Raw genomic sequence first — 70,856 nt, 5'->3', positions numbered from 1 at the left:
TTCTCGAAGAACACGTACCATGACTTTGGGGCGCAACTGCCGGACTACTGCCATGGAGCTGCGTGACATGATGGCAAGGTGGGCTGACCAGGAGGATGAGGAAAACGATCGCTTCCCCAAGCGCAACCACAACAAGCAAGGCAATGGCAATGGCCACTACGACAAAAGTCAGCGAAACCACTCTAGGAACACCTAAAACCGCAAGCCAGACCACAAAGTTGCGGTTGTCGAGCGCAATCCGTGTGGCAAGAAGTCAGGAAGCAACTACTCGGACTATGAGCAAGTCACGCATAAACAATGCCCGATACACCCGAAGTCGCGGCATACGCTCTTCAAGTGCGTCACTATTCGAAAATCACTCAATGCACCACCCCTCCCCCAAGCAGGAAAGCGAAAGGATAAGGAGGATGACGAAGAAGGGTGTGACAAGTCGGGGGGTCAAGACTTCCAGGATTCGAAAAACATCATCAACGTCATCTTCGGTGGAGACGGCGGATTCCCCTCCAAGCGTGCGCAGAAGCTAACTCCGCACAAAATACTCTCTGTGGAGCCAGCCACGACAAGGCCTCTGAGATACAGCGAGGTCCTGATCTCCATTTCCAGGGATGATAAATGGACCAGCTTCTCCGAGCCGGGAAAATTCCCGCTCGTCCTAGACCCTATCATGGCGGGCTCACAGCTCACGCAAGTACTCATCGACGGCGGGAGCGGCCTCAACCTGCTCTTCGTGAGTACTCTCAAGAAGATGGGACTGGACATCTCCAAGATGCTCACTTCCAGCAAAGCTCCTTTCTATGGCATCGTCTCGGATAACGAGGCTACACCACTCAGGTCAATGGTCCTGCCAATCACCTTCAGGACAAAAGACAACTACCGCATCGAGTACATCAAGTTCGAGGTGGCAGACTTCGACTCATCGTACCATGCCATCCTTGGCAGACCTGCACTGGCCAAATTCTTGGTCGTGCCCCACTACGACTACCTGCTACTCAAGATGCCAGGCAAGATAGGTGTACTCACACTCCGTGGCGACCTGAAAAAGTTGTACGGCTACGACCAGGAGGCGATTGAGTACACCACGACTTCACGCATGCTAGAGCCGTCTGCAGAAGTACTCGCGGCCACGCTGAAGCTGACCAACATGGAGATGGAGATCTCCAACCAACGGCCAAGCCAGTCGAGGGTTAAACCTAACCCCAGTGACATCAGCATCAAGACTATCCAGCTACATGAAGGCAACCCGTCCAAGACCGCTTTGATCGGGGGCGGCTTAGGCGACAAATAGGAAATCGTGCTCATCAACTTTCTTAGGGCTAACCGAGATATATTCATGTGGAAACCAGCGGATACGCCAGGGGTGCCCAAGGAGTTGATTGAGCATTGCCTAAAAGTTGATCCTAGAGCCACTCCGAACAAGCAACGACTACGGCGCTTCACCCCGACAAGTGGGAGGCCACCAAGAAAGAGCTAGCAAAACTACTCGCGGCTGGTTTTATTAAAGAAGTATACCACCTCGAGTGGTTAGCCAACCCTGTACTTTATTGAAAAAATAATAACGAATGGAGGATGTGTGTGGATTATACTGATCTCAACAAACACTGCCCGAAGGACCCCTTCGCGCTCCCACGCATCGATCAAGTCATCGACTCCACGGCTGGCTGTGTCCTGCTCTTGTTCCTCGACTGCTACTCAGGCTATCATAAGACATCTCTCGAGGAGGAAGGCCAGATCAAAATGGCGTTCATCACCCCCTTTGGAGCATATGCTTATACTACAATATCTTTCGGGTTGAAGAATGTAGGAGCCACCTATCTATAGGCCATCCAACTGTGCCTTGCGGAGCAACTACACCGCAACATTGAAGCTTACATGGATGATGTGGTCATCAAGACCAGATCCTATGACAAGTTCATCACTGATCTCGAGAAGATTTTCAACAGCTTGCGACGGTTTTGATGGAAGCTCAACCCGATAAAGTGCGTCTTTGGCGTGCCTCAAGGCAAACTACTCGGGTTCATTGTCAGTCACCGCGGGATTAAAGCAAATCAAGAGAAGATTAACACCATCACACCATCACAGCCATGGATGCTCCAAAGATGATCAAGGACGTCCAGAAGCTCATTAGCTGCATGGCAGCTTTGAACCAATTCATCTCCTGACTTGGAGAAAGGGGACTACCCTTCTTCAAGTTGCTCAAGCACCACGACAAGTTCAAGTGGACCGAGGAGGCAAACCAGGCACTACAAGATCTCAACCATCACTTGTAGTCGCCACCCATCTTGACGGCTCCCCAACCAGGCGAGAACCTGCTACACTACATCGACTACTCATGTTGTCAGCACGGCAATCGTGTTGGAACGACAGGAAGAAGGCCACGCCTTCGGGGTGCAGCGACCAGTTTACTTCATCAGTGAAGTTCTCTCTGAATCTAAGGTTCGTTACCCAACGATTCAGAAAATACTTTACGGCATACTCATCAACTCTAGGAAGCTTCGCCATTACTTCGATGCATACAACATCTTTGTGGTCTCCGACTTCCTATTGGCGGATATCCTCCACAATCGGAATGCCACTGGGCGCATCTCCAAGTGGACAGCCATCAAGTCGCAGGCACTAATCGATTTCATGGCGGAGTGGCGAGAAAACCAAGTGGAAGCCCCAACCAACCAGTCGGAGCATTGGGTCATGTACTTTTACGGTTCACTCAAGCTCGGTGGCGGTGGTGCGGGAGTACTTTTCATCAGCCCAAGAGGAGAACAGCTCAAGTACATGTTTCAAATACTGTTCAAGGTCTCCAACAACGAGGCTAAGTACGAGGCATTGTTGCACGGGCTACGCCTGCCAATCTCCCTGGGCATCAAGCAACTTCTCGTCTATGGCAACTCCTTACTGGTGGTTCAACAAGTCAACAAGGAGTAGGACATCAATAAGGACACCATGGACGCCTACGTCATGGAAATACGCAAGCTCGAGAAAAAGTTCTCGGGGTTGGAAATTCACCATATGGTTCACGACAACAATGTGGGCGCGGACGTGCTCTCCAAACTGGGTTCTGATCGAGCTAACATCCCATCGGGAGTCTTCGTTCATGAGCTGCATCACCCTTCCATCAGGGCACCAGACTCAAGTTCCATCGCTCAGGGTCCCAAGGAACCCGATCGAGAGGTCTTGATGATCGAGGTTGACTAGAGGGTGGCCTTCATCGACTGCATCCAGGAGCACAAACTACCCCCCGGCGTCGACCCAAAAAGTGCTGAAGCCACTCACATTCGATGGCACAGCAAAAGGTATGTTCTAGTCGGGGGCAATCTGTACAAGCGTGGATCGGCATCAGGCATACTCATGAAGTGTGTCAGCACGGAGGAGGGCAAAGAAATACTCCAAGAGATTCACGAAGGCATGTGCGGGAACCACGCTGCTTCTCGCACACTAGTTGACAAGGCGTTTCGCTCTGGTTTCTACTAGCTGACTGCTTTGGCAGATGCCGAAGCACTCGTTCGCCGGTGTACCAACTGCCAATTCTTTGGCAACAAGCCTCATATTCCGGCTCATAATCTTATCACCATACCACCTTCATGGCCGTTTGCATGCTGGGGCCTGGACATGATAAAGTCTTTCACAACTGCACCAGGAGATTTCACACACGTGTTGGTGGCCATCGACAAGTTTACTAAGTCGATCGAGTACAAGCCAATCGCAGCGCTCAGTGCAGATCGAGTGGTTACTTTCATCTGTGATATCTTACACTGCTTTGGCTTTCCTAACACAATTATCACAGATTTGGGATCAAATTTCCACTCGCATCAGTTTTGGGATTTATGTGAACGAAACTCCATTGAGGTCAAATAAGTTTTGGTGGCCCATCCGCGGGCCAATGGCCAGGTAGAGTGCGCCAACGGCTTGATTCTTGATAGACTAAAGAAAAGACTTTATGATGAGAATAGCAAAAAGGGAGCCAACTGGATCAATGAGATCTCATCAGTAGTCTGGGGGCTTCGCACTCAACCAAGCAAAGCCACAGGCCAGTCACCTTTCTTCCTCGTATATGGATCTAAAGCCATATTACCAGCTAACGTGATGTGGAAGTCTCCATGACTGGAGATGTTTGAAGAAGGCGAGGCTGATACTGCAAGATAGCTTATACTTGACTCAACTGAGGAAATCCGATGTAATGCATTGTTGCAGTCAGCCCATTACCTACAAGGAGTTCCTCGTTACCATGACAGGAAGATTCAATGGCACTCCTTCAATGTTAGAGATATGGTTCTTTGATGAATACATGATGATACCGGGCTACACAAGCTCAACTCACGATGGAAAGGACCTTTCATTGTGCACAAGATCCTAGGCCCTGGATCTTATCGATTACAGTGTCCGGATAGGCAGGAGGTACCAAATTCATACTAGAGTACCTAATTACTACCAATATAACCACGCTCCCATACTTCCACTACCTAACTACTAGAGTACGACTAGTCTTTTTGGTTTCTGAAGGGCCTTTGTGCTCATACTTTTAGTGTACCTCCGTTTTACTGGTTTACGACTAGTATCATGTGCAAGTTTGCTGAAGGGGCCTCGCTCCCTTATTTTCCAGTAACATATTACTTATTTTTTACTTGTACACTATGTTATTGAAGGGGCCCTGCTCTCATAACAAGAACTTTACTTGTTTACGATTGGTTCCACACCTTTTCGATTATTTCGACTACTTGTCTTGACTACAATCCTAGTCGGGATCGATTCCGACTAGATGGCTTCATCGATTGCTCATGCACTAGTGGCTACTTGCTCTATGCTTGGGCTTGGGGGCTAGCGCCATCTTTCTACAATGATTACTTTATGACTATCATCTGGCTCCTAGCTCAGGGGCTTGATGTGACAAGGCACTCATTGTGCCTCCAGGGGCAACTCTCATGCTTACACGCTGGACACCGTACAATTCCTCAACAATGCACGATCCAAGAGGCTTTTTAAGATTTGTCTTGGGTATAGGTTTGTTAACCGTTATTTTAGGGATTCTATTCTAAAATAAGGGGTTTGATCAATTTGTTACCCAAATGTCTTGTTTAGTCATTGGATCAGGGCATAAAGATTGGTTTGAGAGGTAATTTTGGGTGTTTGTTGGGGATGTTGTTTGTTTTACCTTTTTTCAGGGAACTTATCCTGAAAGAAGAGGTTTTCAAATTTATTATACCAATTTGCCCATGTTTACCATCAAATCTTTCCTATCATATATTGCATGCCACGATTCTTTGGATTCTTTATTCCAAACCTTGGAGATTTGGATTTAAGGCTCGGGGGCTGCGAGACACATGTCATCAGCAACTTATTTTTTAAATTTGCTGGAAGATAAGGACAGAAGATTCAAGATTAAATTGACCCTCAACCTGATTCTACGAGTCAGCCTAAGACTCGGGGGCTACTCCATATGGAGTGCGAGTTTAATCGCACCCCATATAGAGAAGACTGGACAACTACTCGGGGTATGAGCAACTCACAGCGTCAATGCAGCCAAAGAAGTACTCGGAGGACACTTTCAAGATGTAGTTCAGGAGAACTCGAAGACGCCTTCAGAAGTACTTGGACGCCTGCAGTACTCGGCTACGAAGAGCTCGGAGGCTTGTCAGACCCGGGCACACGGGACTGCCCACGTGGCACACTTCTCCTAGAATACGGCATGGGACATGGCCCACGCCCCACATCTATTGTAACTACTCGTGATGCAGTAGAATTACTCGTACAGTAGTTAGACTAGTAGGACTCCTGAGCCTGTACCCGACTAGGACTTCCGTGTAAACCTATCCCCCCAGACTATATAAGGGCGGATAGGTACCCCCTCGGGGACAATCATCATCAAAAGCAATACAAACCACACAGGATATAGGGTATTATGCTCTCAGCGGTCCGAACCTATCTAAAACCTTGTGTTCCTTTGCACCTTCGAGTTCCTGATCTCGACGACACCCTACCTACAAACTGACCACCTCGGGTGTATCCCTCGATGGACGTAGCGTTAAAATACGGACACATGGACTAGTGAAAACTACTCCTACTGCTGGGCCGATTAGCCCATCTCCTTAACACTACCGGCAGCTCTATACAGTACTGGTGTGACCTCCTAGACTAATTTAATTAATAAAAATAGTGGTGGAGCCCACCTATGAACCTTGTAATGCTCCCATCACTTCCTCTTTCTGCACCTTTCTGCTCTCTTCTCTCTCACTTGACTGCCATTGCCGTGGATGCCCTGTTGCCATCCCCGAGCTCAACCTTATTTGGTTGGCTACCCAATTCCTCTACTTCAAGTTCCAAATCATCGCATGTTTCTGTCCTCCAATCGTGGCCACCGCTTCTACAGGCAGATATAGCCAATCTCCATATTGCAGCCTCCCCACATCCAATGGCACACTGGTGAGCTCACATGATCCAAGGTTAATTGACCCCCACATGCTCATCATCCTCTACTCCTGGACCCCAAACTCACTATCGATTTGAAAGGAATCATGCTCTTACCATCAAATAAATTATGATTACTTAAATCCTTAGCTGATATATGGCATATCCTGAATCACCGAATAAATCCAACTTAAACAAATATTTCAGGGTATTAATTCAATCTAAACTTTGTCCCGGTTTTGGTGGCTTCATTTGAACAATCCCAAATGGCAATGAAGAGAGAGAAACCTATTATAATAAAGAAGCTATGTTTGGGACTGTTTAATTTGCTCCTGTCCATCTATGTATTCATATGATCGTACTTGGTGGTGGGACTAGTTTCTCATGTTTTATCAAGGGAAAAGTGCGGTTTACACCCTCGAACAATCGCAAAAGTCCGATTTTCACCCTTCAAGTACAAAACTGGGTAACATAGGTCATCCAACTATCAAAACCGTACAAATTTGGCCCTCTGGGTGGTTTCAAAGGTGGTTTTGTATTTTTTTAAAAAATAAAAAATTCTAGTTAGATCTAAAAAATCAAACTAATCCATTTTAAATTATAAAAATATGAAACTAGTATCAAAATTTTTCTACAAATGTAACCTATCTATTGTTGCTCTATTTGAAACTCATTTATTCAAAATAATAGGCATAACTATAAGCAAGCAAATACTACGAACATAAAAAATTGGATCCGAATAACTGACAAGTAGAGTATCAACAGGTAGGGTATATTTTTAAAAAAAATTAAACCCATTTCATATTTTTTGATTTAAAATTAATTAATTATGAATTTTTTAGTTTAAAATTGTATATTTTTAATTTTTACAAAATGAAAAACCAACTTTGAAACCACCCAAAGGATCAAATTTGCACGGTTTCGATGGTTGGATGGCCTATATTATCCGATTTTGTAGTTGAAGATTGAAAATCAGACTTTTGTGATAGTTCGAGGGTGTAAACCGGACTTTTTTCATAAAAAAAGAGTCAACGGGCATGGTCAGCAAACGCCCAATTTTCAACATAGTGCTATGACTAAATGATGAAGTATCTGTCACACCCGGAGCCACGAGACTGCACATATGGCGTACATATTCTAGCATAAGGGATGGGATATGGCCCACGCCCTACACTAGTTGTAACTCCTTGTACAGGAGTAGAAGTAGTCGGAATAGAGGAAACTATCTGAGTAGTACTCGGGTAGGACTCCTAAGCTAGTATCGGGCTAGGATTTCTATGTAATCCTGTCCCCCAGACTATATAAGGGCGGGCAGGGACCCCCTCCAAACCAAGACAAAACATCACATCATCAAATGCAATACAAACCATCACACAGAACGTCGGGTATTATGCATATTGCGGCCTGAATCTATCTATAGGTTCGTGTTCCTTGCAACTTCAAGTTCCTGATCTCAGCGACACCCCACCTGCAATCTACCACCTCGGCGGTTCGGTGCTCTTGGAGGTTAAACACCGACAGCTATCGCGCCAGGTAGGGGTGTTCATCGTGCATCCACTGGAGAACTCAATGGTATTTTTCGACTTCACCAACGCTATGCTCGACGAGGGCGCAACTTTCATCTTCGGCTCATGGATCTGCGTCGCTGGCGGTGCCGGCAGCTTTCGTTGGCACCTCGTCGATGACATGAACCTGGAGGCATCTACGGCAAGCCAACGCAGCAGTCTCAACAAGTTCATCAACAACCTCGACGTGACGCTACTCCCTTATCTCACCACGGAGATCGAGGAGGAGTCCCTTTTCAACGTGATTTCAACTTGGGCTACACTGGTACTCCTTAGATCAGATCTGATTTGGTCTAAGGATCTGTGTACCCTATTACCTTTTGTTACGCAACATGGCCACTATTTACTTGAAGCCCATGCAATTCGAGACCCTCTCCGCATTGGAGGAAGACTTGGATCGTGTGCTCAAGATCGGAGACGAATGCTCCAACTACTACACGGAAGCTACCAGCAAGGATCATGCTAATACTACTTTGACTTCGTGAGGACGCTGGGCGACCAACCGATGACTACTTCGACTACTCATCTCGACTAGAAAACTAGTCGGGAGCAGGCCTCACACCGTCAATAACTAGTCGGAATCTACTCCGACTAGTTGGGCATCATCAACAAACCGTCATGTCTCCATCGACGAGCACTACGACTTCGTCAGCAGTCGCCCGCGAATCAAGCTAAGTCATGCTTTAATATTTTCTAAATATTCTTTATATATCTGGATATTAACCATGTGCCTCCGCGGCCACACCAAAATTGCCTTCCCAACTACTCATGCAGCTCCAGGCTTGTAGTCAGGACTACACCGACCGTGTGTATAATATGCGCTCTACGAGCATTCTCTTTTTTTGTGCAGCGTCGACTGCTCTAGTTTTCTCTTAATGGTTGCTAAAGTACTCGGGCAGCACACACCTTAATCCATGAAACCTTGACTCTTATGTACGCCTATGTTCCTACGCGTGCACGTGATCAGCTCCCTACGCTATGGGCTACGGCTATCATTGATCAGGTGCTTAAACGTAATAGGCTAACTACTCGGGGAAATCACATGGCCTGACAGGAGCAAGACACGTTTTTTATCATGCATTTTACAATGCTAGGATTCGCTCCCGACTCAATATCATGATATCATGTATATAGTTACAACATATTTTTATGTTGATCTTGTTTGGGACTAGAACTGGACCAAACCGCTGGGTGAGGTATGCTTCTGAGAGCTGCCTTACTCGGTCATCATTTCATCAGCATGGACCACTCGGTGTGCTAGCAGTGACTTGGCTGACTCCCAGGCTCAGGGGCTGGCGCTGCCGACCAGTTACAACATATTTTTATGTTGATCTTACAGGGGACTAGACTTGGACCATATTGCTGGTGAGGTATGCTCTCGAGAGCTGCCTTACTCGGTCATCACTTCGTCAGCACGGACAACTTGGCGTGCTAGCAGCGACTCGGCCGACTCCAGCTCAGGGGCTGGCGCTGCCGACCATGTGGCGTATCTCCTCTGAATCGGTCGGTACCTACGCTACTTAGCGTACCTTCGGTGGCTCGTCTAGCTAAAATGCTCGAAGGCTGGGCGCAACAAGGCACTCGACGTACCTTCGGTGGCTCGTCCAGCTCCCATGCTCGGGGGCTGGGCACGACAAGGCACTCGGCATACCTTTGACGGCTCGTCTAGCTCCCGTGTCCAGGGGCTAGGCGCAACAGGGCACTTAGCGTGCTTTCGGCAGCTCGTCTGGCTCCCATACTCAGGGCTGGGCGCAGGAAACAACTCGGCGTATCACTATGCGGAAGCTGAAGAGGTTTTCTCGGGATAAGATTTGTTTTGAGCGGTAATTTAGGGTTCCTTTGGGGAAGTTATTTGTTTAACCATTTTTTAGGGGATCTCATTCGGGAAAAAGAGGTTTTCGAATTTCTGAATCAATTTGCCCATTTAACCATCAAGTCAAATTCTTAATTTTTTACACAATGCATACCACGACACTTTGGATCTTTTTTCCAAATCTTTGGATTTGGATTCAACGCTCGGGGGTTGCAGGACACATGTCATCGACGGCTTATTTTTCAAATTTTTGGAAGATAAGAGCAGAAAATCAAAGACTAATTTGACCCTCAGCCTGATTCTTCGATTCAACCTAGGACTCGGGAGCTACTCCATATGAAGTGCGAGTTTCATCGCACCCCATATAAAAGAAGAGTTAAAAACTACTCAGGGCATGAGCACTTCACAGTCTCGATGCGGTCAAGAAAGTACTCGGAAGAGGCCTTCAAGATGAAGTTCGGAAGAACTCGAAGATGCCTCCAGAAGTACTCAGAAGCCTGCAGTACTCGACTACGAAGAGCTGGGGGGCTTGTCAGACCCGGGGCCACGGGACTACACATATGGCGTACATATTTTAGGATAAGGGATGGGATATGACTCACGCCCTGTACTAGTTGTAACTCCTCGTATAGGAGTAGAAGTAGTCGAAATAGAAGGAAACTAACCGAGTAGCACTCGGGTAGGACTCCTAAGCTAGTATCGGGTTAGGATTTCCATATAATCCTGTCCCCCAAACTATATAAGGGCGGACAGGGACCCCCTCCAAACCAAGACATAACATCACATCATCTAAGACAATACAAACCACCACATAGGACGTAGGGTATTACGCATACTGCGGCCCGAACCTATCTAAAGTTTCGTGTTCTTTGCACCTTCGAATTCCTGATCTCGGCAACATCTCACCTACAATCTACCACCTCGGAGGTATCCCTCGATGGGCTTGAAGGTTAAACACCGACAGTATCACATTTCTTGATTAAACATAGTGCTATGACTAAAACTAATTGACAATCTTTATTAAGATACATTTTTGAACCTCTCATGAAAACTGTCTTCTTGAACTGTATATTCCAGTGCATGGATTTTGGAGTTGAAGAAGACCAAAAAGAAATCACTATATATTGCACTGCGCTCGAGTAAATAGCTATGACTGTGATTAATAGACAATCTTGTAAAACATTATTTGGTGCCTCTCTTGTATGAAAGCATATGCTTCTTCAACTATGTAAGTCCTGATGTCTGATGCTGAGGTTGTTGATGAATAACTAGGAGAACAAATCAATTATGCTTGACAAACTGCATGGAATTGGAATTGGACAAGCAACAGTATTTCAAGCAAGTACTAGTTGCTTGCATATGACTTGGAAGGCTGTGATCAGTAGGTGGATAAACCATCAATCGAACGGCCAAGTTCTTGTTCACTATTTTGTTAACTTTATGGTACACTTAAACACACGTTCAGGTCCAGTAAAGGTTAACACCGTACGTGACCTTATAGCGAGCATGCACTATATATGCAGAAAATTTTCCTCCACATACCTTTTTTATTGGGTTGGTGTAGTGCTGAAGGCATAAATGAAGCTATCTCATAACTCCCATTAGTTATATAGTTGAAAACTTGATAAAATTGGCCCGGATGGCCTGAATGCTAAAAAAATCAACAGGACGAAATCAGTCAACTGCAGTTCTTTAATTCGCCAGTGCACCCACACCTTTATATTCCATAATAAGAAAATCACAGTATCAAATATTGAACCAAACTTTGTTATTATCATCAGTTTAGCAGAAAGTAAGCCAATGCAGCTAAACCAACTAGTAGTACATCATTAGGTGAGACTTACACATATACACTTTATTGGTCTTCCTGGTGTTATTTCTTCAGGTTATTATTACGTTCATCCAACATTCCAAAAAATTCATTATCTGTAAAATGAACAACCCAAGCAATTATTAAGGAGAACATTAGGTATTGTTCCCTATGTAAGTTTATATTAATAATGATATATAGGTCATTTACAGGTGTCCACATGCTCCATCCACCTCGTTGCTTCAGCAGGTTCTTCAGTGTCTTGTTTTTTGTTTTCAGAGGAAGGAGGATCAACGATGAAATGGCGTGTGTAGGTGAGTTTGTCGACCTTCAAGGATACGAGATTTGTTCCTAGGCGATATTGGCCCTGAAACACAGAAGGGTGAGCTTAGTTAGGACATAGCGGGCGTGGTTGATTGATTTCACAGTCAGCACACGATATGTCACATCTCATAAATTGTGCAATAAATAAAAATGAATCTCATCAACTTAAAGTAGAGTGTGCGTCAAGAGAAACAGAAATCTGAATGTCAGTTAAGCTAAATGCGTGTTATTTATTTTTTCATTGGAAAAATAAGAACAAGAAATGTTTGGAGGGGGTGCAATATTGGGCAGAAGAACCAGGACAAAACACACATAAATGGGAGGAATATATGACTATATATATAGAAAAAACAATGAAATACAAACTGAGCCATTCTTGTCTTGTGGTGAGAAGAAGTAAGAATATATAAACTATTAAACTGTGCAAAAGAACCAAGCAGAACAACAAACAACCGCAGCACAAAAGGCCAAGTGCCTGATTTTATATTTGTCATTCTGTGGGTTAGTGTAGAATCATATATAAGAGCCGTCACAAAAAATAAAAGATGATATATATTAAACACATGGGGAAATGTAGAAGATTTTGCAACTCTACATATATTATATTACAAACAAATTTGCAAGAGAAGACTATATTTTTTTTCCACGGGAGATCAGATAAAAAAATAAGTACATATATAGGTGCATATAGCTTTAGCTGAAACATCTCATGTGAGTACATAATACCTAATATCACATCACCTAGGCTATCTGGACTGTTTATGAAACAGTAATACAATCAGATAATATAACACTGGGGACTGATCATGAATCATTTGACAATTTAGCCGGTGAAGTTCTTGCCAGCATATATAATCAAATTTCTTGCTCAATGGAAGCCCGTACCCCGGTGGTACAACATAGTTATTTCCTTGCTATTTAGCGCATTAATGTTACTGACAATTTGTCAAGCAATTCATTTTTTTTATCTGAAGTTTTACATTCGAAACAGGAAACATCAAGATTTGGTGTACTTCTGAGAATTGGAATTGTATGAACTGAGATGAAATTATTGCATAGATATGTGTTTATTTATATTTTGATTCAGATATAGTAAATGTACATAGGTTCAATACTATGAAACAATTCATCAACAACTGCACAAAGTCAGACCGGACTTTATCTCCAGTCACTACAAATATTAGATGGAACAGGGAATAATTAATTCGACTTAAAGCTTTACCCCCAAGCATAGAAATTTACATACTACCTCCATCCTGAAATATAGCAACTTTTTGACTTGGTCAAAGTCAAACATTTTCATCGTTGACAAACAATATCTTCAAACATAATTACTTCTAAATAGAAAATATTATATGTTATGAAAGTGGGTTTCATTATGAATACTGATTCATTTTTATGTTATCAATCTTTATATTTTTTTACTATCCATGGTCAAAGTTTAAAAGGTTTGACTTTTGAAAAATCCTAAAACTAGCTATATTCTAGGATGGAGTAGTATAATTGATGAGAAGAATTGAAAAGCTGATTTTATGTAGCATTAGTGCACATACCGTATAGATTGTTACGCTTTCTACACAGCAGAAACGAAACAACCTTCAAACTGAACAAAGAAATCATTACCTCATCCACAGCCTTGGAGTCAATGCTTTATCTCTCTTGTTCAGATGGATTTAGTAGCTACAAATTAGCATCTGATTTGGGCATCCTCTAAGCACTGGCTACCGATGAAGAAACATTTGGGAATTCAACTAGAGAAGTTCTGGCAAATGTATATATTCCAATTTCTTGCTCAGATGGAAGCCCTACCATGGTGCTACTATATAGATCCTTGATATTATTGAACTCATCAGTGTTACCAATATTTTGCCAAGCAATTAACTTTTTTCTATCTCTGAAGTTACACATTTGAAACAGTTGGAGACACCAAGATTTGGTGGACTTCTCTAAGAATTGGACTTACATGAAGTGAGATGAAATTTCGGCATAAATATCTTACATTTTGATTCAGATATACTAGACGTACTTACGCAAGTTCAATCCTATGAAGCAATTCATCAACAACTGCACAAAGTCAGACTGGAATTTATCTCCAGTCACTACAGATATTCGATAGAACTACAGGGAATATAAATCAACTTAAAGCTTTAGCCACAAGCATAGAAAATTACTTATAACCAATGATAATTAAAGGCTGCTTCTAGGGTAACAGTACGTAGTACACGCATGCACCCTATAAATTGTTATGCTTTTTACAGGGCAGATAGGAAGCAACTTTTAAACTGAATAATGAATTTATATAAAAAATGACAAATCTTACACTGTACCTGGTTGTTATTGACGGGGAAATTGGGTTTTGTATAGATAGGCATTGCTCAAATTTTTGCATGTATCCTTTCATTAAGATACCTCTTCCACTTGTCCTTAGTTTTATATATAGTTTCATATATAGGTATATACACATATATTAATTAATTGATGCCGGTAGCGTAAGTATACTAGTGTCACACAAAATCTAGTTGGACAGAATAGTACACAATAACATATAGATTATGTCTATACGATTATATTTACACAAAGGGTTCTAGGAAGATATATGCATGCATGTACACAATAATATTATCATTTTTCATATTCTCTCATCGGTTGAATTATAACTTCGGATCTAGGCTGATCAATAACTTATCCTAGAGCGATGGCAAGTGTGAAGAGCACCGTTGAGGGATCTAGGAAGTGATTACATGGCTAGCATATGACACCAATCCAACGCCCAGAGGCAATCGATGCCCGAGCTAGAATGATCTTTGCTTTGCTGGAAGCTCTGATCTTCTGCATTTCTCGACATCTACATGTTCCAGAGGAGAGCATAGCAGCCATCACACTGCATTTCTGCATTTTTAAGCCATATAACTTTTGAAGGATTTCATGCTCACTGCTGAAGCCAACCCAACCCCAAATAACAGTACTCTGATCCCAACAGCCATGAAATCACACATACGAATCATCGGTCTTCAACAGATTTATAGATCTGATTTATCCAACATAATTTAAGAAGTCTCAGAGTGAAAACAAACATGCAATTGGATTCTTGATGAAAATTATTAATTGGGGGAAAACAAACATGCCACAAGTCCACAACGACACTCTGCCTAAAGCCCTAAAGACGATGCAAATAAAATGAAATCAAAGCCAAACATTGGCTGAGACAACTTAACATGCATGAGACTCGATCATAACATGAGACATGACATAAGATACTCGAAGTAACACAATCCTCCTCTGCAACTCAAGCCTAGAGACACATGGCATCTAGTACTTGTAAGTAGGCAGGAACCACCTGCCGGGCTTCAGCCGCTGCCAGTTCCCAGGGACCTTCTCCACGACGGTGGCAACGCGCCCGATCATGTCCCACTTGCACAGGAAGTACCCAAAAGGGTTGCCGTCACCAACACCGCCGTCTTCGTCCACCTGCTCCTGGCGCTGCCAGCTGAGGAAGTAGACGCAGTTCCTGCTCAGCCCGGCGAAGCGGTCGCTCGCCGGGAGCACGTAGCAGCTGCTGTCCGGGCTCTGGAAGATGACCGTGCCGTGCAGCTCCGGCGCGTTCGCCCAGTCGACGGCCTCCCCGTCGGCGCCAAGCGTGTTGCGCAGCTCGAAGGACAGCCGCGGGAGCGGGTCACCTGGGCTCACCGGCCCCTCCGGCGCGTCATCGGCGGCGATTGCGGCCGGCTGTTCCTGCCGGATAAGGACGCGCACCTGGCCCCCGTGCTCGATGACGTGCGCGCCGCGCATGCCGGGGACCCATTCCACGTGGCCGTGGCCGTGGCCGTTCACGGCGGCGATTGCAGCCTCCTCGCCCTCCAGCACCTGGGGGCCGTGGGTGAGTAGACGGGCCCTGAGCTGCGGCATGCGCATCCAGAACGTCTCCGTGTGCACCGTGGCCCAGCCGGCGGCGTCGCGGCGGCGCCACAGAGCGACGTGGCCGCGCGCCTGGCCGGCCTGCCGGTTGTACACCACGACAACGACCTCGCTCTCGCCCGTCATGCCGGGGTCTGTGGCGAAGCCGTACGTGAGCGTGCCGTGGAAGCACTCCGGCAGGCGCGGCGCCTCGGTGCTCTCCCCGGTCAGCGGGTTCACGAGCACGGCCGACAGCTCGTCGTCCGTGTCGATTCCGAGGAGGAGACCGGCGCCGTACCCGGCCACCCTCCTGCCCTCCAGCGCCGCGACGTGGATCAGGTGGTAGTCACCGGAGGCCGGCGAGTAGAAGAGGACGTTGCCCGAGTCGTCGTGGTGGTCGCTCTCCACGATCCACGGCTGGAAGCGCTGGTGGGCGTCCTCCGCGACGGCCTGACGCCACTCCGGGCAGGCGGCGCGGAAGCTGACGAGATCCTGAGGGTCAGCGAGGCGTTCAGAGACGAGCCTGAGGGCGAGCGCCGGGAGGCGGGTCCAATCCAGGGAGCCCTCCATCTCCATGCGCTCCGGCCAACAAGCTAACAAGGGATTGGATCGGATCGGATCTGAAGCGCTTGCTTATGCTATAGGTGTGAGGCTTGCTCAAGGGAATTGAAGGAGCCAGGGAATGCCAGGATATGTAGTGGCTGGTTGTGACTCATTTCTGGAGAGAGATCAATTGCCATGCAACGTCTGAGCTCATCGTACAGCTGTAGCTAGGCAATTTCGTAACGTTACCAGCCTACTCATTAAATTCGCAGAAAATCTCCAAGATTTGCACACAACTTTGTATTCGTTTTTATTAGTTTTGCCAAAATTTGAACTTCATTGAGTGTGTTCCTTATTTTGATCATTTACACTAGAGTCCAGTTAAAATACTGTATTTTTTATTATCCTCATTTTTATGTACTTCTGTAGTGTATTCGGACGTATTTTTGTTAACAACAAGTTTAAATGGATTTTACAAAAATAATACTCAAATTCTATTTTCGCGTTATGTTACACCGAAATATAATTATTTCACTACATACAATAGCTAGAGAAAATAATATGGGTGAGTGCACATGGCTTTTTCATGCTCTTGGAGCACCTAGGTAATGTCGCAAAACTGTATCCATAGAGCGAAAAAACATTTTCACCTTTCCTGGTTGTGCAAAAACCTTATCCGTTGTACCAAAGTGTGACACTACAGTAGCGTGCGATGAACATCGTCTCCGCATAGTTTTTGGTTTTGATACTGCTTCACTTTTGTGAAGTTAATTAGGCGCACATAATATAAACGTACAGCAAAAATTTTGTTTGGCAATTAGATGTGGATACGAAACATGTTTTTATTTAGATATTACAAAGAAGGCTAACTCGATGCACTAATTTGCTATATGCTCCACTAAGAAAATGACAAGAAATAAATAGTTATACAAAGGTGGAACGAATCCAAGGTAGTCTCCTACACCTGCACAAAAGTTATCCTCCGCCTTGTTGGGACAAATGAAGCCCAATGGCTATTGTATGCTACAAATCCACAGTTAGAGAAGTGTCACTACCGGAGACGCGGCCTTTGCCGAGTGTCCAAACCTTTGCCGAGTGCAAAATATCGGGCACTCGGCAAAGAGCCTCTTTGCCGAGTGCCACACTCGGCAAAGAAAAACACACGGTGAACTCCTCCTTTGCCGAGTACCATACACTCGGTAAAGAAAAACACTCGGCAAAGAATTTTTTGCCTAGTGCCAAGCACTCGGCAAAGGTAGACACTCGGCAAACTAGTGCCAGACAATTAACGGCGTGAGTCTTTGCCGAGTGCCTAGTCGAAGACACTCGGCAAAATATACATATTTTTTCTTTATTTTGTCCAAAATTTTTTCTATTGTCATCCTACATTCTCCTCAACAACATATGTAATTTACGTTCATTTATCGAAGTGTCTGCTATATTTCGTCAATTTATTTTATTTTATTAAATTTCTTGAATAATTCAAATTTGAACTGCGTGGTCATTCGAATAGTGGAAAAAATGAATGAAAAATTGTTATTCATGTTAATGAGCATGCTTTGAGGCCTTATCGAAGAAAGGACCAGAAATTTCAAACCTACTATTCACGAAACATGGCGACTAAATTGTGTTCAAGTCGTGTTTAAATTGTATAAAAGGCAAATTTGGTCGGAAAATTATGAAACTTGTCGAGATGTCATGTTATCATGTGAGAATACTGTGATAAAATTTTTATAAGATTTCGTGAAAGTTTCACATCTACGATGCTTAACACCTAATCGGGCTTCACATAAAATCATACACCTCTTTGGAGAACTTTTAATTTGTAAGCATCGTATGTTGTAACTTTCATGAAACCTCGTCAGACTTTTATCACAGCTTCCTCATGTGATATCATTACATCTCGACAAGTTTCATGATTTTCGGACCATATTTGCTTTTTATACATTTTAAAAACAACTGGACAAGAAGTTCGTCATCATGTTTCGTGGACAACAAATATGAAATTTCTGAATTTTTTCTCGATAAGGTCTCAACGCATGCTTCAATAATATGAATATCATTTTTTCATTCATTGTTTTTCATTATTCGTGTGACTTGTAGTTCAAATTTTAATAATTAGAAGAAATTCAATAAAATAAAATAAATTGATAAAATATAGCAAACACTTCGAGTAATGGGCACAAATTGCACATACTGTTGCATATAATCTAAGTATAACAACAAAAAAGTTCGGTGCCAAAAGGTGAAAAAAATAAAAACTGTTGCACTCAGCAAAGAATGTGAATATTTAAAATTGGATTTCTTTGCCGAGTGCCCCGGATCTGACACTCGGCAAAGAGGGGCCATATCTAACCCACTCGCTCACTCGCTCGCTCACTCGCTCACTCGCTCACACGCCGCCCCCCCCCCCACCCCGCCCCCGCCGCCCCGGCGCCCGCCGCCCGCCTCCGCTGCGCCGCGTGCGGCCGCGCCCGCCACCCCGCGTGCCCCGCGCGGCCGCCGCCCCCCGTGCGCCGCCGCTCCCTGTGCCCGTGTTGCTGCCCCGCGTGCGGCCGCGCCCGCCGCCCCGCCCGTGCCCCCGCCGGCGTGCCCCGCGCGGCCCTGCCCGCGCCCGCTGCCCAGCGGCCGTCCCTGCACGCGGCCGCCGCCCCTTGTGCCCGTGTTGCTGCCCCGCGTGCGGCCGCGCCCGCCGCCCCGCCCGCGCCTCGGCCCCCGCCGCCCCGGCCGCCGTGGGTACTGCACCCGCAGGTACTGCTCTGGGACACTAATCTTATCCTAGGGGATATTCTGTTTATAGTTTTGAAAAAAAACATGTACTGATACGCATGGAATGAGTGCACCACTCTGTCATTATTTCATAAATAAACATGCTATTATGCTCACTTCTTTGATTAGTTTATGTGTATCAGTTTAAACTGGTTTGATTGCTATGTGTATCAGTTCTGAATTAATTGAATTAATCATTGAAGTATTTCTGCTGTGGAAGTGCACAAGTGTAAACACAAGTTTATTACCCCCATCTTTTTGTTCATACAAAAGTAAAGCACGTTTCCTAACTGGATGGAATAACAATCCTTAGGATCATATTCCTTTTTTTTCACTAGCACATCAATTTATGCAGCTATCATAATTATATGTTAGCCATTAGGTATGTTCTGCTTTTCCAATAACTGTGGTTCAAGCTATTTGTCCTCGCCACAGAACTGTGCTAGAATTATGTTTTGCCCCAACCTTACTAGGATTATGTTTTGCCCCACAGGACGCGGAGGCGCAGCACACCGCCTCTGGTTCCGTGGGCTCTGGTTCCGCAGCCTCTGGTGCGTCGAGAGTCTACTTGTGAGGTCCCTCGAGTCTCCCTCACCGACCGATACCACGTGATAGGCACCCGCTGATTACTCCCGATAAGAACAGGTAACTTTAAATATTTTCACCACTTCTACATGTTATATGTTCAAATGTGGAATAGAAACTAATGATTTTTCTTAATCACTTGTGCAGGGGCTGGAAGATTATGCAGCCTGGAGCTTCTCACAAGCGCACCGTCAATGGCATCATCGGTATTCTATGCAGGCAACACTTTCCTAGCATGGTTGAGTACGGCGGAGTGTGGGAGCCGACCTATACGTTTGAGCACTACGCCGCGGCCCCCGATGCTGAAGATCGGGAGGGCAGGGTATTCAGCAACAAGGCGGAGCGGGTGAAGAAAGAGCTGTGGGTAAGTGCTCAATAAATCGCATATTAATTGCACAATTTTATACCTTAAATGAATGAGATCCATTGTGTTTGTATATGTAGGATTTCTTCATATGCGAGGCTGGTAAAGAGGGTGAGGCGGATGTGGTGATCACCAACTGCTGCAAGAAACTGGTCTGGGAGATGCACTACGAGGCGCGTATCCAAGCCGTTAGAAATTACCACGCCACCGTCCTTGGACAGAGGGTCACCAAAGAAGAAGCAAGAACAATTTATTTGACTCCAGAGCAGTACATACAGGTAAAGAACAGAACATTGTGGCTTGATTATTTTTCTACATTAGGACAGCTTAATTTCATCTTCTAATACGTCATGCATGTACTTGGTGTCTTGTAGGTGACTCCTAATTGGTGCATCTCGTATCCCGATTGCTGGCGACACATAGTGCAAAAGTGGTGCTCCGAGGAGTGGGAGGAGAATCACGTTGCTTGCCGGGAGCGACGTTTGATGATGCCAGGTATAGCACACCATCAAGGCAGCCGCAACCTCAGCGGATACGCTGAAGCATGGGTACACGAATATATTTACTTCATCTAACACTCAATTATGCATGCTTTCTAATCATCTTGTTGCTTTTCTCGCATTCATCGTCACATGGTGGCCAGCCTTGCAACCTCTTCACGGCATTTGCTCTGTCCCACAAGGGAAAGGCGACCTCCGACATCAGCTACAACCCGGAGGATGGGTCTGAGGCATACAGCAATGCGAGCATCCACACCCGCCTCAGTGAGTACACATCAATGGCAAGGGAGGTCCATGGCCCAGAATATGATCCCACCATAGAGGATCTTGACACAGAGATCGTCATGAGGGTCGGAGGAGGTAAGAAGAAAGGACGGTACTGGATTGCCGATGGTGCAATCGGCTCGTCCTCTACTCCTACTCTTTCTCAGATTCAAGCAAGGAGCACGAGTGCGAGCCCAGCCATACAACCTCGGCAGGACACTTCACGCAATCAGATACAGCCACTCCAGGTTATTCCTTCTTTATCCATCGTTCGTTGATTATTACATACGTTTTCTTTGCATTATTGTAACATTAGGGTGAAAACTGTGTAGGGCCGGCTGGAAGAAGAGATGAGGAAACGACAGGAGTTGGAGCAAAGGATGAGTGATGTACTTACTTACATGCAGAGTCTTAGCGCTGCAACGGGTGTACCTCCGCCAGCTTCTCTGTTCGCACAACCTCCACCACCTGATCCGTACTCTACTTCTGTGAGTGGGGATAAGTTGTATTTATGTATGATCGTCATTTATCTTGTCTCACATGCACTCTCTTCTTCTCTATGTAGAGACAATCGGCGGCATCAAATGATCCGCATGCTACGCCATCTCCAAATCAGGCAACTCCAAATCAGCCATCTCGAAATCTTCGTGTGTGACATTGGAACTTGTGTGGTGAACTTGTGTGGTGAATTTCAAATGAACCTTTATCATTGTTAACACTTGTGTGGTGAACTTGTGTATGTGATTTTAGTTGTGTGATGATGAGACTTTGGTAAATTTGGTTGTGTGACGATAAGACTTGGGTGAATTTGGTTGTGTATGTGAAATTTCAAATAATATGCCTGTGTGAATATGTGCCTGTGTAAAATGGAGGGGAACAAATAAAATAAAATCTTTAAAAAAATATTTTGCCGAGTGTATAAAAAAGGCACTTGGTAAAGTGACCTAAACTTTGCCGAGTGCCACGTGGCAGGCACTCGGCAAAGATCCTACTCTTTGCCGAGTGCAACGTCCTAGGCACTCGGCAAAGAGCCTTGTCTTTGCCGAGTGCCAACTCAAGGGCACTCGGCAAAGACGCCGTCACGGCCCCAAATGTTGTCACGGCTACTTTTCTTTGCCGAGTGCCGTCCCTGACACTCGGCAAAGCCTTTGCCGAGTGCCCAACAAAAGGCACTCGGCAAAGACGTCGTTGCCGACATTATCGCTGCCGAGTGCCCTTTGCCGAGTGTTACACTCGGCAAAGCCTTTGCCGAGTGTAATCGGGGCTTTGCTGAGTGTCCCCGACACTCGGCAAAGGGCCTGAATCCGGTAGTGTGTGAAAGGGTGGGGAAGTTCATGACAGATAGTTAACAAATTTTAAAAAAGAGTCAAATATTGGTCTATGTAGCCAGATTTATGTAAATATTAGTTTTCTAAAAATTTCATCAAAAATTCCCCGAACTTGCATTAAGAAGCCTGCTCAGGTTCAAAAGAAGGTAGGGTCAAAAAAAACTTTGTGTAAATTGGTCTCTTGGCACATAGTGTGGCGCTGTAGAAGAGATCAGAGCCAACTTTTTGAACGTGGCAACATGAACAAGGGAACATGGATTTTTCACATGAACATGTGACCACATGTGTTATCGTGGCCATTCATTTTTGAATCAATGGTGAGATTGATCATCGGCAGGTGAAAAATTCATGGGTAGGTGAGAGTACACGGGTAGGTGAGGTGAATCAATGGTTGGATGGAGTGAAATCAACGGCTGAGATAGATCTTGTGGTCACATGTAGATGTGGTTTCATATTTTCGTGAACAAGCTGGATATATAAGGCAGTGGAATAATACATGGACATGTAAAATCATGTAGATAAAAAGAGCACTTGCTTGAAACCTACCACGACCATGAAACGCTACCTAGGACAATGAAACCCTAAAAAAGATTAGATAATTTGGCAAACAAACCGGAGGAAGAATAACCATAATAAGCAAAAGGAATTCCAATACTAAAAACGGTTGCTACAACAGCTAATAATGGAGCGGAATCGAATCATAGGAGTTATCATGGGCCCAAGTTTGTCTAGCGACACAATTGTGAGGCCAATATAAATCCAAGACAACGCTCACTCCTCAGATGCCTACCAAAGATCCATAATAAGGCATTGATTTCGACTACTCATGTGCATCCGATCGTGTTTCCTGTAGAAGTGACGCACAATGCTGGTAACATAAGTTCAGCAGACAATGTTACGTTTAGTTGGGGGGTGTGGTTGATGAGGTGGGATCAAAAGAAAAGATTAGATGATGGCATCATTTGGGTGATGTGGCTTCATAGGTATTAAACCATATTGTAGTTAATGATTGCTAGTAGCCTCCATCTATATAAGATATATAGATAGATATGCAAGGGAATCTAGTAGTGAAAGTGCATTTGGGCTCCTAAGTGGGTTTTGGTGTTGATGACATACAAAATTAAGGAGCTAATGAGTTTATCGAGTTTTGGACAGGTTAAAATTCAATGAAATGAAAAGGAGCAAGAAAAGACGCTAAATTTTTTAAAAGGATGGTGTTGGTCTTAAAAGAAGATTCTTACTTATTTTATATTTTGAATTTGAGTTTAGGAAACACGGTACTATTAAGAAGTATGTGAATGGATAGGATGAAAGTGTCAAAGTGCTTATTTGAGATGCTAACCATCAAGGAGAGACACATCATACTTGTGCACCTAGTTTTCTGTCTGTTTCAGTATGTGTCGGAAGTCCCGACACTTGTCAGAAGAAGCTGGATTCTTCCGAAAAGGGCTCGTCGGCCGGTTGTTTTAAAATTATCGGAAGTTTCGACCCTGTGTCGAAAGTTCCAACAATTACTTAACCAGTGCACTAACGGCTAGTTTTTGGAGCTTGGGTATTTATACCCCCTAAGCCCGCCTTCACTTGCTGCTAACCTAACCCAAGACAAACACCTCCAAAAGTATTTACTACTCCTCCCAATCCCTTATTGAGCTAATCCTTTAGTTGATTTGAACTAGGGCTTCAGTGAGAGTAAGATTAAGGTGTGAGACTCAACTTTTAAATGAAAAGGCAGCCAAGTTCATCTCAAGAGCACTTGAAGCATCTTCATCCTTCGTTTCATGTTTGTTACTCTTGAAGCTTGCTTCTAGACGGTTTGGTGTCGCCCGTGGAGTGTCCTCTCGTGTGTGTGTGCGCTCTGGAAAGTTTGTATTACCCTATCCTTTGTGGATTTCATAGTAAGTGACTCAATCCTTCTTTGTGGTTGATTAAGTGAGGTAAAAGGTTAGTGCAAGACTTGGCTCTTTGTGAGCTCCTCAACTCCTCAACGGAGACGTAGCTTCCTTAGTAGAAGTGAACTTCGGGAACAAATCTCTTATGTCTTATGGTTATTGCATTTATTTAGTTCTTATTGACCTAGAGTTTGTTTTGTGCCGATCTACGTAATCGAGTTGTTGTGCTTGCAAAGATCACCTGTAGAAGTCTCCTAGTTTTATTGTGCAACTTTTGATTCAGCCAAGTTCTGCAGTTTCAAGTTTAATTTAGAATTTCGTATAACAGGTTTTTGAGGTACGCCCATTCACCCCCTCCCCCCTCTAGGCATCACCAAGATCCTTCCAGGTAGCTATATCAATTAATTATTATTTGGGTTTACTTGCAAGAGGGGATTTTCCCATGTTATTTTCCCCATTTAGACACCAATCAAACTCAAATTTGTTGCAAATCTTACTTCAATCGAGTACATTCACGAGTTTGCACCATTAACTAGCACCAATTTCATGTTCTTTTGCCTCTAGGGATGTTCATCATGAATGAGATTTCTTCTAGATATAGATCTTCGTATTTGTGTTGGCGGGTGACTTAAGCTTACTGCTACCACATATAGGTCTGTGCTGGAGGTCGTGAAACCGCTAGCATGAATAATCATTTGCGCTGACAGAAGGTTGTTGGCAGTTTGGGAAACCGTCATCACAAACCTTATTTGAGCACCAGCACAAACAGTCACTGGCCTAGTTTTGGAAACCGCTTGCACAATCCTTATATCTAAATAAACGAAATATGTATTTAGAAACTCAAATATTACATAAATATTATATATTGTTTTGGAATAATAGAATCTCAGTACATAGGAAATTTGAATCTATATATCAAATATACTCTAGGGACCATATACTCTATATATAAATATATGGTGGGGGGGGGGGGGGGTAAGTCTCCATATCCCCAAGCATATTCAGCGTACCTCTCCCATCAATCAAATAGATTGTCCCAAGGGCCCAAGTTATGCTATTAATGAAAATTTGTTCTTCTAGCAGTTCCGTTTCCTTTTCCAAACTCCACTTCTTTTCATATAATCTTTTTTTCTCGACCATAGCACCTTTAGTTAACCCTTTTACACAAAATAAGGTTGAAAGTGTAAATAGAGTGCTATGTGTATAGGAACCCACCTCTTGGTAGCTAGCGCTGGGCATTACGGACGACTGAACAGTTCATCAAACAAATGAAAAGGTCCAAACACAATATATTACCGGAGAAAATTTATTACATGCATCTGAATTGAATTCATATGAGATCTCCAAGATTTGCATAACTGTATTTGTATTTGCATTTAGCTTTGCCAAAGCTTTAACTTCATTGATTGTGTTGGCCATTATATTTCGTTTATTTACAGTAGAGTCAGTAAAGATATTGTGCATCCAGATAGCATAATGATTCGGTACTGCTGTGTTGTGTATTCAGATAACTTTTCTAAAACAAGTTTAAACAGATTTTAGTACAGAGAAAAAATATAATTATTGTGTTACAGTAGCTAGAGTGAAAAATTTATGGGATCAACAACAAGCGCAATTATATCTATCCAAACACGATATATCATCTCAGAGAAATTATTACATTATTGATCTGTATTCTTGTTAAAGAATTAGGCCAAATAAAACATAAATGTTCCATGCCATGCCTAGATCAAGTGAATGGCACATAGCTTGAATTTTGGTGCCATGCCTTGGTCAAGTGGATGGCACATAACATGAAATTTAGGGGCCAGTCAAGTGGATGGCACATAACATGAAATATGGGGATTTGGGGGGGGGGGGGGGGTGCAGTTAAGTGGATGACACATAACATGAAACTCGGGGACCGTATATTGGTTTAACACATGCCCCACATCATGATCTGCAAATGTGGCTTAGACATAGAATAGTATATGGTGCAATGTACACAAGCCTAGAACCCTATATTCTGTAGCATATGTAGCACCACTGGATTGTGCCCTCCAGCTAGTACTTGAGAGTGGGCAGGAACCATCTCCCGAGATTCCAATCCCAGTCATCAGGGATCCTTCTTCATGACGATGGCGACGTGCTGTAGCAAATCCCACTTACACACAAGCAGTAGACTCCACTACTCTATTGGTGCTGCCAGTCAAGGAATAGATGCACTACTATAGAACATTTCAGTGTAAACCCTTCGCCACCTTCGGTTTGGACCAAATCGACGGTGACAATCTATCACAGGCGGTTCCCTGTAGAACCGGCGGTGACAGTGGACATCACCGTCGGATCGTAGTGACGTCACGATCCGGCGGTGATGCAAACACCATCCTATTCCCCCCCCCCCCCCTCTCCCCTCTCCCCACCTCCTCTCCCGTTCGCCGACGCCTCCTTCCCCTTCCCCGGCCTTCCCTCCTCTCTGCGGCGAGCGTGCTGGGCCGCAGTGCGGTGTTTTTTTGTTTTTTGTTTTTTTGAAAACAGCATCACTAATTCAACGGATTTTTGAACCCATAGTGATAGGGTGCTATGTACTAGCGATGGAGTTCTTACTGAGCCCAACACTCACCTGGAGGACGTGGCGGCAGTTGTTCGCACTCTGGAAGATTACCTTGTCGCGTAGCGCTAGCGCATGGACCCAGTCGACGACTACCCAATTGTGGTTGTTGAGCGTGTCCTGAACCTCGAAGGTCACTCGTGGCCATGGTGGCATGCCTGCTGGCAACTCGGCGATGAAACCACATTGCCCTCCATCCCGGAAAGGAAGCAAACCTGACCCTCATGCTCCATCAGGTGCACGCCCTCCATGCCCGGGATCTGCGCACTGCATCGATATCCATTTCTCCTTTCCAATCTACGGTGATGACAGCTTGCTCTCTTGCCTCCCAGCACCCGGGGTTAGTGTGTGGCGAGACGGCTTCTCTGTTCCAGCATCCTCATCCAGAACATCTTCCTCGCCCACCATCACAGGGGTTTGTAGCGAAGCCATACGTGATAGTACCATGAAAATGCTCCGGCCGGTGAGATAGGATCTGCGCCTCTGTGTATTGAATATAATTTCACACACGCATGCGTAACATATTATTACACACGTGCGCACGCACGCACATGCGCACGCGCACGCGCGCCCACACATATATAGAACCACACAGAACAACAGAATGAGAATGTGTCTGCATGATTTTTCACTGGATTCACCGTTAGCGACCAACACTAGCAACTCAATCAATGAAATGTCAAACTTAGGCAAAACTAAAAATCAAGGGATAATCACGTTGGCAACGTTACAAAATTCCCATGCGCTAGCTGTAAAATGAGCAAAACCCCTTGCATGGCAGCTTGGTCTCTCTTTCTTTCTTTTTTAGGAAATTTGCACGAGCAACACAGAAGATGGTTTAAGTCCTATACCAATGCAATTGTGGTACCACATGCATGTGTGAAACATATTCAGTAATACACAAAGGGGCAGACAATCTCTTTGGTAAGGTGGACTTCTGGGCATAGGATTTCACCCACCATACATAGTTCAAATCTTGATATGCAGTTGTGCCCAAGGGAACAAGGGAATGCCCTCATCGTGGTTGATTGTGGCTCATTTGAAAAAAGAAAAAGGAGAGATCAAAATGCCATGAATGCCTTGTGCTCATCAACAGCTATCGATAGAATTTTTGTAATATAATTTTGCCACTGTGCTCAATAAGTTCGTATGATAACATATGCAGCAAAGGGATTTCCGATCTTTCAATGAGATTGTGGATAACTCGACTATAACGTCTAACACAGGGGTGTTGTGCCTTAACCACAGGTACACTGCCTCCGATTATTGCTATTTTTAGGACCGGGCTTTGGTTTTTTTTTTGTTTTATTGGTTCAGTTTCCTTAGACTGAAGAAACTTCGATGTGTATGTATTAGGAGCCGACCAATGCAAGCAAGAACAAAAAGAAACCAAGTAGTTTGGTGTCGGTTTCTTTGGTTTGGTTTTGGGTTTGCGCCAAACTGACCCGATTTTCAGTTGACAGCTCCTATGTCTTGCATTTAGTTTTGTGTATATATTTTTTTATTTCTTTGATTGACTTGCTAGTTTTGGTTCTTGAAAGTGGAATCTAGTAACCAATTCGTGCAGTCACATTTTCATTTAGTTCAAACGGCTAGCAATTAGATTTTGGGTTTTTATATTTAAATTTCAAAATTGTTTGAGTGGTGGTGCTTTGTTGCTCTCCTCGTGAAAATAAACTAAATGCAACTTCATGATTAGTAAATTTAGGATTATATGTTTAGGTTTTAATAGTAACAAACTAGCCATGCCTATCTTAACTATTTTCGCACTATAAATTGTACAGTCAAAGAAAACATAATCTAACTTTTCGTAGCAGAATATTTAGAAAAATATAGTCAGCTGGCATTCTCCAGCCCTCTGCATTAGATGGACCCAGATGTCCTATTGAAAAACCTTATAATTTTTCTAAAAAATTGGAAATGGTTCCGACCTCTCCGATTAACACCTTGCAATTAGGTGGAAGTATGGATGAATTGAGCCTGCCAGAAGTTTAACAACAACACTAAATATAAACATAAACTGTTGGAGCTCGGATACTCGAACAAATGCTCTTTACACAAGACATGGCTTGTTTTATTCTATGCACTAAATATAAACATAAACTGCCGCCTTGCTTTTTAGTCTATATATCTATTAAGTTTTTTTATTCAGATAGGTAGGATTTTATTCCAACCTAAGGGCAGGGGGTGGCATTTTATATGAAGTTAAACAACATATAGCTGATACATTTTATATGAAGTTGAAAAACATTGCTGATACATTTTATATGATGTTAAACCCTATGTTTTTGCAAGGAAATGATAGAAGGAAATGTTCGGCACTTTATAATTGACCCTGTTATTTTTGCTCCGGCAGATCAGTTGTCAACAACAAACAAGATATACACACGGATTAATATTCTTTTCACAAATAATTTTTACAAATGAAAATATCTCTTATAAAAATGGCTGCTAGCTAAAGAGCCCAAGACCAACGTTATCGTACCCACTTCAATAAGTAAAGGCTAATTTTCTCATATACAAGATAGGGAAATGCACTTATCGATCTAAGCCAGTATATAAAACATATGTAGTTTTCAAGAAAAATTAACAGGCATATGCGAACATAATATCATTATATTACCTCCGAGAACTAAACATGCATCGAGATTTTTAAATAACAATAATTGTGATGTCAAACATGCTACTAGATAGCTAAGTGCACACCGCAAGACACAGTGAAATTGTATTATTACATGTGAGACAAGATGGGGCGATGAAAGGAGACCAGAACAAAATAAAGGGCAATGCCCAAGACTCATGCCTAGCAGCAACATTTTTTGAGGTAGTGTTTGGTTGGGTTGTTCTGTGGCGTAATCAGATAGCTAGCAGTGCGATCTATTTACGTAATCTGCTAGCACGGGACCTGACATGGGATAGTACAATGCTGATATATACCGCTGCTCCATATCTCCCGTATCCAATACTGTCGTAATTATGGCGTCGACGTATGCATGCTGCTCGGCTGCTCCGTAGAGCACGTGCAAATGCAGAAGAGGTGATACTGAATTACTGATGCAGCAGTACCATCAAGGTAATACTGCTTTTTTTTTTTTACCGATAGGCATGTCACTGCTGGTGATAAGGTCATTAGTTAAGACAATCATAAGCATGTCCAGTGTTTATCAGGATGAATAATTTAATACTTTATTAATCAAGCGTAGTTCCCCTTTATGAAGATCAGAAACCTCTATATAGATTCAAGTGATCTTTCGAAACCTGTGTCATTAGAACAGCACCTTTCAAAACCCTTATGAAATGGTTTTTTGCGAGGGGCAGCATTGTGAGCGTCTACACACACACACACACACACACATACACTGCACGAAATGATCAAGAAGAAGATTTAAGCAAGTTCCCTTACTTATGTGAGGCCTTGACCTTGTGTTACAACTTTTAAAGGGTACAGCTCTCAGTAAATTTGTCTAGCGAACGAAGAAGCACATGAATATATCGTCGGCGTGTTTCATCAAAACATTATCAATATTTCAGAGAAATCGGACATGAATTCGATCAAATTCTTGTGATTACAAAAGTTGAGGGAATCAAACATGGTACTTGGAATTCGAACAGCCTAAATGCACAACACAAAATCAAAGCCACACATTGGCCGACTACATGCACTTAATAATTGAAATAAACCTGATGCATGCAACTCGAGCATAGCCCGAGCAACTAGGCCTTGAAGGAGGGCACGAACCACGTAGTGATCGCCCATGCCAGGGGGGTAGGGTTAGGGATCTGCTTCACGATGGTGTCGACGCTCTCCACCATGTCCCACTTGCACAAGCAGAATGCCCAACCGCCCCAATCGCCGGCGTCGTCCTCGGCCTCGTCCTCCAGCCCCATGTGCCGCCAGTCGAAGTAGTACACGGCGTTCTTGCTGAGTCCGCGGTCATCGCTCGCCGGAATCACGTAGCAGGCGCCGTCCACGCCCTGAAAGATGGCCTTGTCCCGCAGCTCTGGCGCGTCGGCCGGCCAGTCCACGGTCGCCAGGCCGTCGCCGGCCACATTCAGCGCGAAGATCGCTCGTGGTCCTACCGGCATTTCGGGCTTGTAGTTGTACTGGCCATAGTTTTCGAAGAGGAAGCGCACCATGCCCTCATGCTCGATCAGGCACGCTCCGTTGCTTCCAGGGAGCAACGCCGTGCTGCTGTTGGCGAGGTCCTTCTCGGCGGCGGAGGCGGCGGCGGCAACTAACTCGCCTTCGAGCACCTGGGGCCCGTGGGTGACGAGCCGATCCCAGTGCCGCGGCAGCAATGCCCAAAACCTCCCGGCATCGGCATCATGTGTCGTGGCCCAGCCGTGCTCGCTGCCGCGGCGCCATAACGCCGCGGTGGGACCCAGTCCGGGCGCCCACACCCAGATGACGACAATGACGCTCACTTTGCCGTTCATCTCGTCGTCTGTGGCAAAGCCGGAGGGGTGGGCGCCGCCATGGAACTGGAAGCAATCGGGCAGGCGCGGCAGCGCGGTGCTCTCCCCAGTTAGCGGGTTCACCAGCACGGCCGAATGGCCGAGAGGTCGTCGTGGTGGTCGATCCCGATGAGTAGGCCGGCGCCGGAACCTGCATCAGATGGGATTCATCGGAGCTCGCCGAGTGGAACAGAACTCCGCCGGAGTCCCTGCCGTCGCCGGGCCCTTCCTTGATCATGATCCACGGCTGGAAGAGCCCGTGGGCAGTGAGACGGATGGCATCACGCCACTTCGGGCAGGCAGAGCGGACGCGGACGAAGTCCTTTGGCTCGGTGAGGTGGCCGGCGACGCCCTCGAGGACGAGCCACGGGAGGCTGGCCCAACCGTTGGATCCCTCCATGAGCACTTGCAGAGACTAGCAGGGAGATCAGATCGAGATGAGCTTGTAGAGGATAGGAGAGGCCAGTAAAGCTAAGCCGGCCGGGATGTTCGAGGGCTTTGCTGTCTGCAAATCGGGCTCCACGGGGATGCCTTTATATAGTGGTTTGAACGTACGGGGCACAATTCAGGAAAGAAACAGAATGCTAGGGTTATGTAGTTGTGTTTACACTGTGCCATGTTTTATAATGTAGTGCGTTTAAAATCTCCCCTGATTTTTTTTTTTTGCTGATCTGTAGCGCGTTAAGCTGCTTTGCCCATTTATGAATTGCCTTGATTCACTTGCTAGTTTTGGATCTTGCAATTTGAAACCATGCCGCGGACCAAATTTCGTGTTTCCACTGTTTGAATTGGTGCACGGATTTGTGCACGCTTCAATGCTCCTTAAATTCGTGTTTTCAAAAGTTTCCCTTTATTTTCAATTTTCCCCTCTACTACTTATGAATCGCCTTGGTTCAACTTGCTCATCTGGTAATTGCAAGGCACCCAGCCATGAAGAACAACTTTTGTGCATTCACTGCTTCATTCATTGGCGTGTTCGGACAATCTCATTTGAGGGGTTAGTAAGTGGTAACTATGTCCTGGTTTATTTGTTTATTTACTTCAAAATTAATAGCATTATTGTAGAGTGCTATAAAATGTGGTTGAAAAGACAAGCAAATTAAAGTTTACAAAATTATATTGTTATGTGGTTCCGAGTGTGTCATTTTTACTTTGCGTTTTGTGTGTTCAAATGTTGAAGAGTGAAATACACTATTGCGTGGCCTATAGGAAGCTTAGATGTTCTAATTTTTTATTAGCCTAGGTATTGAAGTATTAAGTCAATTGTTCATACACGACTAGCTATGGTCACATGTGTTTTTAGTTCAGAGGGGAGCATTTTAGTATGTATACGACTAGCTATGGTCAGCAAGGTTTTGTCCATTTGGAATGCTCATGACCCGGTTGCTAGCAGGAGGAGCCGCCATGACCCAATCATACAACTTCATGTGCATGGAATGGAGGAGAATCTTGTTGAACACGGTCATACCAGGGTGGTCGTGAGTGGGATCATGGCAGACTGCGGATCATAAAGCAGAAAATGCCAAATTGTGGAATATTTTATTATGTGAATCTGTTCAGATTCAATTCAAGTAAAAGTTGGCAAATTGCGAAATAATTTACTGTGAATCTGTTCAAACTCGATTGGGTAAAAGTTGCCAAATTTATAAATCTAGTCACAAAAGAATGCAAAAAAAAAAATTGATTTATCGAGAGCGTGGGAGAATTTGCGAAGTGCAGATATACTTTGGTATGGCCTTGGGGATTTTATGTAGAAGTTACCATTGGGCAACAACGAGCCCAACAACAATTTCGGGAGAACACAGACCCTATATGTGCCTAAACGTGAGCCCATCGATTTTCTGTCCTCCAACGAACGACCCACAGCTCAAACTAACGATTTCCAATGCGACATTTTTCAAAAAAAAAATGAGACTGATTCTGTTAGGGTTCTCTAGGCATTATCCTTTTACTCCACTTCGCATTCAGGGCACTGCAATTTTCTGTCACATAACGCAATAGCCGAAAAAATGAGATAAAAGAAAGCAAGAATCACATGCATTTTGATTTCGAAAACTTTTGTGTTAGCTCCTTTTGTGAACTCTGTAAAACGGATAGCATATAGCTAACGATACAGAGAGTTGCTTCCTCAGGGACCCTATAAAATCAAAACAATCTATTGTACAATTGCATTTACAGCTTCGACAATCATGATACATACAAATACCAAAAAGGAAATAGACTACAGATGGGCGCTCTACCATCAGTTCTGTGCTCTTGTGTGCGATATCCACGGTTTATGGTCCCAAGACCACGCCAAAACTGCAGCATTTGGCAATTACAGCTTCAACGATCATGATACAAATACCAAGAAGGAAAACAATAGTGTACAGATGGGCACGCTACCATCAGTTCCATGATCTGTGTGCAATACCCGCTGTTTACGGTCCCAAGACCACACCACTGTTAGGATGTGTAGGCATTTTGCAACGTTCGAGCGAAAAGAACAGTCAGTAGTATCGAGTTAACATGAGCAAATGGAAATGCAGGAGAGGTGATTCAGTACCATCAAGGGTAAGAAAGGAGCATCAACACAATTCAAGCAGCTTGCTGGTCAGGTGAGAGATCTGCCTGCCCATTCACGCTCTCTCCGCTTAAGCTTCGCTTGCATCTTGTTGAATTTTTCTTTTCCTTTCTCCAGAAGAGGATCTACCACCACATAGTCATCCGGATCATCTTTCCTAGTCATTCCATCCTGTGAAGATCAAGTTATATGTCATTTACAATCTTTAAAAGATGCATCTATTTCCCCAGTGTGTGAGAAATGGAGGAAAGGCCTGGCAATCAACCTTGGAAGAATCGGGCAAGAAAGACAGCCGGTTTGTGTGCCACCCTGTGTAGTCCTCTTCAGCTTCCTTTTCCGCCGTATCAGTAGCAGGATTCTTTTCTTTGACAGAATCTGTAGCAGGATTCTTACTGAGGAAAGAAGCCTTGAACTTCTGTAGCTTTGCTAGAGTCTTAACGAGAAAAATAACGTGTAAGAAATATTGGCCACCAATTTGCGAAAGTCAAAGCTTGACATGTCAAATTAAAAAGCCAACTGGCATATGAATATGCATGAACTATTTTGGCATGGCATGAGAAATGTGGCAATTGTCAGAATGAAGTAAAATCATTACCTCATCTTCACGGCCTTGAAGCCGGCGTTTTTTCTGTTTTTGCAAATGTCTCTCTTGTTCAGCTGGATTTAGGAGCTGCAAATTAGCATCTGTTCTGGACATCCTCTCGGCACTGGCTTCTGAGCCAATACCTTTTTTCTTCAATGATAGTTTTTTAGACTTTTGTAGCTCATCATGCTCCTGATCATCATCATCATCATCATCATTGTCCCTCCTGCAAACCAACAACCAGAAATCATTTTAAAAAAACTGCTACACTAAATTATTCATAGAATACATGTCAAAATTTAGATCATTTCAAATATGCAAAGACACAGTAACTCTTCTTCATTCTTGTCATGATATGCATAATATAGTCCATGCTAACATTCACTATTCAGTACCTAGTAGCCCTGCTTATGAAAAGCATTACTGAATACACAATGTGAAGAAATAGAATTGCTTTTCATCGTTACAAGATACTAAAGATTAAACAGAGTATTTCTTATTTAAACAATAAATTATTGCAAGATGACCACTTAGCATTGGATATGTAATGAGATCAAGACTTTTTGAGTTAAGGCTCATATAGAAAAAGCATGCTGCAGGGTGTTCAAAGAGCAGGGGGTAACTTCTAATCTTTTATGCAATGGTTACTAACAAATTCGAAATGAAAGTGTTTATCTCATTACAAATAGGATAACCATGATGTTTTGGGGATGAGGTAGGGATGAGGTACATGAGCATACCTATGTTTAATATCGGACCTGCGGTCTGGTAATTCCTTGTCCTTCCGACGTGGTTTATCTGTTCCAATTAGGGCAGTTTTGTGCAATCAAGATCATGAGTACAAAACAATTGCATCTAATTTCAGGACAACCACAATTCTAATAGAAACTTGAACAAAATAAGCTACCTGCTTTAGAGGTTTCACGAGGGGGAACATCACCAAGTTCTCTACGTTTTTTTAGGATTTGTGAGCGCATTCTATTGTCAAAATCCTCTTCATTCTCGTCTTCAGGATAATCATCAGATTCTGGAGCATGCTCTGGCTCTCTTGAGTCAACTTTCTTTGAGATCAAAGCATCCCTGACAGATAAAACAGTGTCTTTTTTCTTCTCCTCTTGCTCCTTGGACTGCAAGGTGGGAAAACACGCAATGACATTTAAATTTGGCAGAGCACAAAAAGTTACGGAAGCAGGTAACACTACGCAATAAACTGACCAGAGAAAAAGATACAGATCACAAACCTATGCAAATTCAGCATTAGAGGGATTCAATTAACAAGCAGTGTATAACAGGATACCCGTCCATGAAAAAGATTCAGCAAACAGGACTTATGGTACAAACAAAGAAAAGAAAAAACGCAAGATAACACTAATGTGGCAGATACAGCAAAGTTCTGGATAGCCTAGCCGCCAACTGGATAAGGTATTATCCTGCCAGTTTCAACATAATATGTTCACTAGCTTTGGTTCATATGTTGAACATTTTCTGATTACAAGTGATCAAACTCACCACTCACCAGCGGACAAGAGTACAATAGCTTAAACCAATTCAATACTGGAGGAGTTTCAATTAATGAGCAGAGCAAACGAGGACTTATAAGTACAAACAGAGGGGAAAAAACAAAGATGAGATGATATGCACACTAATGTGGCACAGACGGAGACGGCACCATTCTAGATAGCATTGTTGCCAACTGGATAGGGTATTGTCCTGTTATTTTCAGCATGATATGTGAAAAAAGTTTGGTTAAATGATGGTGAACATTGTTTTTTCGCCGCAAGTGATAAAACTCACCAGCTGTACATCCTCTGGTTCCCCTTTAAGGAAACGGGGATCGTCCAACACATCATGAATACTTTTTATTTTGGCCTGAACAGAGGAAGCTGCCTCATTCTCCTCCTCTTCTACTTCATCTCCAAAAGAGAGCACATTAAGTTGCCTGAAAGATTAACAGTTTGGGTCAGAACTGATCCAACAGGCATTGTACGGTTATCCTAAGAACTATGTAGAGGAGATTACTTACTTGGCTGCCTTCTTCTTAGGTTTCACCTCAGCATCAGCCTTGGCAACAGACTCAGCCTTCTTAAGTTGCCTTGGAACAATATCCTCAAATGGGTCCCAGAGAACCTAAGAAACAGAAAAAGGAAATACAAGGTCAAATAACTAGTTTGGATTCACCAGTTAGGAAAACTACTTGGTAAATTATCTATCACCTAACGAAAACACAGGTAAGTACCAGTGGAAATAACAACAAAATGTTACAGGAGAGAAAAGGCACCTCTACTGAAAGAATTTTCTGCGGGTACACAGGTCGATCATCCTTATCTGTCTCAACATCAGCCAAGGCAAGAAGGTTGAAAATAGAATCACCAGTAACCTGCACACAACACATAGCAAAACGTGATGACTCCAAAGGAACAACACACTGTACCAAGAATATGCACATCGAGGAGCTCCTGAATTAAGAATAAGTACCTTCCCAAAGATGGTGTTCTTCTTATCAAGCCAATCGCAACGGTCAAGGGTGATAAAGAACTGGCTCCCATTCGAATGAGGCGTGCCAGCATTGGCGCACGCCACTAAACCCCTGTGGTTAAACCTCAACCGCGAGTGGAACTCATCCGCAAACGGCGCCCCGTAGATGCTCTCACCCCCTACAGGAGTGAAGTCAGAAAGATGGCATCAGCTTCAAATCGAAGCACACCAAACCCTCCCTCCACTCAGTCTCACACCCATAACATAACGCCAGAACCTTATATACCAGAACAATCAGCTAAGTTGCTTAGGCAAGAATTCGTCAAATTCGAAGCATTAGTTGGTAATTCGATTGAAACCATTGGATCAATTCGGTACATTTCAACATTAAGATGTGGAATCAGAAACCCTAGATTGGTTTAGGTATGTTCAGGGGGGTTGGAGGGATGGTCGATTGGGACCGTACCGGTGCCGGAGCCAGTGGGGTCGCCGCCCTGGACGAGGAAGTTCTTGATGACGCGGTGGAAGAGGGTGCCGTCGTAGTAGCCCTCGAGGCAGAGCTGCACGAAGTTGCGCGCCGCCTTGGGAGCCTCCTTGGGCCACAGCTCGATGTCGAGCGGACCAGCCGTCGTCTGCACCACCACCTTGCCCTTCGTGGGGGGCTCAAGCACGTACACCGACGACATCCTGCCTGCCTCGCCGCTGTCGCCTCCGGCCGCCGCCGCCGCGATGCTCTACCTCGCGCGCGTGGTCGCCCTCCGGCCGGGCCGTCGGTCCCTCCTCCTTTGGGTAGGGCCTAGGAGTCGGTCCGGTTCGTCTGGTTCGTGGTTGGGCTGGGCCGGATCGGGTCAGGCATCTCGATTTCGAGTGGGGGAAGCGGGATGAGATGAGGCTTGTTTACGTGTCGTGGAAACGTATCGATTGTTTTACGTTCTCTCTCTGTGAGTTCTAAAAACCACCTCCCTCCACCACATTGCATAGATTTGAGTGCTCCTATTTTTTCTTACAATATACAATTGAAAAGAATCTTCTGAGTTCTGACATATTTAGCGGTAGTTTTAATTGTGGATCTGTAGGTGATACTAAAAATTATTTTAAATATCTCAGTTGTAGCTCAATTTTTTTCTTTTGTTAGGACATGCTCTTTCCGGCTTTTTCTGAGGTCCAAAAAGGTTTAGGGTCAGTTTGGTAGAGCTTCAACTGTTTCGGTTTCTTTATGTGAATGATTCTCTAATAAAAGTGATTCAGGGGCTAAATTATCTTTCTATGATTCTTTACGATGAACTATATGAAAAAAATATATTTTATATGAGAAGTGAATAAGGAGAAGTTACATTTTCAACTCCCAACTCTTAGTTCAATTTAGAGAATCACTTTTCTCTAAAAAAAATATTTAGCAGAGCTCTCCTGTTAACCTAGAAGCTGCTTCGGGAGCTTTGCCAAATACAACCTTAATGCTCTCTTCTATGTGGCCATTTCTACTACCACACTGTTTTGAATTCAAAATATTTTGCATTGTAGTATGACATGTCTAGCAATTATTGTGAACTAGGTGCAGGGGAAATTTTGCTCATCCTCATGAATGCCATGGTGGCTAGTCCAAAGAGCGTGTACTTTACACAAGACTACAGTGTTTGTAGCAACGCAAATCTCTGTCAGCTCCTAGATAATTTTCAGTGCGACTGTGCCCCCCTACTTTAACCACTGTATCATCACACAAGAAGCATTTACTTTGAAATAGTGTCATGTTCACCTTTCTAACTTCCTACTAGGAACTTCTCTAACACATCTCCTAGCGTTACGTTGTACTACTAGGAACTTCATGGATTTGTTTCGTCAACAATGGAGCGACGAGCGTCGATAAGGATCCTGGAGTACTGAAATCACTGACGCCATGTCGTCTTGGTTGACAAAGTGGTGACAAACTAACAACTTTCGAAGGTGTATCTCACTGGCCCATAGGCATTCATGAAACACGTTCAGCAGTACCAGGGAGGCCGGGTCGCAGGTGAGATTAAATCCGTCCATCCATTTGGAGGTGACAGTTAACAACGTTTAGCTTTTGTATGTAGTAGTAGTAGTAGTACTAATCTAACGTACCTGTCAGCATCGACGACGTCGACGCCTGCAGAGCCGGGGGTGTCCCTGTATTCCGGCCGGATTTGCTGTCGCCGTCACCCATAGCTGCTTCCGGGCTGCCTTCCTTCCCCGCGGGCGATCGCGACGCTACCACACCCCCGACCCACGGAGCGGGGCCAACACCGCGCCCGTCAGCCTTGTGTCACGCTGACGGGCCGGGCGTCGCCGGGACGCGTCTCTGCGCGTCAGGGCGTCCGTCCACGAGACCGCGGCGCGGACGGCACGTGGATGCTCCGGGACCCGGGCGGCGGCGGCGGCACATGGTCGGTCTGCCAGAGCGGCGTTCCCACATCCCGTCAAAAAAGGCATGCAGATCACGCTTGCTCGATCTGACCGTGCCACCTACGGAGTACAAGTGTGGCGACCTGGCAGGGAACGGTTCGGGTTTGGCTGCGGCTGACCAAGCACGTTACGAATCTTGATCGGACTCATGTTTGTTCACGTCACCGCTCGAGAAACCGCGAGGAACCTGCAACGCTGAGAAGCCAACCACATCGCCTAGCATGACCCAATGCAAAAGCCAGGCTACGTAGCCTCGGATACTCCGAAAGACCGAACCCATTATCGGTGGCCCGTGTGCCAAGCCTCTTGCCGACCCTTTTTTTTTCTCTGCCCGTTCGCCGACCTGCCGTAGGGAGAGATGGAGAAGCACAGAACTGACCCGACGGTTTGACCAGGGGAGCGTCGCGCATCCCTCGCATCGTATCCTGAAATCCTTCCCCTGACCACGTCACATCCGACGGACAGCACGGCCGCAGGTGGGGTGTTGTGTACGCATGCTCCGCGAACAATATGCAATGCCCCCCCCGGGTGGCTTTTGCTGGATTCAAGCCAGAGAGTCGTACGACTACTACCACCTACCCACCGTGGGCACGGCCTCGTCTGTTTCTCTCCGATCTTCGCTGCCGTGCCATTGACTTTTCAATGGTTCCTGTTCCTGTTCCTGCCAACAGGGCCCGATTTGAACATGGTTTCGAAAAGGAAATTTTGGACATGTGCGGCTGCTAGTTTGACTCGTACTAGAAGTCCCCTCTCGCTGTTCATACTTAGATTCGATTCTTTTGCCTTTTTGTCCCGTTCAAATGCAAACTAGTTACTAGCTAGTGTCCCACGCTAATTTTTTTTTAACACCACTACCAGCACTAGCATACCAGGATCTTAGAAACTTTAGTTCCCGAAACCAAACACAACCTAAATAAATACATATTGCTAGCATGGGTAAGGGGCTTGCTTTTGCCTTTTGTTCAGTTGACTTTTTCGAGGCGTGTCTGCATGCCTCCCATGTCAATGCGATCATGTGGGCTCGGTTTGACTTGTACTTCAAGTGATAAGTTCTCTCCTGCTGTTCATACTGGATTCTACCTTTTTTAGCTCCTTTCACCTTCAAACTAGTACCGATGCCCTACTGGCTACCTGCTCCATGCCTAGACCGAAAAAGAAGAAATTCTGTATATGCGCTTCAAGCCTGTGAGCTGCTGGTTCAGATGTGTGTCCGCTTCTCCCGTAGTTGATGCCATCATGTCACTTTTATGCTTTATAAGACCACGTTCTCAGAGAAAGTAAGATTCAAGGAGTCCTTTGGATCAAAGGAAAACTGAAAAGTCTGAAAGGATATGAATCCTATAAGTGTTTTTTTTTCTTATGAATATCCTTGAACGGGAGCCTAAGCATGGCAACGGGCACAGAAATAGGTAGTGGCAGGGGTTATCATGCACCAATAATACACAACCACAGCCCAAGCTTCCACAGGTGAGACGCAGAAACTGGTGTTGAGCTCTTGAAACGTCAGTATGTGCAAGTTCCTTTTGGTTATAGCATCGGTTAATTGATAGATTGTAGATATAAGTAGAACCTGGTACTCTTTGTGAGTGGCCTTGTTACGCACGAATGACAAAGAATGCCAAGCTTGAAACTCTAGTTTCTTCTATAGAATTAATTTCTGGAGAAATTCAGGCATAAGGCTCAATATTGTGATTTTTTCCCTTTGTGTCAATCTTTCTTCTCAAATCCCTCTCCCAACAAAAAAAAAAAGTACTTCCACCATCCTACAAAGAGTGCAATTGTAACATTCAAAATTTGGTCCCACAAACTATGCAATTTTGGCTCTTAGACCAACTCAATGTGAGCCATGTTATTTGAGCCATGCACAGTTGCTCCATCTAATATAGTATACGGTGCATGATCTGAATGTAATTTTTTTAGGTTTACACAGTACAACCCAGTCACTTACAATGCACGCACACTCACCTCTATGAACGCACGTATTAGGAGTACCTAAGTCATTTGACTTTAATTTCCACACTAGTCTGATTCTTTATAGGACGAGGTCTTCTTGCGTTTTGTAATCAGTTATTTTGTACTTGTAATCGTACCAATTCACGTTCCTACTATGTTTGTCATTCATGCGTTCCAGGAAGTCATATATAGCTGAATAATCAACATTTTCAAGCAGCAACTAATGTCGTTGAAGTAGCACTATTTGGCGGGAATTCTGTTGCTAGTACATTTCTGCTTCGAAGTAAATGTTTATCCTATTGAAAGGTAGCCCATACGGCCATGCGGAACATTCGTTGCGGTGGAAATTTCCAGCGAGGACATAAACAAAGTCCACGCAGATCTCGTAGAATCATTTATGTTTTGGAAGTCTGCCTTCTGCATTGCAGCAGTGGTAGTAGCTAGGCTAGTACTCGTAGCATTCAAACCTTGTACCACGATCTTCCCCGGGTCCCGCGCACGGGGAGCCGCCGCCGTTGCGGAGGTCCGGCTCGGGCACCATTTGTCGCCGCCGCCTGCGGCGAACAGATCAGCGACGCCGCGTTTGTCGCCGGCCCGGCCCGGCGCGCCGCCCTCTCGTCCCGGTCCCGCCCCGCTTCCCGGCCTCGAAGCGCCACCCACCGCCTGCGGTCGGATCGGGCCATGCGGGCACGTCGGCGACACGACGCGTCACCGCCGCACCGCGTATCCTCGGTCCCCGTCGCCACTTGCTTGCGGTTGGAATTCCTTCCTCCCATCCCGCGCCCGCCCACCGTTGTGCCGCCGTCCGCGCGCGCGAGCCCGGCCCACGCCGCGCCACACCAGCGCTCTCGTCGTCTCGGCATGCGGAACATGCCCATGCCGCTCGCTGCCCTGCCCTGCCCCCATTGACCGCGCCGCGCCGCACCGCCGGTGGTGGTGGCCCCCGCTCGGTCCACGCGGTGTCGTGCCGCGCCAGCCTACCCACGGCCACCGCGGGCGCGAAACCGCGTCATCGCGGCACGCACCCCCACGCGTGCTGTCAGAGGGGCCGGCAGCAAGCCCGCAGGTCGGTCTCCCCTTCCCTCCCCCGCTTTCCTTGTCCAAAAAGCAAGCCCGGCGCGTTCACACCGCACCCCCGCCAAAAGCGAGGGTATTTATAGCGGCCCCTTTCACACCAGTCTCCCCGGCTTGCTACCTCCCCAAATCGGCACGGCTCTGCTCCCGCTTCCGCGCCAATCGCACACCACCGCACGGACGGACGGGAGGACCTCTCCGCGCTTCCACCTCGCTCGCGGTGCCTGGCTTTGACGCGCACCCACCACCACCAGCGCGCGAGACCGACCCGCCGAGCCTGCTCCGCGATCGCTTTGGGAGCGTGTGTGGTGGCCGGGACGTATATGAGATCCCCATCCAACGGCCGCCCACCAGGCAGCGGTGGGGGAGGAGGCGGTGCGGCAGCAGCTCCAGCTGGTGGAGCGGCAGGGGACGACGACTTCGCCTTCTACTACTCCTTCCTCCAGGACGCTGCCGCCGGTGCGGTGCCGCCGCCGCTCGAGATCGACGACCCCGGCGCGATGACCAACGGCCGGCGCCGGAAGCCGCGCGGGCCGGACGCGGGGGGCGAAGGCGGCGCCGCAGCCGCGGCCGCCAAGAAGGACGGCAAGAAGCGGTCCATCGCCCGGATACTCACCTCGCTGGCGGCGATGGAGGCGGAGGAGCACGCGGACCGCGCGGGCGCGCCCGGGCGGGAGCTCGCGCTGCTCGAGTCCAACGCCGACGCCCGCTCCCAGGCCATGATGGACTACTACGCCAAGATGGAGGGCAGCTTCGACGCCGCCGCCGACTCCGAGGCCGCCGCCAGGTCCAAGCGCTCCAGGCTCGCCGCCTCGGCCGCCGCGGCCGCCGTCGTGGCGGCCGAGGACTCGGCGGCAGCGTCCTCCGCGTCGGGCTCGGCGGCGACCGCGGGGCAGCAGGCCGCCGGGCACCACCAGCGCAGGCTCTGGGTCAAGGACCGGTCGCGCGCGTGGTGGGACAAGTGCAGCAGCCCCGACTACCCGGAGGAGGACTTCCGGCGCGCCTTCCGGATGGGGCGCGAGACCTTCGACATGATCTGCGACGCGCTGGGGTCTGCGGTGGCCAAGGAGGACACCATGCTCCGCGCCGCGATCCCCGTCCGCCAGCGCGTCGCCGTCTGCATCTGGCGCCTCGCCACGGGGGAGCCGCTCCGCCTCGTGTCCAAGCGCTTCGGCCTCGGCATCTCCACCTGCCACAAGCTCGTCCTGGAGGTCTGCGCCGCCATCAAGTCGGTGCTCATGCCCCGCTTCCTGCAGTGGCCAGACGACGCCGCGGCCGCGCGGTTCAAGGCCGCCTTCGAGCGCACCTCGGGCGTGCCGGGGGTGATCGGCGCCATGTACACCACCCACATCCCCATCATCGCGCCCAAGATCTCCGTGGCCGCCTACTTCAACCGGCGGCACACGGAGCGCAACCAGAAGACGTCCTACTCCATCACGCTGCAGGGGGTGGTCGGCCCCGACGGCGCCTTCACGGACGTGTGCATCGGCTGGCCCGGGTCCATGCCCGACGACCAGGTCCTGGAGAAGTCGATGCTCCACCAGCGCGCGGCGGCCGGGATGATGCGGGAGTCGTGGCTGGTGGGCGGCGCCAGCTACCCGCTCACGGACTGGGTGCTGGTGCCGTACACGCACCCGAACCTGACGTGGACGCAGCACGCGTTCAACGAGAAGGTGGGCGAGCTCCGGCGCGTGGCCGTGGAGGCGTTCGCGCGGCTCAAGGCGCGGTGGGCGTGCCTGCAGAAGCGCACGGAGGTGAAGCTGCAGGACCTCCCCGTGGTGCTGGGCGCCTGCTGCGTGCTCCACAACATCTGCGAGCTCCGCGGCGAGGGGGTGGACCCGGCCATCCGGTGCGAGCTGGTGGACGACGAGACCACGCCGGAGAACCCCGTGCGGTCCGAGGCCGCCAAGCGCGCCAGGGACGGCATCGCGCACAACCTGCTCCACCGCGGCTTCGCCGGCACCACGTTCTTCTGACCGGCTGCCCTGCTCTGTGGGTCTCTCTCCTTTCAATTTGGTAGTACAAAATTCAACTGGTGCAGCAGGTTGCCAGCCGTACGCATGCATTCTTTTAGCCTAGAAGATTTTGGTAGGGTTGATGCAATTAGCAGCAGCTAGCAGCTGGGTGGGGAACCAGCCAACACAAAAGGCGCTGTAATTAATTTGTTTATTTAAGGGATGCGGATGTAAACATCTTGTGAAAAATTCTGGGCAGATGCTGCCCCAAATTTTTCATACTGTTTTGCAATACATGTACAGTTCAGTTCAGTTCAGTTCAGACAAAGAGAGAGTCGTAGTTCGTGAAGACTGAAGAGCATTTCCATCGTGTTTGTGTGTGCTGGGATTTGATTTCAGCATGGGCTCGAGGCGCCAGCCGTTGATAGTTTGGTATTAGGGCGACTTGTCTGTTGCAGCGCCTCCGTTGCAGGACGGGTCAGTGCGAACGTGGTGGTTTGCACGCCTCGTCTTTCTTGCAGGAAAAAATGTGGACTCTATCCTATCTACGACACCCACACACGCTTGGACCTTATTGTTATGGTGCGATGTGATGCCGAAGCCTAGGCTGAGCTGCTCGCTTGATGGCCTGTCCAATCGTTCTGGTCGGAGTCCCTTGCTCGCTTGATTGCGCGTTAGTGTTTGTACTAGCCGCGCCGTACGAGTGCTCCAACCTCATCAGTGAACCTAGCTCATCGCGGATGCAGGGCGCACGACGGCGAACGTGAAAAGAGAAAAGAGGAAAGGCGGAGTGAAAACCGGAGGTCGCGGGACATGTCTCTCGGACAAGCCACGCACGCAAAAGTCCTAGGATAACAACTACTATGACATCATCATCTTGCATCTTTGGTGGCCCCCTGATCTTAAGACTGTTGTGGTCCGGAAGACGGAAAGAGCAGGTGCTGCCTCGAACCTTGCTTGATCATCTAATCATCTCCATGGAAAAGAGCTTGCAGCCTCTGGATTTCTCCAGATTCCAGAGCAATGGGCTGTGTCTAGTGTCTTCTTCCCACTTCCCCGCATACAGTATGCCTCCATAGGCATGGGCGCATGGCTGCAGGCATTTCCGGGGACGATCTTTTGTCGAACCCGCACGAGGCATGCCTGTCATTCGGGCATGACCTTATCTACTCTGTCCAATCCTCCACGGATGCTTCGGCTCGAAGGAACTTTGCAGATAAGGTAAGCCCTCGAGGCCGCGGCCGTCTGTTCCGGAGGAAGGAGCCAGCTCGCGCCGAACTTGGGCAACAAGCGTGTTCAGAACTTCAGATGGCAAGTCGCCGGTGTCAGGGGCAGGAACCCCGGCCCCTTGGTCAATCGTCCTACAGGGAGCACTAGCACATCGATCGGCGCTCTGCTCCCGGTTGTACACCACGCCGCATGTGAGGCGCCCGCCACCTGGGCCGCCCATTGCTATCCCCGCCGACTTTCCGGCCTTGCTGACCGACGGGGAGCCAGGCCTTGTTGGAAGCTTGTGCCGCCCCACACCCCGTCATGGGTCGGCCGGGCTGGCTGACTGCGGCGAACCTGGAGGCTGGAGCTCAGCAGCCTGCCATTTGTTGATGCGCATCTTGGCAGGCGCCGGCTGTCAAGGGGACGCGGTGCACGACGATTTGTTCGCGCCGCCCCGGACATGGATGGCATGGTGGCGACTCCGGTGTCTCCAAGACAAGCTCTGGCCGCTGGAGGATCAGCTCCTCCTCGTGGATATGAAGCCACTGAAGATCGATGGGAAAACATGTACTCCTACACGTATTCCTCTCTTAATTCCAGAGACCAAGAGTCTGGCCAATCTCCGTAACAGGACGCGACGTGCCGGGGGTAGGGGGAGAGAGAGAGAGAGACCAGCCTCACCATGCATTTCCTGCACAAACAACTAACAGTTTCCCAGCTAGCAAAGAAGATAGGATTTGCTTGGTTCCCAGCCACAGATTGCCACGCTGTGGAGGCGCAGCGGCGCTAAAATTCGGCACCACAAGTGTGGTGAAGAAATGAACCAGGGAGAAGCTAAAATGCTTTTTATGTTGCAGAACCAAACACGCCTATAGACCAAAAACTTGCCACCGCCTTCTTCAGTGGCAAGTTTTTGAGATGCACAAACAACTAACAGTTTTTGAAATGCATGTTCAGTCGTTCAAACTAGTACCGACAAAAGCTCTCTTCGCAGGAGTCTTGCATCCGCTCTCAGTATCTGCCAGGAATAAAGCTTGGGGGTGTTTAGATCGCAAATGTTTATAACATTTGGAACTTTTTGCTACTGTAGCGTTTTCGTTTGTATTTGACAAATTTTATCTAATCATAGTCTAACTAGGCTTAAAAGATTCGTCTCGTGATGTACAATTAAACTGTGCAATTAGTTATTTTTTTTACATACATTTACTGCTCCATGCATGTGTTCCAAAATTGATATGATGGAGAGAGTGTAAAAATTTGAAACTTTGAAGTGATCTAAAAGGGCCTACATGTTAGGAGTTTGGACGACGTACGGAAGACAGGCTTCGAAAGCTAGCGGTGCTATTCAAACCGGAAACTGTACTGATCAGAATGAATGGCAACTGAACTGAGGATGGGACTGCATTGCAGCCCCTTCCCGCGCTGTAGCGCTGGTGTTTGCTACTGTACGGCACCACGAGGCTTTCAGGTCACCCGGCCGGTACCTAGCGAGTCACCCACCCTGTCCTACAACTCCAGCATTCTGATTGAATGGTACCTGTGCCGCTGCAGTACATATATTTGAACCTAAACTAGAGTCATTGGTACTGGTCAATGGTCATGCGACCTGGGATCTCCTTTTCCTTTCCAGTTTGCGAGCGAGCTTTGCCGTCGGTGGTGGAGCTGCAAAAGGAGCCGGCCCGGCCAGGAGATTCCTGCCGGATGCTTCCCGGAAAAAGGAGGCTCCCGCCCGGCAGCCTAATGACCACGCAATATACTCCAGCCTGATAATCAGTTTTAAGAATCTAAGATCCACGCTACTAGTATAATGTAGTATTGTATTACTAGGTACTCCAGCCTAGCTGGTCTGACTAGAAGCCACCAGTGGACCTCATGATTAATAGGGCATTAGATTAGGGTGATTGGATCATCGTGCTCCTTTTATCATGCTACTTCATCCGTTCCAAATTGTAGGTTGCTTTGACAAATCTAGATATATAGATTTTGTTATCCATCTAGATAAACACTGCGTGATCAGTAGTCTGGTACAGAAACACTTTTGTTTTGTTCCCTTTGCAGGATATACGGCCACTGGTGGGACCACTAGGGCAGGGCAGTGACCCCTGTTTTAGCAAATTCGATACTGCTAGTAGTAGTAGACTATTTTGGCATTCAGAAATCCGAAACCCTGGTCCACCACCACCACCACCTACAGCTCTTCCGATAGCGACCTGAGTACCAAACCTCTGGACCGGGCGGACGATGAGGCTCGCTGGGAAAGGCTGGAACACTGCTCTACTACCAAGCCGCACGCGAATGGCAGAGCCGCCGGCTGCTCCGCGACGTGCGTTGCCGAGAGCCCAACGAGACCACCAGAGAGATCCTCCCACAGACGCCACCACCACGGGGAGAGACGCGACGCGCAGCCCCGCAGCTCGCGCACGTCGTGCCGACGCGGGCGGGGCCCGACCGCCCGACCTTCCGCGGCAGCGGCCTACGGCTACGCGACCGGTGTATATACGCTAGCTGCTGTACCGTGGCTTCGCGTGCGCGTATCCGGCCGCGGATCGGCGCAGGAGCGCGACGCGTGCGCCGGGGCGTCGCCGTCCGGCGGCGTACGGCGCTCGCCGCGGGAAGGAAGGCCGCAGACCAGGCTTTCGAGCGGATCCGCGGCGAATCTGGTGGGCGGTGGGGACCCCGGCCGCCCCCTCGGTGCGCGAGCACTCACCGGGCGGGCGGATAGATTTGGTGCCGATCCCGATCCCGCTTCTTCGTTTTGTTGGCGTCATGCTTCGGAACCAAGCAGATTCTGTCGCAGAAACGGGGAGATACGATTTCTTGTGTGACGGTTTTTTCTTTCGACTAACGGTCCATCATCAACTACGAACTAATAGTGAGTAGTAACTAGGGTATATTAGTAGCACCTCCCCCATCCAATCATTTTGCTTCTACTTCGAATCAAGCAAGTCCCAGCAAATAACATCTCAAAGTTTGTCAAGTTCATCGATGCTGTAGTAGCAACACAAAGCGGATCAAGACTCCAGTGTTTACGAAGACTGATGGTGTAACTTCCAGATGCTGTAGTAGCAACACAAAGCGGATCAAGACTCCAGTGTTTACGAAGACTGATGGTGTAACTTCCAGCCTATGGGCCGGTTGGACCATAGTTGGAGTACCATGCATGAGGCATGGTAGCTCAAATAGTCCTAAATGGGAAGTTAAGGGTGTGATAATTAACTTAAATAGCCAACTCTAGAAAGCATTGCAACTTTGGGTTAACGTTTCTACGCGAAGCGAGGACAAAAGCATAAGCAGGTTGCAGTGTGTAGGTGTGATCCGCTCAACGTGCAGAGTAGGCATGAGCCGTTTTTCTGAGTAGGATTGTTACAGATGGGTCCCTATCCACTTGAAGAATATCTTTGAAGTCTTTTAAGGCCATTATTATTGGCTAGTTTTGTTTTACTTTTCCTAAGACCGACACATCGTTCATCCAGGGTGGAATGAAATCTCCAATGAAACAACCCCTACAATACAAGTTCTATTTTTATTATTTTACATATGATTATAGTATTTTGTTTATATATTGATGTGGAAACCGTTTAATTGGACATGGCAGATGAAATGAAACTCTAGCCCTCAATAGATATATGGAATAGTTTCAATGCGTTGTAAACCATGTGAATCGAGTTTCATTTAATGAAACTCGTTTCCTCCCTCTCTCTCTCTATTAAGAATAAAACTCCTATTAAGAATGATTTAAGATGCTTCAACGCAGAACATTGTGATCAGGAACATAGTCCTTCAATGCGAAGCACATGGAGTCTATACAAACAAACAATGTTTTCGTCAATTGTAACACATCATACCCGATGTTTGTTTTGCAAGGAAAAGGCTGATGATAAGGTTAGCTAAGCACTCTCTACAATGTGCTAATCAAAGCATTCGGTGACAAAGGTTGCCTGATAGTGACTGCCAAATAAAATTACAACCATACTTCTACTTTCACAATTTGTCCCGATGTGAAGCTTTTATCTTTTTTTAGTACGGGTGCAGTATGGTTGTGATGCCAAACTTATCTAGATCTTGTTTTGTGCAACCGTGCGTCACCGGTTAGCCAGAGTATCATGCAATTTTCAACTATCTGCTGTTTACCTCTTTTGGTTGAAAGGATGGATCATGATTTACATGAGTGAAAGAAATAGAAATAAAACTACTGGTCAACTCTTGGACATCATGCCATGTGCTTGCCATAACAGATCGAGCTCCATCTGATGTAGACATCATCTTAACAACAGATAGATTATCTGACTCGAGTAGTACTAAATTCTGAGCACCAAGCCTTCTCGCCATCATCATGCCATCCCTGATTGCTAAAGCTTCTGATCAGCTGAGCATGTCCGGTAGATCTTCATACCACTGTGCTTCCGCGCATATCAGTTCACCATCACTGTTTCTTAGCATCGCTCCTGAAGTCTCTGTTCCACTAGCCGCATGAATTAAAGCCTGCGATTTATTACTCGACGGACCAGAGAACACCACGTGCCCCGGTGGACGGTCCCGACCATTGCACGCCATGGAGCCTTGGCCCACCGCAGCATTAACTGAGAGGTTCCTCACGTGGGTGTTTTGTTTCCTCCGGGGTCCGGCGCGCTGCAGCGTCACGCAATTGTGCTGGTAGGCACTGCTGCTAAGGACACCGCCTGATCAGGAGCCGCCCACCGACGTCTGGGTCCCATGTCCACCACTGTCAGCGAGAGTGCTCCAGCGGTCCTGGTAGACAGGTAGAGAGGGTGTAGAAAACTTCCAGGTCCCGAGTCCAGAGACAGAAATGGGAGAGGGCGGGCTTTTGCGTAGCTTGCCCGCTCCGGTTACCCTTTTTTCCACTTTCAACGGAGGGCGAGGGGGGCACGTGGCGCACATGGGCGCGCGGCGCGGCGTTCGCTGTTCGGGCCCCGCCCCGCCCGTCGCAGTTACAGTAAAATTTTTTGTTCGGGGACGGTCGCAGTCACTGACGACTAGTACTGCTCCCGCCGCGCGGCGTCTATTTTTCACCGTGCCGCACTGTATCCCGCTCGTCGGGTTGCCAGGTTCGGGAGCACCACGTGGCGAAGCCGATAGCTCGCCCCACCCCCCCCCCCACCCCCGCGTCCTGAAAAGATGTTCGCGTCGCTCACGCAAGCAGCAGCCCCGCAGCACGCTCCGCGTCGTGGCCACATGATTTCAGCTGTAAATTGTGCTGCGCTGTTTTTACCATACGATACGACGTACGAGCGACATCCGGACAGGCCAGTTAATTAAACTGATTAACTGAATGATGGCGATATCTTACGTGCGAATTGCTATTTTGTTTCTAACCGGCACACCGTATTTGAAACTACTCACAAGTTTTTAACGGTTCATTACATCGTATATTCGTTGTTACTAGTAATTGATCGGACAGCAACGTTTTCGCCGGTCGAGAGGGTGGCCAGCAGCGGTGCAGGCGACAGCATCCACGAGAGGACATCTGGCCAACGCACCATCGTCGAGCAGCAGCGGCAGGCCGAACCTGACAAGCAAGGCGGTGACAGCCAGGCCGTACGCCCTCAGCTCAGCACGGCCCGCTCGCACCAGGCGCAGCCAGCCAGTACTGTCTGTCCCCGTACGCCTCCCACCTCCAGTCCGCCTGTCCTCCCCCCCCGCGGGGCCCGCAGCTCCTCCACGCGCCCCTCCCGGCGCCTCGACACGCGCCCCCCCCTCCGCCGGTGCCGGGTGCTCGCGGCGGCGCACCCGATCCCCGCGGCGGGGCCCCCGCGCGTCCCATCCCGGCCGGGCGGCCTCGACACCTGTACCCAACGCACGCGCGCGCGCGCGCACGGGAACGAAGTGCACGTAGCTTTCCCTCCCCGCCCGTCTCGCCCCTCCCTCCTTTCTGCCGGTAAAACTCCCGAGCCCCAGCCAGCAGTTACCTTACCCGGCCCAACCCCAACGGCTCGGCTCGGCTGCCAAATCTCCCTCCGCTTCCACGCTACCCAGGTCGGTCGGGGGCGCGTGGTGCTCGCCAGCTGCCTTGCTTGCTACGACGCGCGCTTGGGTGGTGGTGTCGCCGCCGCTGCAGTCTCCTTCCCGAGTCCCATCCATCCTCTCGAGAAGGGAGTTGCCTGCCTGCCTGTGTGCTTGGCTTGGCGATTCGCGTGGCTGCCTCAAGAGCTGCGCTGGGCGTGGGTGCGGGCGCAGGATTTGGAGGGGCGGATCGGCGCAGATCTGGAGGCGCATGAGGAGGCGGCGGCGGAGGGGTAGCGGGAGCGATGCGGTGCTGCTGCGGAGGAGGGCGACTTGAGCCGGCGTGGGAAGGTGATCCTGGAGGAGGTGGCGGCGGCGGCGGAGGCGGAGGGGGAGGCTGGAGGAGGGATGGAGGACGCCGCCGTGGCGGTCGCGGCCCCGCTCGCCGCGCCGCCCGCGCCGGCGTTTAGCCCCGCCGCGGCGGGGCTCACGCTGATCGCCGCCGCGGCTGCGGACCCGAACGCGGCGGCGGCCGTCGCGGGGGCCGTGGAGGGCGTCTCGGTGCCCCCGGTCCGCACTACGTCGGCGGCGGAGGACGACGCGCTGCTGGCGCCGGATGGGGAGGGAGGCGGGGAGGCGTCGGTGGCGGGGAGCCCGTGCTCGGTGGCCAGCGACTGCAGCAGCGTCGCGAGCGCCGACTTCGAAGGGGTCGGGCTGGGCTTCTTCGCCGCGGCGGAGGCCGGCGGGCCCATGGTGTTCGAGGACGCGGCGGCGTCGGCGGCCACGGTCGAGGCCGAGGCCAGGGTCGCCGCGGCCGGGAGGAGCGTCTTCGCCGTCGACTGCGTCCCGCTGTGGGGGTACAAGTCCATATGCGGCCGCAGGCCGGAGATGGAGGACGCCGTCGCCACGGTGCCGCGATTCTTCGACGTGCCGCTGTGGATGCTCACCGGCAATGCCGTCATCGATGGGCTCGACCCCATGACGTTCCGCCTGCCCGCACATTTCTTCGGTGTGTACGACGGCCACGGGGGTGCACAGGTATGCTCACCTTTCACCAATGACTTTCTATTAAGTGCCTAATTTTGGTTTCCCAACTTGGAACTGCATGTGCAAATCGAACAGTTTGCTGTTCGTACACCTACATTCAGTGCATTTTGCCCCCAATTCATTCTAGGTTGCAAATTACTGTCGGGAACGCCTCCATGTGGCGCTAGTGGAGCAGCTGGGCAGGATACAGGGGACCGTGTGTGCAGCTAACTTGGGAGATGTAGAGTTCAAGAAACAGTGGGAAAAAGCCTTTGTGGATTGTTTTGCTAGAGTGGATGACGAGGTTGGGGGCAAGGTGACCAGGGGAGGAGGTGATGGCACAGGCACAAGTGATGCTGCTGCGGCAATTGTGCCAGAACCTGTGGCACCTGAGACCGTGGGTTCGACGGCAGTGGTCGCTGTCATCTGCTCTTCACATATCATTGTCAGCAATTGCGGCGATTCAAGGGCTGTTCTTTGCCGTGGCAAGCAACCCGTGCCCCTGTCAGTAGATCATAAAGTAAGATCTCCTGCGAGGCTCTTTTTTTTTGCATGACCTTTTAGTTCACATGTTAATTGGATGTTGACTGCTTTGCTCTCTGTTTGCGCTTTAGCCTAACAGGGAGGATGAGTATGCAAGGATTGAGGCAGAGGGTGGCAAGGTCATTCAATGGAATGGTTATCGAGTTTTCGGTGTTCTTGCGATGTCGCGATCAATTGGTATGCCTGTTCAGCACATTGCCTTCCTTATATAATAGAAGTCATCTTGTTTTTCCGTGCATATGGAAAGTTCGATAAATTTCTGTTAATGAAGTGCTAAGTGATTTACTAGTTCAACAAAGAATCCGTACCCCAAGTTTTGGTGAGAGGGGAAGGTGCTGCTTACTATTAATTTTGTTACCTGGTGATTTTACAACACTTGTGTAGTGCATGGTCCACAAATGCATGATAATGTATTGAAGGACCATTACCTCAAAGGTATCCATGCTGATTGTAGATGCTACTCTGTTGTCTTGACAATACCTACTTGGACAAACTAGCTGCCTAAAGTCATAAGTTATCTGGCGAAACACGAAGGTTATATGAGAGCTGATACTTGTTGACAAATGTTTCCAGTTTTCAAGTGTGCCACCATCTGTGTTTGCTAAGTAGCAAGGAACAATTTTATTTACTTTAGTGTTACTCAAAATTGTATATTACACAATATTCATACTCCCAATGCTCTCATGTGTTGTACTTTGTCTTTGTAAGTTCCATGCACTGGTTGTCTTTCTCTAGAATTGTTAAGTTCAAGGAAGCCATGCAAGTGGATTGTGCCCTTTGTTATGATGTAGTACATGGTACTGAATTCAGATTCTGTTGAAATCGTCATTATGCCTTGAGCATCCAAAGATTGGATCTTGTTATGGAAGTCCTGTCTGCAATGTAGCTTATGCCCTTAAAATTCTGATTCTGACTCCACTCATTTGATTCTGTCTCTAGTTTCTATTGGCCAACAAAGATCAGGGTCCTACGAAAGTTGAACGCAATCGTTGTTCTTGAATTATAGGAGCACTAGGAAAAAACCTACCTATCCTAAATCTTCATAGCACCAATTTCTCGCGATCTCAATTTGTTCGATACATGGTTGTAAGTCACTGAGGCCTGGTAGTTGTTGTATAGTTTGGTGATGCCCATTCGTATGCTCAACTGTAGAGTATATAGGTGATATATCTGTTCTATACTCTTGTTCTCATGTAGTCATGTCTATGCGCAAACCATTGCTTGGTTTGTGAGCCTGGGAAACTAGGCAGCTAGGTCATGGCCATGAATGACCCCCACTTCTTTTCCCTGAAATAAGTCTCATTTTGGACATTTGTGCATTACGGAGCAGCACAAGAGGATTTTGTACACTAAATGATGAAGTAGGGGTGATGGAAACCCTAGGATGTTCTATATTCTTCTGCAAGGACAGTCTTTCTCATACTTTAGGTGTTTGTTTCCACGGTCTTGCTGCTTGTGTTTTGAAGCAGATACTATTGAAAAAAAAACAATTTACTGATACCTTTTAGTTGGTTAAATGTAACAGTACCACTGAACATGAATTGATATAGATGTTCAATTTAGAGTTGGGGAATTTTCATAGTATGCCAATGGATGCTTGATTGGGTGCTCTTTCCTTTTCATTTGAAATTTTAAAAAAACTTGACTGTGTGAGGAGACTTCCCCCAGGCTTTGTTCTAAGGTGCCGTTCTTCGAACCTGAGCGGAGCTGGGAGTTTCAACGATTCCCTGAGTTCAACCGCTCTAACCGGTCCACCATGAGAAACTGACTTACATTTGGAATTTTAAACAAACTCCTAATGAGGCTCCTGTAAAGCAGCAATCATACAGTTGTCCATGAGTAGTGCTTAAGCTCATGTACGACAGAAAACTCAAGATATCATGTTGCACATACTATTTTTTTTTGCTTGCCAAAGTTGGTCTCTTTGCATGTGGATATATATTCAAGTTGTAGCTATATATGATTAATTTGTGCAGAATTAGGATTTTGAGTCTGGTATCCTTATCCTCAAATTCAATGTATAATTTTTTTGGATGGACAATTAAATTTGTCAATATCGATTAACGAATGGTTCAATGCCTAATGTCCCGGGTATATTTGCAACTGACGTTGCTTCTGCTTTCCCTTTTGAAGCCATTCGTGCTGATTGTATGATGCATTCAAACTATTGAAGTTTTGGCAAGTTATTGGGTTGCTTGGGAACATCCTTGAGTACATTGGTTTCTGGGCATTTTTCACTTTTACTCTTCCGCTACATGTTGTCTCTTGAGTTCCTCATGTCTGAAGTGAAATATTTTCTACTGTAGTTGTCCAATATTTTGATGTTTGTCAGTATATGGCCTGGTCACTATTTGCTTTTCTAGTTTCTACGCACTTGTATAGATCATTCACCGCTGTGTATCTCATAAAACTTTACACTAATTTAGTAACTTGTCCCCTCTATCTGCTATGAACTTTGGCTTATCATGAAAGTGAGCATGCATGTTGCTGTGTTTCTTCTGCTCATTAGCGATGATTGCAGGTGGACCTTTTCTTGCCCTTGATTATTGTTACACTAAGTGGGCTATATTCGGGCCTTGTGTCAAGTATTTTCGAGTATGCTTGTAGAATAATGAATACTTTTGTTGTTTTATTTACTATAAGATTTTTTTTACTTTAAACAAGAATCTAAGATAGAGAAACATGTGTTAATATAATCTAAACTTAATGTATTATATGTGTTGCAGGTGACAGATATCTGAAGCCATGGATAATTCCAGTCCCAGAGGTAACAATAGTACCTCGGGCTAAGGATGATGAATGTCTTGTTCTTGCCAGCGATGGCCTCTGGGACGTAATGTCAAACGAAGAGGTATGTGATGTTGCCCGCAAGCGGATACTTCTATGGCACAAGAAGAATGGCACAAGCTCATCATCAGCCCCACGGGTCGGTGATTCTGCAGACCCAGCTGCTCAAGCGGCTGCTGAATGCTTGTCAAAGCTAGCTCTTCAGAAGGGGAGCAAAGACAACATCACCGTTGTTGTAGTTGACCTGAAAGCACAACGTAAGTTCAAGAGCAAATCCTAACCCAGGATGGCTCGATGAACAACTGCGGCGACAAGTTGTTAGGAACCTATAGATTTGGAGAATCCAAATTTGGTCAGTTTTAGTCCGCTATCGGTAGTACATTACTTAGCCCAGTTCTTTCTTTTCTCAGTTCTTTTTAAGCCATTTGGCTGCCAGGGGCTGTATCCCCCCGTATATGGGACAGATTGCTACCATCAGGGTTTATGTTTCCTGGTCGCCGTGATGGTCCCATTTTCCATTCTTCTTACTTCGTTGCCCTGTATTCTTTTTGTCAAGCTGGGCGTCCATATATCTGGCAATGTATATTTGAGCTTGTAGGGTGCAAAAGAAACAAGTGTTATAAAGGGTGCTGTATCCTGCCTGCCTTAATTTGTGAAATCTGTCAATTGCACCAGCTGCTCCGATATATCTGGATCTGAATGAATTATGCTGAGATTCTGCCTGACCGTCTCTGGGAAGCCTTCTAATGTGATTGCCACAGGGTGCCTGAGTCGTTTGATTTGGTGAACACTGAAGAGGTTTATAGTGACCAATACAACATTTGCTGCTAATCCATTCGATTCACAACCGCTGTGTTTGGAGTAGTCATCTAACTATCGTCTAATTCTGTGTGGCTTCCTTTTACTGTGAACCGAAAACAAATGATGACAGGTATCCCGCTTGCATTCTTTTTTTTTTGTGACCGTGTCGGAGCATGTTTTTCATTACGAGGAAGTATTCGCTTGCTTTCCGCAACCTGATTTGAGCACGCAGGGATTACGGAAACTAAATCCTGGAGAAACCTGATGGTTTCATCTCAAATCTCACATGTGCATCGTAATTGCAGGTTCGAGAGGTGAAGGCAGCCTCGCTGCCTCAGCGCACGGCCAGATGGTGTTCTCCTGGTCTGGGTCTGGCAAAAATTGGGCGGCACGCGCGACGCGATCCAGAAATGCGTCCTGTTGAGAGTTTGATTCTCTGCAGTAACTGCAGGGGGAATGCAGACGAACTTCCTTGTCCTGTCAAGCCGATGGGGTGGCCTCCCATGGCTGCTGCCTCGAGCCCGAGATCAGCATCATGGTGTTCCGAGGAATCCCAACTTGAAAGACTCCTGCCGCTCTGCCTCTAGGCCGTCGTTGCCGATGCCGAGACCGAGACGCCGCCCAAGTGCGCCAAGCTCCGTTTCTACTTATCCAAGAGGTTCGCGTTGGCCGTCCAGCGGCATCTCGGCGATGACGCGTCCAGCTCCGGCGCCGCGAAGGTGCGCGCGCTGCCATTCGGCCTCAGGACACGGGTTGGGCTGCTGCGACATGATGCGCCGGCAAGCGCGGCACCTCCCGTGTGACTCCCAGGCTCACGGTGCGGACGGGCCGGCTGGAGCTCGCCGGCCTGGAGCTGGTCGTGGACGCGCCGCCGCGGTGGGCACTCCGGGAGATGCGCAGCTACGGCCTGCAGAGGCGCGCACCTATGCCACTGAACTGCTGTACAATTGTAATAATGCACGCGTGCCTACAAATTTCACTTCCCTTTTTGGCGTCAAACGTCATGCCGTCATGGCATGCGAACAACAATACAATACAATACAATGGCTAGTTCTCAGGTTCTCAATTCGTACAGGTACACGTCATCAGCAACTACGTAGAACTTAATGCGCCGTAAAAGCGAAATTAAAATTTCGTAAATCCATATTAAGTAGCGAATTGTGCACGAGTACAGTTCATCAGCCTGAATCCTTACTAGTTTTACCTGAAAAATTACAATCCCGATGCCGTAAAGTCAACTCTACAGACCTCTTGTATGTACCAATTCCACTGATCCACAAAATTCGAGTTCCTCATAAGTAAGGTCTATACTACAACGAATTCACTTGAATAGCTTGTAAGGTAGGAGTAAAAGGAAGCTAAAGTACTCGCTTGAATGGGCAGATACGGGATACAAGTCACCGAAGCATCTCTTGATCCAGAATCGACCAACCAGAATTCCATTCATCCTTCTCCAGTCAAATGGGGCACACGGCTTCCTTTGTATGTTACATTCACCATATCTTGTTTTTCAGCCAAAAGAGAATGAATACTACCCCAATCACAATCGCAACAGGAGCATACTTCCGGATCAAGGCCTGGTATTTGAAACATTGCACGTCAAATAAATGGAACTTTCAAAACAGACTTCTACTTCTGTTACTCCACTAATAATGAACAACACTGGTGAAAATCTGAATAGACACCCATGTTACTAGCTATAGGCTGCAACCAGTAAACTAATCCAATGTTAAATAACAGTATGCCACCAACAATTTTAGCAAGAGTAAAATAAGATTAGTGCAATACTTCTACACAAACAACCTGATCCATGATGTAAAGTTATGCCAGGTGATGTTCAAGAAAAATTCAACAAGCACTATACTGATCAGATGGAGAATGCTCAACTCAGCTCAGCAGGCAAGTGTACAAGCCATGAATTGTATGCAGTAAATATGGATTACCTGTCGATTGAGGTCCTTTGCCTTATCTGCGTATATTCTTGTGTCAGATGTCAATCTACTTGACATTTCACTTACCTCTGCACAGAATGTAAATTTGTTATTAATAATACAGCCAAACCTTATGTAACGCAACGAAAAGGCGGAAACAAGTAGGGACTATCAGAAAATGGCAGTTCAAAAATGCAATAATTCATTCAGTTTAATAAGAAAACAAAAAGGAATGTCAATTTAATTTGATGCACCAATCCAACTTCCTCCTAAAATCACTTCTAACAGGCGAGTTCGCGTGTTAATTTTGGATTCATGTCTTTAGAAAGACTAATAAAGGGAACATACTTTACAAAAACAAAAAGAAGCAAAGGTCAATTTAAAGAAAAAGCAACTTGGTTAGACAAAAGTAAATTTTGGATTCATGTCACAGACAGCTACCAGTCTAACATGCAAATAATGAAACATTTGCAAGAAATGATAGGGTTCTTACGGTCTAGCTTTTCACCAACACCAAGAACCTCTTGAACATTGCGGGTCATAATTTGATGCACCTCATAGAGCTCATCATTCAGTTTTGCAAGGTTCCTTTGAGTTCTTGTATCCAAATACAGTTTCTTAGTCTTCTGGATGAATGTATCTAAACAGAAAAAAAAACATGCTATCAAGCAATCTGAAGTAAGAATGAAAAATAATGCTGGCGAGTGAACTCAGGAACCATACCAAACTTGATAAATGCATATGGCCTTGCAGCAGTTTCTATTTGATTGCCATTGACCCTCTCAAATTCATTTTTCAGATCTTCTAGGTACTGGAATGCAAGTTTCTTTGGATAAGAGCGGTCACACATAGTCAGATAACATACTCGGCCTTCAATGATGTAGCTGTACATTTGAATTAAGGGGCACCAAGACTTTCACAAAACACTAGAACTTGATAAACATGATTACCAGGGTGTTGGTCGGTGTCTTTCTATTAAGCTTCACAAACAATAAAAAATGAAAGTAGAAGCTCCAATAAGTCACTAAAGAGGAGATTGGTTTAGGCAAGTAGCCTTGTTATTATAGCCATTTTTGGAGCAGTTGCAGGGAAATCACATAGATCCCTTTGACATAAGGGGGTCTTTTTTTAATGTTTAAAGGCAGCGAATTTCCAGTTCTGTTCTCTGATAAATAGGTCATAACTCATCAGAGCTATATAAATGCAATATGCAATGGCTTGATAGGCACAATATATAAATGGCACAAGGATACTGGAAAAAGTAGGCCCCTGTCTCAATTGACATCCGGGAAGCTTCGTGATGCCCTTTTGACAAGTTCTTAAAAATAAGTTTAGCTTGCTGCTTGTAGAAATCAGCATCCTTCTGATCTCGCCCATCATCCAACCCTTCTGCCAGTGGAAGGCCATCAGTGACACGCGCTATCATGGTCAGCTTCACCATTGTGTCAAGAAAGCCAGAACCACTAAAAAATATAGTAGAAAACCTACAAAGTAAGCTGCAACAAGAAACAGGAAATGGTACTTCAGAAGCAGATCCACTTCAACTAATTGGTTATGCTACAGCACACCACATGTCAAATTTCTGATAATAATGTGTCAGGAACCAACAGTAACAATAGATAGCAAAGCTTCATGGCATATTATACCACCCAACAAGCAATTCATGCCATTTACAAGATAAGATATGCAACAATCATAGAGGGGTTACTTGTTCATCGCAAAATGCCAAGCCTATAATCAAGACCTCAAGTGCTCATAGATTCATAACCAGTACTATCTTATTCCATAGCAACAAAAGAAAACACAGGCAACAATGCACATAAAAGAAATATACTGATATACCTCACAAATGCACTAATGCAACCTATATCAGAATATGTCTTGTAGGTGAATTTGCTGAATCTTCTAAGGACAGCATACAGAGTCGATAGCCATGACACAAATGCAATTTCAGTTAAGGCGAAGCCAAATGGAACGAGAAGGGAAAGAACAAGGCAGCAAGACAAAAAAAAAACATATGTTTTAATTCATACCTATCATCACAATTAAAAAACATGACATACATATTTTTCGATCACTCAGTCTTGCATGAGATGGTAATACAAGATTCCAGTAACATATAGTATAGGTGTGAAATGCATACCTTTCAATTGAGTCCTGAAAATATTGTAGATCAGTCCTAAACCTTACAAATATTGAATCAACTCAACCGCACAGTTTCCTTTCCTAGCAGTTATAGTTTCCTCAATCTAGAAAAAAAAATGAACAAGTAACATATAAACAAAGTAGATAACTTCGTACTAGAAATCTAAAGTACGGCATTTCTGAAAGATTCCAGCCACATCAATACATTTGGCCATTTTCCTAACATCCGATTCTAAGTTCTTGTTTGTAAATAAAGTAATATGCTTACTTTGTCAATAAAGAATGAAAGGCTAGTCAATTAATAGTTAGCATGTTTACGCTAGTTCAGGATAAGGAACAGCATCAGATCAGCAATGATGCACTGAACTTCTGTACACAGCAGAGCCTCTGGTTTCATTTTTAGAGCTCATGCTACACAGAATGTGAAAGCCATCTAAGGCCATTACTGTTGAAAATTATCTGCACACACAAATCTGGGTGTCACTTTGCTGTTATGCCAGACCAGCTCTATGATTCATTTGGCACCTTAATAAGTGCCAGATCGCTATAGGAGCTGGAATCGTGGTTGAATAATACGACAATGTAAACTTGATTCCTTCATTTGAAAAGGCTATTACAGTGGATCTTTAATCAACATATCTTTGTCGAATTCTACAAATAAATTAGTTTGCAACATTCTTGGTTGGACAAATTCCACAATGATAACTCCGGAATTCATGTAGAACAGTTTGGTTACTACAGTACATAAGCATAGCAAAAATCTTAGAAATTCAAGAGCTACTATAAGTATAGCTAACAAATTTGTTCAAAGAAATCCAAGAAAGATGTGGGGAGATCCTCCACCCTTATAGCTCTTTTATTATAAAACAAACCAACCAGATCTAGAAATGACAAATTTATAAGACTGAAAAGGAATCAGAAACCATCTTGGGTGCAGGAAGCTGCTGATCACTTGGGGGTCACAGATGAATCTAACAAATTCACAAAAGAAGCCTACGGATCAAGAAACCGTAGATCCAAGAAGTGGAGACGTGATGGGATCAGAGTTACCTCGTTGTCGAACCCGACCTGAGTGACTGACTTTGATGGCGGAGGATGCGGAGGGGCAGGGGATGCTGTAGATTCGACGGAGTTGAGCCCGGAGGTGACGGAGAGATAGGTGCCGGCGCCCTTGCAACTGCTGCGTCGTTGACGGTGACTCGGTGAGAGAGGCGGCGCTCCGTGTAGGCGCACGCGTTCGAGGTCCACGTAGCAAGACGAAGAGCCGAACGGGAGCCCGGCCTCGATCTCGTCGTCGCCGCCGCCCGGCGAATGATTTACCAGCGCAGCGCAGCGCCGTTCTCGCCCTCTCGACTCCGCGAGGCTTCTGTCCTGATGCCGAACGATAAGCCACCACGAAGGAAACGGAGGAGGCTGAGCCCTTTGGTTAGAATCCACGGGCTGAGCCCGAGAGGGCACGTCAAAAGGCCAGCCCGATCCAACCAACACTCCTGAAATTATTTTTTTATTTTCTTTTACGATTTTGCAGAAATATATTTAAGATTGAAGAATTTGCAGAAATATACCTCTACCGCTGGCCGTTTCAACAGTCGGTAGGCCATTCTTACCGCCAGCTGCAGCGGCGGTGCTGCTAACGGCCTGTTGAAATGGCGGGAGCTGACGTAGGTTCTCCGTTGCGCTGAGTCGTAAACCGCCAAATGAAGTGGCTATAGCCGTTCCAAATGGCGATAACAGCACCATTCCCTCAAGCCGGCGCCAAAAAAGTTGGATAGATTAAACCACCATCTGAAACGGCTATAACCATTTCAAACGGCGGTAAGTTAATATAAAATTAAACAAATAATTGAATCAATGATATTTTATAAAATTAAGTGCTGAAGTAATGCTCTAAATAAGGCTTGATGATTATTTTAGTTTAATAATTTTTTGGCATAATAAAAGAGTAGATGATTTTTCAATTTGATGATTGGGTAAGGAAAATGAAAAAATTACTGACCTTAATTCGTATAGTGAGTACACTAGAAGTTTTTATTGATAATATTATATGAAAGAAAAATAGAAAAATGTACGCTAGTACACAATGCACAATAGAAATTACCGTCAGGAGTACCATCATAAAAACATACACAAGTCTGCATAAAACATAATAAATCTTATGATCTAGATACGACCACACTTGTGATGTTGTACCACCCTTAGTCCGGTGCTGCGAGTAGGTAAGTGACTTCGGTGAAACTATCTATCGTGCGGATCATCCGGTCGGCATTGCACTCGGTGTGGCGTCCGCCTCCTGCCATGTGTGACACCCTAGGTGTCAAATTTGTATCACACTAGGGAAGGAATTGTAAGAGATATGTTGAATTATAGGAAATTTGGGTGTTTATGTGAAAATAAGGACTTATGTGTAATTTTGCAAAAGTATGAGTTCTTTTATGCAAAATAGTTGAAGTACAAAAGTAACTTTCAAAGTTTACTTAGGGTCAAAGTGTAAAAAAATGCAAGTCATCATGACATTGCATGAAAATTTGCAAATAGATCCTAAATTTAGTGTAAATTATTTTCAATAGGGTAAAAACTTTATGATTTTGAATTTAGTTCAAGATTTCAAAATAAAACCTCATTCCTTGGTTTCTTGAACTTAACCTTTAAAGTAAAGTTGTAGCTTTTGAAAAGTACTGCAACTTTTGTTTTGGCCATTTTCTCATTTGAGCCCTAGATTTATGGAAAATTATGGTTTACTGATAAGCCCCTAGGATTTCTGTATTTTGCAACTAAGTCCCTAGAGACCCCCCCCCCCTCTCTTCTTCCTCTGGCGCTCCTCTGTTCCTCTGCTCCTCTCTGCAGCCGGCGCAGAGTGTCCCCCTGCCGACGCTATGCTGCCGCTGCAGCACCGCCAGCACCACCTCCTGCTTCCACCCTCCCCCACGCGTCACTTGGACGCCGGCCGCCGCCCCAGCTCGCTCCTGCTGGCCCTTTCCCACGCGCGCCACGCCGACCCGAACGCCGCCCGGCCGACAACTCACCGTCATCGTGGCATGTGCGCCGAGCACCCCCCTCCGGGCCTCTATTCTCCTGCTCTCGAGCTTCTCCAACTCGTGACCATCCCATTCTACATTTCCTTCCTCCCGCCCAACGCCCCGAGCCCCGAACACCACTGCCACCCCCTTCCTCCACTCCGGCGAACCACCGTCTGCCGTGGACCATTGCCTCCAGCCACACATTGTCCACGACAACACCTTGTCGAGCTGCTCCGTTGCCTACTCGAGCTTTTCCACCCCTCCCCGCCGTCAAACCTTCACCGAAACCACCTCGCCGCAGTTCACTCCCTCCGCCGCCGCCTCTGTCAACGTTGGCCTCCCCTTTTCCTTGGCTTCTGGTCTCAGTTAACCCCCGCACTCCCTTCCTTGCATCTTGCTGATGCTCGTGCAGAGGAGCTTCGCCCCCGTCGATCACCGGAGCGCCGCCGTCGTCGTTCTCCTTCCGGCGCCGCCTCGGGTTGCCGTGGGGAACCCCTCTCCGGCCCTTCCCCTTCCTTCCCAAGGCTACCCCTAAGTCCGCCTCGACCTCCTGAAGCTACCCCACCCCTTGAACCTCGCCGCCAGTGAGTTATCGCGCCAGAACGCCGTCGTCCTTCTCCCTGTTCTTTTTCCCCTCCGGCCAAGGACTACATTGCTCTGATACAAAAAGTTCTAGGGTCCTTTCTACAAAGTAGTATGAGTCTTTCAAATCTTTTTCAGTGAAATTTGAAAATTCCTAGAAATTTGTAGAAAAATCCTAAAATAGCAAACTCAACTGTTCTGGGTTATGTTAGTTAAAATCTACAAGTTTTGTTTTCTGTTCTTGGGCTGAATCTCAGTATATTTTACTCTAGATTAAATATGAAGAAATGAGTTCTTTAATTGTATATGATGATCCCTAGCTGTGCTATGTGCAATCTTTGGACCCTGAGTTCTAATTGCCATGTATGGTTCTGTGTAAAAATTGTAGATCTAGTGCTGATCCCTAGCTAAGGAATTTAAATACCTTTGTGATATGTTGCTTGAATCTCTAATATTTATTCTAGGATGATCCTGTTAGAGTTTATGATTAAATATTTTACAGTGGTTTCTGCAAGTGGAATATAATCCATAATAAAATTTTCAGAGTCAGTAGTACTGCCTAACTTAAATTATGAATTTATGATTTAGTTCTAAGGTTAATTAATTTGTGCTAGATCCTAGTTCATGAAAAATTATAAAAATAAAGTAGAATGATTCCTTTGAGTAGTGTGGCATGTCCACAAATTTTCAACCTATGATCATGTGCAGAACAACCAGAATAAATAGAACTTGATATAGTAATGTTATATTCCTAACTTAGGGTTTGTTTAATTAATCAAAGTAAGTCCATAATTAAAGAATAACCTAAGGTTATTAAATATAATTAGTTAGTCAAATAAATAAAGTTGTTAAATATAATTAGTTTGATTGTTTAAGATAACTAAACATGCTACCTAATATAGTTAGTTTAAATGTTTAGGGTAAGCAACCATGTTACTTAATGTAACTAGGTAGTTTAGTTAATACCCGATAAATGACTGTCCAGTAAAGGGAAATTGTGTTGTTTGTTAGTATGTAATGTTAGTTTCTTTGGATTGTAACTTTATCGTGAAGTGAAATGAAAGTGTATGCATCCATTGAACCACATCTTTGCATATCATATAGACTTAACCACTCTCGCCGACGGAGAGTACGAATTGATCCCGGAACCCGAAGTGGAAATTTCTAAAGACTCCGGGAACGTCGTTGGAAATCTAACTGAAGCTCCGAACCAAAGTTCGGAAAACTTTGACACTCCTGCCCCCAGCCCCACTCAAGAAGGCAAGCCCCGGACATAAACCCACTACTTTATTTACACTGTAATCCACATTTATATATATATACCTATGCATTAAGTTCTTAGGAGTTATCTGGAAACCCTAGTTGCATATCCCTAGGAACCAATGTACTGAATACTAGAACTTGAGTCCGAATAGCTGCTATGCTAATAGAACCGGTAGAAGTCGAGTGATTGCCTGTTACTCGCGAGCTTTATAGGAATTGTAGTGTTTACATTCCTGTAATCACTGTAAGGATGACGGACGGGAATTAGGTGAAGTATCATGGTTGAGATGATACCCTGTATGTGTTGATGAATTTGGCTAAGGTCGCAGTGTGTGGTAGCGGTGGTTAAGCGTTTGAAAGTTCTAGCCACATGCCGTGAAATATGGTAAGCGGTAAGCCTAGTAACCAATCGGCCCGGCAAGTGGATATACCTCCCACCACTCGTATATGGTTTTTCTGGTTACTCGCTTCGATGTGTGGGAATACGTGTTGCAGGGCAACCAGGAGTACGGTCGTACAGTAGTGCTATAGACGTACGTCCTGCACATTGGATGTGCGTATGGTCCTGCAGTCGCTTATGGTGGATCTGATCCACGAGTCGGAATAAAAGGCAAATGGTTGCTTCGGAACGGTCATTGGACGTTTCAAGCGTGTGAGTTAGGTTTACCCTTGCAAGGTTGTGAAATTCGATTCAGAATCGTCCGTTTCTCGCGGAGATTGAGACTGCTTGATCTCTTTTCCACATAGAGTAACAAGAGCAACTTTATGGTTATCCAAGATGATGTTTGTTTAAAGATTCTACCATACTTGAATAGTATTAGTTGCTTACCTAGAATGGATAATCAACTAGAACTTGAAAGCTAAAATTTGACAATTAAGGATCTACTCTTTGTTGCTTTTCAGCTGAAAACTATACCAGAACCATTAAAAGTCTTCATAAGTCTAGTTAAATGGCTAAGTATACCATGAAACGGGTAAGCCTTACTGAGTATTAGAATACTCAACCTTGCAATATGACTTTATTTCAGATAATGTCTCTGAAGAACCTACTCTTCCCATACCTTGGCCCTATGCACTTCCCGATGGTTGGTCCGTGGAATGGGACCCGTCCCCGGCCAACACTGATCATATCGAATGATGTCATGCCAGGGCTTAGCATGATGTTTGTTCTGGCGACGTGTATAGTTATCGTATTTTAAATTCCGCTGCCGTGAACTTGAAACTTTAAACTGGTTTGTAATAATTTCTATTAGTTTGGAACTTATGCTACTTTTGGAAACTCTTGTAATATAAATGCCTGTGATGTAAAATATGATGGCAATTGTATCTCTGGACTCGCCTTCGTGCGAGGTACCTTGTTTGATCCTGCTTTCGGTGGTTTGTCGGACGTTACCCGACAGACCAAGGGGTTACACTGTTTGAAGTACGATTGGAGCCCTTGAGAAAGGACTTGCGTATTTGAGCTGGTGTAATTCAGGTTGGTTCTGCCACACCATGCCTGTGTAGGAGCCATGGATACAACACCCAACTGGAAACCTCCAATCTCCTCGGCGAACCATGTTTCCACCCACCACGACGCCGTATCATTCTCTACGGGTGTAGGTGTATGTGCACGTATCTCGTCGTCGTCGGTCACTCCATGGTAACTGTACTCTGCATAGGATGACATCATGTTACCTACATGTTCATAGCGAAATGTAAATAATAACCAAGACGATGTGTAATATGATGGCGTACCCATGTCCTCCATACAACGTGGATGCACTGAGGACCCAACTCCGTAGTCAATGGGAGTTGCAAACGACGAAGGGCCGACTCCGTAGGTAGCACTATACTGCATAAAGTTTTGAATTTTATTAGTTAAATAGTACACAACCAATTGGTAATAATGATTAATCATAAGAGAAAGTGTTACCTGTCACCTGTCGGGTACAAAGGTGGTGGACATGGAGCGTAAGTAGACAGCATGGTAGGAGTTGAAGTCGTAGTCGTTGTGAAGCATGTGTGTGCAGGTGTACCCGAGGACAACACGGGGTATGCTGGACGTGTACCCTGACCTGAAGTTGATGTGGGGTACACCACTCGTGGTGGAAGAAGAGAGTCATCAGCAGGGCAACTAATGGCATGCCGAAATCTAGCAGACTGTTCTTGTATGCCGAAAGATGCTCATTTGGTGACATCGACATGCACTTTTGGATGCTCGACGAGACCCCCGCCTCCATTGCCGAGATGACATCGTACTGCGAGGAATGATTAAATTTAACTAGTTAAAGATTGGCATATGCAGACGTTGTAAATTTAAAGAAAGAAGAAAATTAACTGGTTAGACATACCGAGCCGTGCTGAAATTCTAGTCCGTAGAAAGGTGTGCGTGTCCATCACCTTGAAAAGCGTATGTGTCGCATAGAATGCTTGGAAACGCAAATTGTCTAGTATGGCTGCCAGGAACAATACTAGCTATTTAGTCGTAAAAATCTAATTACTTGCATTTCAAATTCAATTTAGTGATAGTAACATTGAATCTCGAGTTGTGAGCTACCCATATGTTCTTGGATCTACGTATCACTATAACTACTAACTAATGTTATATATACCTACCATAGTTAAAATACTAATTATTTATAATAAATTTATTATTTCTTCTATCTAGTCTACACGTATAAACATTTAACTAGAAATTCTAAATTATTTTTCATATCGGTAAAAAAGTTGTAGATACTTTAGTTACTATGTAACTACATTTCGGTATTGAAGCAAAAAAATTTAAATTTAAAGATATATAATCAACTATCGACTAACTAATATTGACTAGGTTTAGAGTCGACTAACCAGCCTGCCAAATCAGTTGGCGGTTTGTGTCCTCGCACAGCAAAAACTGAAATGGCCCCGATTTGACGGCCAGGTCGTCACGTGCATAGGTTTGTGTCCTCGCACAGTAAAAACTGAAATGGCGCCGATGTGACGGCCACGTCGTCACGTGCATGCATGGAAAAGCTGGGGCCACGCATACCACAATTTTAACAGGCGGTGGTATCTTTAAACTCCATTTCATCCGGCGGTTTTTGGGTCTACCGCAGGTTCCCGTTTCAACTAGCGTCGGAGATGTATTTCTGCAAATTTTGTGATTCAAAATATATCTTTTGCAAAATCATAAACATATATAAAAATAAAAAAAAAATCACTCTGCCCTGCCCTTTTGAAGAGCCCACAAAGGGTCCAAACATACGAGCCCATTAGTTTGCTGGCCCTTACGGCCCACGGTATGATGCAACCCATTCCCTCAGGCCTAATAAAGTATAATGGCACCACAAGTGCCGGCCGAATCTGGTGCCTGGGCCTGCCTAATTTGGTTCGGTTAAGGAAGAGGCAAAATTTGCCCGGGGACACCGTTAAAAGGTGGACTTTGCTGGACGCCATTGAAGGACACCGTAAAACTGCATCCATTTGCTAGAAGACACCGTCAGCATTAGTTAATTGATTTAATTGGACAGCCAAAGGGAATGTCAGTTTTGCCCCTGCTTCTTTATCATGTCACGGGGCTGGCTTCTCCTGCAGAAGCATCGCACGCCGCTGCTCCTCGCAGGACGCGAACAGGCGACGGCCGGCGCGTCGATTCTCCCCAGCGGCCAGCCCGTCAAGGCAGCGGCCACGCCGGCGGCTGGCCTCCCCGGCGCGCAGCCCTCCCCCCGCGCGCAGCCCCACAGAGGCCTTCTCCTCCCCTCCCGCAGAGTGCAGGCGCGTCACTCCGGCGCAGGCGTGCAGCGGCTCGCCCGGGCGCTCGACCCACTGGCCGTTGCCCCCCGTCATTCCCGCTTACGCGAAGCCGCCATGCCCATGAATCGATAGCAAGGCAAGCGACGCAGACCGCTCGCAGCCACCGCCCGCGGACGAGAAAGACGACGGGCGAGAGGGGTGGACGGGCCGGCTACCTGCGGCTTGGCCGCTCCGCCGTGCGAGCGAGGGACGAACGGGCTGGCCGCCGGCAGCTTGGCCGGCGCGCGAGGGAGGGGCGGACGGTCCGGCCGCCTGCAGCGTGGCCGGAGCTCCCTGCCCGAGGCGCGAGCGAGGGGCGGACAGGGCGGCCTACGGCTTGGCCGGCGCTTCCTATCCGGCGTGCGAGGGAGGGGCGGACGGGCTAGCCTGCGGATTGGCCGGCGGGCCCTGCGTGGCACACGAGGGAGGGGCGGACTGGCCTGGTCGCCATGGCCGGTGCTCTGGCTCATGCAGCTCGAGTCCAGGCGTAGGAAGGAGGGGGTTCGGCCGTCAGGCGCACGCGGACGCGAGAGGCGAGGGGGAGGATGGCTCGGCCTGCCGTGTTGGAGAAGACAGAGCGGGCGGCCGTGCTCCGGCGGCAAACTCGGCCGCTTGGAGCCAGGTGCAGTGCCAGTAAAAGATTGGCAGGGGTAAGAAGGTCAGTTCCTGTAGTTTTCTGTTAAAATAGAATATTATAATACGTTCAGTGTTCTGCAGCAAATTACCAAAGTTGAGTAGTGCTTTCCAGTAAAGACATCATTTTGTATGGACTTGGGGTAAAAACTATCTTTGAACATGTCCGCCACCAAATTTTGCCTAAGGAAGAACTAAAAGTACACGGCAAGCCAGGTGATCTGGAGAAAGCCCTTTTCTTTTCCGTTTCCGTTTTTTTTGAAACTCTCCGTTTCCGATTTGAGATGCAGAATAGCTTACATATACAAGTATACAATGCACTCCTATTAATGCACGGAACAACCCCTGCATGTGTTTTTTTTTTTGCAAAAAAGGAGAAAATTATCTGCCGCGTCGGATTCAATTCGACCATGGAGCTCCTCCCTCCGGGCGCAGACAGGCTGGTCGCATTGCCGGACGACGTTCTTGTGCTCATCTTGGAGAAGCTGGGCGGCGCACGCGAGGCAATCAGGGCCTGCAGTCTCGTGTCAAGACGATGGTCGCAGCTCCCCTGGCTGCTCCAGGAGCCCAAGATCAGCGTTAGGGACTTCAACCCCAGGGGCACCGAGCTCTATGAGCTGGACGCCGCCGAGCTGGGCCGAGCCATGGGAGCCTTCTGCCGCGCCGTCTCAAGCTTCCTGTCCAACGCCCCCGAGGCGACGGCGACGGCTAGATGCCTCAGCCTCGAGTTCTTCCTGGCGAAAGGGTGCCTGCCAACCGTCCAGCGGCTGCTCGGCGGCGGCGGCGTAGGTGGAACGACGGCGAGGAAGGTCAGCGCGCCTGCAGCTCGCCATCAGGACGACGGTGCACGAGACGGACTACGGCGACGCCCTGATGCGCCGGTACGCGCGGCGCTTCGAGCGCTTCATGGGCGCGTGCCCCGGCGCGTTCCGCGTGCTCACGGGGCTGGAGCTGTGGAACCCTGTGGCTCGGCAGCACCGGCGTGGCGGCCGTCCTGGGCGCGTGCCGGCGGCTGGGGCGCCTCGCGCTGCGCCACTGCCACAGAACGAGCGGCGGCGGCGGCGAGGCGCTCGTGATCAACGCGCCGCC

The 70,856-nt window shown here is 46.8% G+C and overlaps 5 protein-coding genes across 7 annotated transcripts; 3 read left to right on the top strand and 2 right to left on the bottom strand.

The window, feature by feature from the left end:
* Positions 1 to 33,160: 33,160 nt before the first annotated feature.
* Positions 33,161 to 37,496, bottom strand: LOC112894576 (peptidyl-prolyl cis-trans isomerase CYP57). Of its 3 annotated transcripts, XR_003229000.1 has the most exons (12): positions 37,177 to 37,496; positions 36,711 to 36,889; positions 36,514 to 36,612; positions 36,259 to 36,362; positions 36,030 to 36,174; positions 35,143 to 35,362; positions 34,976 to 35,033; positions 34,248 to 34,461; positions 33,918 to 34,085; positions 33,635 to 33,823; positions 33,475 to 33,531; positions 33,161 to 33,390 (listed from the first exon to the last, which is right to left on the bottom strand). XR_003229000.1 is itself a non-coding variant. In XM_025962330.1 (11 exons), the coding sequence occupies exons 1-10, from the start codon at positions 37,394 to 37,396 to the stop codon at positions 33,683 to 33,685; spliced, it is 1,548 nt and encodes a 515-aa protein (XP_025818115.1). In that variant the 5' UTR covers positions 37,397 to 37,496; the 3' UTR covers positions 33,161 to 33,531; positions 33,635 to 33,682. The 3 variants fall into 3 exon arrangements, 2 of the variants coding, with proteins under 2 accessions (XP_025818115.1, XP_025818114.1); XM_025962330.1 differs by having other exon boundaries at positions 33,161 to 33,531; XM_025962329.1 differs by having other exon boundaries at positions 33,166 to 33,823.
* Positions 37,497 to 42,329: 4,833 nt separating this feature from the next.
* On the top strand, positions 42,330 to 44,462 carry LOC112894382 (protein ALP1-like). The gene has a single exon (XM_025962072.1). It carries the CDS (start codon positions 42,482 to 42,484, stop codon positions 44,132 to 44,134), a length of 1,653 nt encoding a protein of 550 aa, XP_025817857.1. The 5' UTR covers positions 42,330 to 42,481; the 3' UTR covers positions 44,135 to 44,462.
* A 6,778-nt stretch (positions 44,463 to 51,240) lies between these two features.
* LOC112892011 (probable protein phosphatase 2C 6) lies at positions 51,241 to 56,326 on the top strand. Its single transcript, XM_025959055.1, has 4 exons — positions 51,241 to 52,324; positions 52,461 to 52,832; positions 52,927 to 53,032; positions 55,582 to 56,326. Exons 1-4 carry the CDS (start codon positions 51,695 to 51,697, stop codon positions 55,920 to 55,922), a joined length of 1,449 nt encoding a protein of 482 aa, XP_025814840.1. The 5' UTR covers positions 51,241 to 51,694; the 3' UTR covers positions 55,923 to 56,326.
* Positions 56,327 to 57,550: 1,224 nt separating this feature from the next.
* LOC112892012 (25.3 kDa vesicle transport protein-like) lies at positions 57,551 to 61,931 on the bottom strand. The gene is made up of 7 exons (XM_025959056.1): positions 61,570 to 61,931; positions 60,518 to 60,623; positions 59,628 to 59,870; positions 59,098 to 59,258; positions 58,868 to 59,014; positions 58,387 to 58,463; positions 57,551 to 58,020 (listed from the first exon to the last, which is right to left on the bottom strand). Exons 3-7 carry the CDS (start codon positions 59,813 to 59,815, stop codon positions 57,937 to 57,939), a joined length of 657 nt encoding a protein of 218 aa, XP_025814841.1. The 5' UTR covers positions 59,816 to 59,870; positions 60,518 to 60,623; positions 61,570 to 61,931; the 3' UTR covers positions 57,551 to 57,936.
* Positions 61,932 to 69,206: 7,275 nt separating this feature from the next.
* Positions 69,207 to 70,843, top strand: LOC112892519. Its single transcript, XM_025959661.1, has 2 exons — positions 69,207 to 69,792; positions 70,142 to 70,843. The coding sequence occupies exon 2, from the start codon at positions 70,178 to 70,180 to the stop codon at positions 70,841 to 70,843; it is 666 nt and encodes a 221-aa protein (XP_025815446.1). The 5' UTR covers positions 69,207 to 69,792; positions 70,142 to 70,177.
* The last annotated feature ends 13 nt before the right edge of the window (positions 70,844 to 70,856 follow it).

This window comes from Panicum hallii, chromosome 5, assembly GCF_002211085.1.
Source record: "Panicum hallii strain FIL2 chromosome 5, PHallii_v3.1, whole genome shotgun sequence".
NCBI lineage: Eukaryota > Viridiplantae > Streptophyta > Magnoliopsida > Poales > Poaceae > Panicum > Panicum hallii.
Note: the sequence above shows the minus strand (reverse complement) of the source record. Positions and strands in the feature narration are given on the sequence as shown.

Bases quoted from the DNA above. Each gene is read 5' to 3' on its own strand.
- LOC112892519 (XM_025959661.1), top strand. From the start codon at position 70,178: ATGGAGCTCCTCCCTCCGGGCGCAGACAGGCTGGTCGCATTGCCGGAC.
- LOC112892011 (XM_025959055.1), top strand. From the start codon at position 51,695: ATGGAGGACGCCGCCGTGGCGGTCGCGGCCCCGCTCGCCGCGCCGCCC. The intron at 52,325-52,460 runs GTATGCTCACCT...AATTCATTCTAG, and splicing joins ACGGCCACGGGGGTGCACAG to GTTGCAAATTACTGTCGGGA. The intron at 53,033-55,581 runs GTATGCCTGTTC...TATGTGTTGCAG, and splicing joins TGCGATGTCGCGATCAATTG to GTGACAGATATCTGAAGCCA.
- LOC112894576 (XM_025962330.1), bottom strand. From the start codon at position 37,396: ATGTCGTCGGTGTACGTGCTTGAGCCCCCCACGAAGGGCAAGGTGGTG. The intron at 35,363-36,029 runs GTGAGTTTTATC...CCCACCTTGCAG, and splicing joins AACCAGAGGATGTACAGCTG to TCCAAGGAGCAAGAGGAGAA. The intron at 34,462-34,975 runs GTATGCTCATGT...GTTGGTTTGCAG, and splicing joins AGGTCCGATATTAAACATAG to GAGGGACAATGATGATGATG.
- LOC112894382 (XM_025962072.1), top strand. From the start codon at position 42,482: ATGAGATCCCCATCCAACGGCCGCCCACCAGGCAGCGGTGGGGGAGGA.
- LOC112892012 (XM_025959056.1), bottom strand. From the start codon at position 59,815: ATGGTGAAGCTGACCATGATAGCGCGTGTCACTGATGGCCTTCCACTG. The intron at 59,015-59,097 runs GTATGGTTCCTG...TTTTCTGTTTAG, and splicing joins ATATGCATTTATCAAGTTTG to ATACATTCATCCAGAAGACT. The intron at 58,021-58,386 runs GTAATCCATATT...TTCAAATACCAG, and splicing joins CAAAGGACCTCAATCGACAG to GCCTTGATCCGGAAGTATGC.